This window comes from Plutella xylostella, chromosome 6 (assembly GCF_932276165.1).
Source record: "Plutella xylostella chromosome 6, ilPluXylo3.1, whole genome shotgun sequence".
NCBI classification, from domain to species: Eukaryota; Metazoa; Arthropoda; class Insecta; order Lepidoptera; family Plutellidae; genus Plutella; species Plutella xylostella.
In genome coordinates, this window is record NC_063986.1 from 3,775,258 (window position 1) to 3,847,346 (window position 72,089).

General features: G+C 35.8%; 1 protein-coding gene and 1 long non-coding RNA gene across 2 annotated transcripts; both read right to left on the minus strand.

Annotated features, from left to right (window-relative positions):
• Nucleotides 1-3,016: 3,016 nt before the first annotated feature.
• LOC119691538 lies at nucleotides 3,017-3,705 on the minus strand. Its single transcript, XR_005253949.2, has 2 exons — nucleotides 3,456-3,705; nucleotides 3,017-3,348 (listed from the first exon to the last, which is right to left on the minus strand). It is a non-coding gene; the product is annotated as an uncharacterized LOC119691538 (long non-coding RNA).
• Nucleotides 3,706-31,494: 27,789 nt separating this feature from the next.
• On the minus strand, nucleotides 31,495-57,064 carry LOC105389554 (lachesin). The gene is made up of 8 exons (XM_048621684.1): nucleotides 56,867-57,064; nucleotides 42,259-42,356; nucleotides 40,341-40,548; nucleotides 36,888-37,052; nucleotides 35,831-35,959; nucleotides 34,125-34,259; nucleotides 33,373-33,525; nucleotides 31,495-31,709 (listed from the first exon to the last, which is right to left on the minus strand). The coding sequence occupies exons 1-8, from the start codon at nucleotides 56,943-56,945 to the stop codon at nucleotides 31,552-31,554; spliced, it is 1,125 nt and encodes a 374-aa protein (XP_048477641.1). The 5' UTR covers nucleotides 56,946-57,064; the 3' UTR covers nucleotides 31,495-31,551.
• Between the last annotated feature and the right edge of the window lie 15,025 nt (nucleotides 57,065-72,089).

Below are 72,089 nucleotides of genomic sequence, written 5' to 3' on the forward strand. Positions count from 1 at the left end.
TAATGTTTGATCGTCCTCTTAATTTAATAACTTATAAAATTGAAGAAGGTATTTAGTCATTTACGCTGGGGTGAATACTTACTTTCTTTGCTCTCTTTTCTTCATTAGTTATTAAGACCCAGCATATTATTATGTTCTCATGTTATAATAGTCATTTGTTTTTTTTCCATGTCATTATACTACATGTATCGCGGCGCGACTTCTCCAAATCGATGTAATTCCTCTTTCACTGCCTTCCAGTAGAGCATTCTCGTGTAAAGATTAATAAAAGCCATTCAAGAGTACCCCCCGGCAGTCTTCGATTTAATTGCATAAATCCTCTCAAACGGTATTCCTTTCGTTATTATTCTTTTTTCCTGAGTATTTCTGGCGATACCGAGATGATATAATTAATGCGGAAAAACATCTTACCGACACAAAATACTCCGGGAATACGCAGTATAAAACTGAATCCGAAAATTATCATTCATAGCTACAGCTATCATCCCTACAGGGAAATATCATAGTATCTGTATGATATAAATACTATTTAATGTTTAGTCGCAAGATATATCACTTATATATAATAATAGAATACTACTTTATTGACCTAAAACAATTTACACTTATAACAATTTACAATACAGTGGATACAACGCAATAGGCGGCCTTATCGCTAAAAGCTCTCTCTTCCAGGCATCCTTTGGGTGGGGGAGAGACTTAAAGAATAAATGAGGAAGGTGTACAAAATGCTGTAGTAAACATTCATGTTTAATAATAAATACATACATACTTAATATAATCAAAGGTAGGGGAAATAGTTGTATAGTTTTATATAATATAGGTACTATTGCAAGATGGAGGAAAGATAATATACATCGGTACTTGTATTATTACCTCTGTTTTAAAGGAGTGTACTCATTTCAACATAATATTCATATATAATTTTTCATTGAATTACTCTTCTGGAGTTGGTATTTTGAGTTTACTGATTGTCTTAGGGGAGAGCGCTCTCGTATTCCGTTCGTGAAAGAATTTTTAATTGGCTTTTGTTTTAGAAAAAAAGAGGTGCGCTTATACGGTAGTTAGAATATACAGGGTAAAGGCGGAACGGTCTTTTCACATTCCCATACAAACTACAATCGCAAACACGTAGAAACAAAGTTGTTTCAATTGACCAACTAAGTCACCCCCTTTCGATTTACTATACCTAGAACTTTTGCAAGACCTTGCATACTATGACCTAAATTTGCTCAGCGTGGTAAAAACGGTTATGACAACCTTCTGTATTTGTTGGATCAGCTGCCTCTAAACGGGGTAGTTATCGACGTAGATATACGTGACTACTGTGGTTTGTGGAACGCGTATTAAACAAGTCTATCGATGTCGAGAACGAACCCGTGTAGCGGCTGCAGTAAAGCCAATGACAGACTTTGGCGCGCTGCTCCAGCGTCACGTGTTAGTATCAATTGTTGCCCACTCGATACAAGGCTACATCAATCCCGTCATTAGTTTAAACTTAGTGAACATACGTGTAAGTTTAACTACACACTTCAAACAATGGACTCCTTGGTGCGCTAAGCGGTATGTGGACTAAACTGCTTACAATGTTACTAATTCTCAGACGTATACTGTGAATACTACCTAAATATATTTTTTACATAAGTTTATGAATCAAATATATTGCTTGAGTATTTTTTAACCGCCTTCCTATACTTCTGCTGTTGTCCGTTATCCAGATTATCTGCCGAACAATGATTGCTGTCCGAATCTTTGTATACTGACCAGTTAATGTAAATACTTGTTGTAATATCCCCCCCCTAAATTTAGCTTCGGACTCTAACCTACCTATTTGAGACGTATTTTTCGCCCTAACTAAACTGAAACGAACTGAAGAGAAGTCTTGTAACGGTATACGTGTTTTGCATTATTCGTTTGGCCAATACGTGATCGTCTAGTCTAGCGGTTAGGACTCTACATTTCCGAAGTAACTCAAGTCCTTTTAGGAGATTGAGAGAATCCCTACCCTAGCACTAATCCCTAGAACCCTAGTTCATAATCCCTAGTTTATCTATTTGTTAGGACAACAGAACAAAGCTCAAGCAATAGTTATTTCTTAAAACATACATGATTTAATTAAACAAAAGTAATTTAAATATATACAAAATTATCTATAAAAAGGGGTTTTTAATTTGAATAGAAGGTGCGCCCCGCCTCGCACACCCTATGAAGGACGACATGTACGTCTAGTATAGGTTGTTGATAGTTGACACAACGTTTATAGTTTCAGTTTTCTTCCATACATTTACAAGCAGCGCCTCTAGCGGAAACTATCATAAACTAAAATTGGTAGTATGAGTTATTTCAAATCGTAGTTTTAAAAAACGAAATAAGTTTACGTGTAAATTATAGCTTTTTGGTAGTACGAGTTACATGTTTGACAGATCTTAGGTAGTCAGCTTCAACGAATTCGAAAACTTTCATAGTTGTTGCTCTCACTGAAAATTTGTAGGTGAGAAGCGTTTTTGTTGTTGGTTAGGATCTAGTTAGAATTTAATTTGTGACTATCAGCGATCATATTTTGCGTGGCGAATGGCTGCAGAGGCAGAGGAAACCCTATTAACCACTAGGAACTAACACAAACTTAAGAATGCGGAGTAATGATGGCAGGAATAGTGCTTGTTATTAGAGATAGTTTATATTGGTTCAGTGACTGGACCCAGTAGAGTACTATGTTGGTACTGATCCCGCTTGGACGCTATTTTCAACCAAGTCCAATGCGACTGTGTCGTGAAATCTGCCTTACTGCGTCCAGGCACTGAACCAATGTATATCACTATTAGGGTGCTTACATAGAGATACTGGTTACCTGTATCTACCCGTACCGGTAACCTGCTGTTTATCTTTCAGCGAGTGCGCTAGAGCATTTCACGGTTTTAAATTTCTCAGTGAGCGATACCTAATCAAGTTACCGGTACGGGTAGATACAGGGAACCCGATTCTTTACGTAAGCACCCTTAGAAATGAAAAATAAATGTTTAAAAATAATCATTTATTACTTATATAGTTATCCATTACATAAATGGCCTAAATCCCCACGAGAGGACGATAGCGTCGCGGCGTTGACTGCCTCGGACGAATCACGCGTCGACGGGTTGTCCTAGGACTCTGCCTTGGTCTCAGTGGGGCAACAAGTATTGGGCTTCTTCCGACGACAGGGCATCTTGGGCTTCGTCCAACGACAGAGCGTCTTGGGCTCCCCACATGTGCAGAATAGGTCGTAGGAGATTCTACACCATGTACGGACATTTATTTATGGCAGTTAACCTGCCGTGGGGTCCATCGGCAGGCTTGTTTAGGTCCCCATTCCTGTAAATAGTACGAATAGATTAGGTCTAGTAAAATATTATTTATTCCTACAATTTTACCTTAAGTTATCGTAAACATAATAAGTATATAGGTAGGTAGGTACTTACCTTTCCATAAAATCTACAATTAGGTACTTCGAATTGCGATGCACTTGTGAGGATCATTCTTAATTTTATAATTTTTATAAATAAAAGCTTGTAAACCAAATTTCAGTTTGTTTTTGTTAGAGTCATTGACATTGATTGACAATATTGACATATATATTTTGGTTAGAGTCATTGACATATAATATACGAAAATCAAGACGCCAAAATGACATGTGTGTTTGCCCTTTCTTTTTACAAGCGCTAGAAAGAGTTAAAGTATCTAGAGTGAAGTTCGCACAATCGAGTTGTAGCATAAACGATATCGCATGAACTATAATAATATTTTATTCAGCTTCACAATTCAGCACGGATATCTCCTGAGCCTACTTAAGTATTTATTCGACACGGATATTTCCTGAGTCTACTTATACATTTATTCGACACGGACACTTCCTGAGTCTACTTAATGTATCAATAATGTGTAATAGTTATTCGGCACGGATAGTTCCTGAGCCTACTTCTGTATCCATAATATGCAATAATTATTCGGCACGGATATTTCCTGAGCCTACTCTTGTATTTTCGACACGGATATTCCCTGAGTCTACTTATACATGTATTCGACACGGATATTTCCTGAGTCTACTTAATAATGTGTAATAGTTATTTGGCACGGATATCTTATATATCCATAATGTGTAATAGTTATTCGGCACGGATAGTTCCTGAGCCTACTCTTGTATTTTCGACACGGATATTCCCTGAGTCTACTTATACATTTATTCGACACGGATATTTCCTGAGTCTACTCATGTGTATCGTCACAGTACAATGTCTTCCAATAATGGACATAATTAGAATATAATTACTATCTCCCATTTCAGCTTGTGTCAAGAGCAATCACTCAAATGTATCTCTATATTGTAGATCTCAGAGTTATGTGACAATTAATATTTTATCGATGCTGGCTTGTGTCTACCATGGTACCTACAAGTTGTTCGAGGTGGTTTCCCTGCCTCTAATTAACTTCATCACAGTCAAGCTCAACATTACTTATTAATAACTAACTGTCATCATCTCCTCCTGTATATAGTATGTATATTGGTCAGTTTGTAAGAAGAATCCAATTCAGCAACTGCTTTCCTTTACCCAAGCTGATAAGAAGTCATTTCAATTTATTTATCGGTAGTAAGTAACTCATGTACTATGAAAATATTTTCCTATCTTATTCAAAACTTAGTAAATTTTATTTAGAATAGAATACAGTTGAAACTCTTATGGTGGCCAATCGCCTCAATGACCCTAATTATAAATTTTGTTTAATATTATCAACATCTTATCCAAACCCAAATCAATAATTATTTATATTAGCATAATTAAAGGAGAATAATAAGTATAATAAATTATTATCAATCACTGAATATGTAAAAATTGTCATGGTCACAGTCAACAATATCTATTTAACCATCAAAAGTAAAATTGCATGAATTTTCACTTTGGAAATATTTATTTAACTTATCCAAATATTTCAGTTAAATTAAAATAGTGTTAGTGCTCCATCCAACACATTGACCCTACTGGTATAATTTCCTAATTGAAGGTATTTATTTTATTTTAATCATACAAGTAGATAACTTTAGTAAAAGTAAAGTTGGTGCTCAACTAGGTCGGCAACTGACTCATTGACCCTATTATTTATTAATTTTGTTTAATATTCTTAACATCTTTTCCAAAGCAAAATCAATCTTTATTTATATTAATAAAAGGGTATAATGCAGGTTTTAAGTATTATAAATTATCATTAACTTGCTGAATATATAAGAATTGTCTTAGTCACAGTCAGTCAGGTACAAGTTATGGCCAATATAACCATTGAATAAAAGGAATACTTACTAAATTACATGAATTCTATTCTGTTTTCTGATACATAACTAGTAATTGAGGTACTGAAGTAAATACCTATTGAATTCCAATAAAGCAAACTTTACATACTTAGGTGGGTAAGTAAATACCAAAATCATATCTATCACATCAATGAGTAAGAGGCCTAGATCCACTAACTATACATCAATAACATTCACCACACATGAGATACAAAAGGATAGCATGTTTTCAATTCAATAACCTACTCTCCCACAGTCTAAACCTAACTGCTTAGCATCTAAGTGGTTTGAAAATGAAATGCATTTTATACAACCCCACATTTTACACAATGTTCCTAGTATCAAGTACCTAGTAAGTAAGTATAAATTAAGAATCTGGGTTTCTTAGTTCTGAACTAATGTTTTGAAAGTAGATTTATTTTGCAAACAATACAACACTTAAATGTTTGTTGGTTTTGTTGCTGCCTAATTGTTAAGTATGTTTTTTTTCTTTTATGATAAACAATACTTCAAATACCTGAATTTACCAAGTGTAGCTAAACCCATAATAAAACCATAGAGAATCATTAAACTAGTGAATCACACAAGTACACACAATAATTATTCAAGTAGAAACATAGTATTTTATGAAAATATGGTCCGGCCAATTTTCATCCCGGTGGAAAAATGTTTAAAATCATTTCAAATATTAAGAATACAAGTAATAAGTAATGTTTATAATAACCACTCTTAGAGAATCAAAGTAGGTTGAGCTAGCTGTAGATTTTAAATTACTTAAGTACTAAATAGGAATGCTGATTCAAATAAGAATATAATTTTGCTAAATAGATTCATAGCTTAATATGAATAACCTGAAGCATATTCTTCATTCTGGTTTCAAGACTGAATAGATAAGTACATGCTTACATGAGAACTAGATGGAGTTGGTAGAAATAAGTTTATATTGTGTATCTCAGGAGATAAGTAAATAAGTACCGACTACCTAGGAATATGAATCTTCTTGTAACCTAAACAATTTCAGAATTATCTAATATGTTACCTAATAGATTTACTTAAATTGCAAGCACTTATCACTGAATAGGATTCCACATAATTATGTTATATATCTGATGAATCATCCATTATTATTACTTAGGTACTTATTCAGATTGTTGTGCAAGCCTAGTAAGTTTGTAAACCAAATATGTTGGAACATAGGTTATGATCCACCACAATGAAACATAGGTACACCTAATGGTCTGTATTATGCTAATTACTGTTCTTTACTGGGTATGCAAAGACTGCTGGGTGAAACAATTTCAGGTAGATAGATTGCTGTGAGTAAAAGTAACATACTTAAATACTTGACTCATTAGCCATCATCTCAATAGAACATACTATTCAATATCTGTACTATATTGATATAAGTAACTAAGTTTATTCCTTCCAGGTAAACAAACATAGCTTGATGAAACAAGTGGGGTAATTTTCCCATAGTCGAATGTACTTATGCTTGTAAATTGATTGTTTTATGTGATAGAATCTTTAAGGCTGATTGATGAAGTAAAAGGTGGTTTCCTCGGGTCTCTCCTAATAAGCCTAGGTACCCTAGCAGTCTTCAATTTCAAAATGGCCAAGAAGCTTAACAATAAATAATGGGGAACAATTGGATTTTTAGGTTATGAAAAATATTCTAATTTTGAAACCAGAACAAAGTAAGTAGATAGATATTCTAATATAAAGAATGGGGTGAAGTATAGATATGCTGTGATACCTCTAAATAGTGGTTATGACAAAACCCTATCGACACTTAGCTGAGGATCCTGAGGCGCCGCCGCCGGCCGGTCGAAGCTGCAAAACCACCCCGCCATAAAATACACTTCCACTATCCCTCCCATATGCAAACGCTCCATCCTATCACCCGAAAGTCCACGACAAGACCAAGGGCGAGTTTTCTTCCCGAAATCTATTTATAGCCTCTCCTGACCATCGACTCCCTTTTTTCTTTTTTTTCTTTCCCCGGTTCCTCCATCGAACTTTATCGATTCCACCCCATCCCTAAGATCCTAGACTACAGGTGGCGCCACTGAGCTAGACAATAACACAACTATTAAATATTTTTAAGGTAATAAACCGATGAACTATTGTTCTATAATTATTGATAATTAATATTATTATTATTTAACTAGTATTTACTAATTTTAAGTCCTGATTCGATTAATTAGAACTAAAAGATACTCAGTTGAGCGTCAAGGAGGCGTAGTACGTAAAGTGTCGCGTAAATTAGTGTTGTGCAAATCTGATCCTCATAATAATAACTTATCACTATGGCGTCATTCATTTCAATAATCAAACAATAATTAACAGAGCCGTATAAACGGTTGAAACATAATATAACCGAATCTAGTATGATATCTCTTTAAACTCTAAGCGTCAACAATAAGACTTGTACTTATTCTAGGTATCTGTCGATTCGAACGACACAACAGCCCCCGAACATTACCATATAAGGAAATGCATCATCGAGTCTAACCCATTAGATTGCACTAGTGTGGCATTTCTACATCGCGGTATGGTTGTGTTTTCCAACCAGCGTATAGTCTTATTTTGCTTATAATAAAATTTCGCCAATCTATACATAATGTATAAGTCTGCTACGGACGGACTATGTTCCGTTACAACCACCCCCTAAATTTTTAGGAAAAGCAATTGGATAAAAATTTACCTATCTAAGACTTATACATTATACATGAATAACGGTACATGAAAATAACAAACTAATATCAGAACCTTACAATACAAATAAGTTTCGTTACAACCACCCCCTAAATTTTTAGGAAATGCAATTGGATAAAAATTTACCTACTTAACTTGATAGACAATGATAACTCTAAATTTAATCTTAGTGAAGGTGATAAACCCCAATACTCTCATATTAAATTTACTTAATTCATAATATTGTAACCAGTGTTTTATTGTTACTTAGTAATATTAAAAACAGAATATTCGAGGTAACAGTCGCTGTACCCTTCGCTATCTCGAATATGCAACGAGTTCGGGGCCCCCTACTGCAGATAGATGCCACCCACTCGACCAGCGCACCCAATGGGGACAACAAAGGTGTCATTACCCGACAGGCGTGCACATAATCAATCCTATCAGGTAACTCATTTGATAACTCTCTTATAAGAATTCATCAAACGCCCTATATGTTTCTCAGTGATTTCTCCATACGATCGATGCATTGGGTGAATTGCTTACTGTTTTCTTCCCAATGTCTTTGCAATTAAGAAAAGAAACTAAGTAACAAAGTTAACCTAAATACTTGAGTTGAGACCCATATCCCCTCTCAAATATGTGATCGATTAGAGCCCTCACTGTAGATCCTCACCGAATGTCCAGTCAAGCAGACACCATCTACGACACAGGTATCATTATCCAATAGGCTTACACTATCAGTAGTCCTGTTGAACAACTCATTCGATAGCCCCCTTATAGGAGCTCACCAAATGCCCTATGTGCCTATCAGTGGTTTACCCGAATCGTTTTACTTTTCTACTTGAATTAACTCCACTTCAACACCTTCACAACACTTTTATCAACAGAATTTTGTAAGGTAAATTTAAGAATCCCTGGGTCTTATCACCTTCAGCATTTACTAAACCTACCTAGCTTTATGTAAACCTGTAAGCTATAGTGACAACAGGATAAAAGTTTATAAGAAAAACAAATAACTGAACGAAACTTTTAACGAAAAGAAATGCATCTCTGGAAGTACTTCTTAATTATAGCTTAGTTACGTAAATATTAATTAATAAATTACGGCACACTAAAATTGTAACCAGTGGTAAGCGTAAACAAAGTATTCGAGATAACAGTCGTTGTGCCCTTCGCTACCTCGAACACGGAACAACTTCGAATCCCCCACTGCAGATTAATATCGCCCCACCAAACCAGCACTCCCGCGAAGGCGACAAAGTATCATTATTCAAGAGGCTTGTATTTTTAGCCTAATGAATAACTCATCTGATAGCCCCCTTATAGAAGCTCACCAGACGCTCTATATGTCTCACAGTACTTTCTTAGAACGATCGGCGCATTGAGTGACATTTAAATTAGTTCCTCCTCAATGTCTTTGTGATTTATGCAAATCAATAATAACTCATTAATGAAAAATATTTGAGTTGAGATCCAAAGTCACACTATTCCCTTCTCAAATATGAGATCGTTGAAAGCCCGCACTGTAGACCATCGCAGAAAGTCTTAGTCGGTCGAGACAATAAAAACGACAAAGATATCATTATCCAATAAGCAATGCTACTAGATAACTCATTTGATAGCCCCCTTATAGAAGCTCGGCAAATGTCTTATATGCCTATCAGTAGTTTATCCGAATTGTTCAGCAGTAGGTATGAATTTAAAACCATCACTTATCAGCTTCACACAAAAAAAAATATATATTATAAAATGTAATCTATCACGGTAAAGTTATTAAGTATAGGAAGAAGTACTCCAAAACTACATTCCATTTCATTACCATACCAAAGTATAGTCACCGACATTAGCGCGCCCAAAAGTATAAAATTTACAGGGCCAATGAATAAATGACACGGTTACACGGTGTGACCATCATCACTGTACCTTCAGATAACCTGTACCTAAACTTAAATCCAAGTAGAAACTTATTTACTATCCCTCTTGTCTAAGTACACAACACACCCCCTTGATTTAAGAATTTATCCACTCTCCTAATCACTAATCATAATAACAATAATCCTATTCCAATCCATAACTTTTAGTTTAACCCAAAATCCTTTACAAAATCAATTAGTTATTTAAAGGAGTGCAATGAGAATTTAAATCAGCTATACTCAACCTGCGGCCCGCGTTCAATGACTTAAACGTGTTTGTGGCCCTTACATAAAAAAGGTTGAGTACCAATGATTTAAATGGTGTATCACCCCCAAAATTAAACAACTCTAAAATATTTATCTATGTTGATGAAATACTTAGGTAAGTTAGGCACATTCGTTCACTCCAAGACAGTCAAATTTAAAATGCATTCAAATTGTCAAATAACCTAAGCTCTTATCTATTCCTGTAGATGAATACTCTCACCCCCACGTGTGTAACAACAGAACAATACTTAACCCACATTCACATCACGACCGTCTTTCCTATTTTATAGTATTGATTGACTCAATTCAATCACCTCACTACACTCTCATTCATAAACATTCCTACATTTTTAAACCATATTTACTAATTTTAAGACACACCCCCACTCTCATATGTCACCTATTCCTAAACACACCCTACTGATGATGATGATGATTATAAAATTGGAGCAGCCCATATTTACTCACTTTAAGAGACACCCCCACTCTCTTATGTCACATATTCCTAAACACACCCTACTGATGATGATGATGATTATAAAATTGGAGCAGCCCATATTTACTCACTTTAAGAGACACCCCCACTCTCTTATGTCACCTATTCGTAAACACCCCCTATTGATGATGATGATGATGATTATAAAATTGGAGCAGCCCATATTTACTCACTTTAAGAGACACCCCCACTCTCTTATGTCACCTATTCGTAAACACCCCCTACTGATGATGATGATGATGATTATAAAATCGGAGCAGCCCTAAGGATACCTATTCTGTGACATTTACCTAATATTATGTTGAACCGCCCGATGATTATGAATCTTGGCCATCATAATCTAACACATCATTATAATCTAATACACATATTATAGTTTATAAAATATAGCATGAGACCTTTAAAATATACCACGTTTGATTGACAGATCTTTCTGGTAGATGACTATCGACAAATAATTGTAAAATTTTACGTCGACTAAACCATTTGATTACCGACATAGCTGTCAAAATATGCAAGCTGAAGTGGCAGTGGCTGGTCATATCTGCCGAAGAACCGATAACCGTTGGGGTAGACGAGTTCTCAAGTGGAGACCACGAACAGGCAAACGCAGCGTGGGACGCCCTCCTGCCCGCCGGACCGACGACCCTAGGCGGGTGGCGGGTAGTGGTTGGATGAGGAAGGCCGAGGACCGAGTGTTGTGGCGCTCCTTGGGAGAGGCCTATGTCCAGCAGTGGACGATTATTGGCTGATGATGAAACCATTTGACTTTGACTTATGCCTGCTAAATAAAGTTGGGTTTCCCTTGAAAGCGAAGAAGTGACAAATAAAATGTATGGATTTGACAGCTGTCATTCTAATCAAGCTATTTTTAAAGAACTGTAACATACATTCACTAGGCTCACCCCCACTATCTTATGCCTTCCAGCTTCCTCTCCTGGGAACAGTCCTAAACACCCCCTATATGTGATGACGACATTGAAGTAACCCTATGAATACCTATTTGTGTGTAACTTTTAATCTAATGATGTTACGGCCGATGATGATGATGAACCCAAGCCACCCTAATTTAACACATTGATAAAATCAGATATAAGTAAGTATGTAAATACGAACATAGTTTCCTTCACTAGCTCATTTTATTTACACCGTAATCTTATCATTCCTCTATCTCATAATATCCCTAATGTCGTGCACATTATTCACAATATCAATCCATACTCAATCGCACCTACACGCAATTAGCAATCCAGTACCTATACTATATGTAGCTAGCACGCACTCACGCGCAGCCTGTATTTAGGTATACACTGCAGGACACGAACCTCCTCCAATTCCCCAACAACAGAGAGCCACCTCCACAATCTCCATGCACATAAATTTAACACCACAACACACATTGAACACCAAAAACCCGAGGATCGAACTCGAGACAGTAGTCAAGGTCACTATCCACCACAACATTCGGTAGTGTAGCCAGCTAAGTATTTACATACATGTAGAAACATAAGATCATAATATCATAACCTCTCTTTCTCCACATGCTAGGTATCGATTTCCCCTCCTAGTTCCAATTATATACCTAATTACCTATACCTGCGTATTAGCAAAACGCATACCTACTACATACATGCCATTGAAGTAGGTACAACGAAAGGAGTGACATATCCACTGTACCCAACACACGAACAGTGCCTCCGGCATCGGCAAACAGCCACCGACAACTGATCCCACTACATAATCTTTTAACCACGGTGACAAACACCTTAGTGACAATCACTGGAGCTGGACAGCTGTTTGTCACTGACATTATAATAAGAAGTAACATTACCTATCATTGCCTAATTAAATAGGTACATACATGAAGGTCATTGAACCTGTACAAAACAGTCTTTAATTTTGTCGACACGAATGCGGTAACTATATACATATTCAGTTAACCCCACGAAAGCTGAATATACTATTACTAAAATCCACAAAACTCATAACAATAATATTCGCTAAACTTATAACAGCCCTTTCCTTTGTCCGCAAGGTACCTACACGTCAGGTATCTAGAACTCACCTACATCCATACCAAATTCATGACACCAATCCCCTTCTATCGTGGGTAAAAGTCACCTTGACATAAGACCCAACACTAATCCTATCTTTCCTATGCTGGCAAAATTTATTTGTCATACATAACTAATTCTCATTACACCCCTTTCTCTAGCGTTGAAAGTATAAATATATCAGCATATAAACATACACCAAACCTATAACAACACTCTTCCTTTATGGTTTAATTAAACCCACATAACGGACTACCTAAATAAATGAGTAAGAAAATAAAATTATACAATGCAAAATATTTTAATATGTATACCAGCGCCACCTGTGTTAAAACTCTTGAACTGCAATTAATCATTGATATCTACAGGTAATCAGGTTCGAACATCAAATACAGCTAGCTAACTTCTTCCTGTTGTATCCTTATTTACCTTTTATTTAAAGGTAAGTAGAAGTATAAAATAACAGTAGACAGACAGTACACTTGGAATTAAACCTAAGATCGGATGCACACAATCAAAATAAATTTGCCATGAGTAGATATATCTCATCCGCCGCTGTGAAACTGACACTTATTAAAATGTGTCTACTATCTACCTATAATATGTGTATATGTATGTATAAATAACAAAAAATCTATTCCCTAGACAATCGTAGTCGTAGAAAAAATTAAATAGGTAAACAAGTACTTAGGTACTTACTAAAGTTTGCATTCACCAAAACATCTGTTAGTTATAGCTACCTACCACGCTAACTTCGAACGGTCTTTGACTTACTAGTTTATCCTCGTTTACTTAGTAGGTACCTACTTTATTTTACTATAGGTACCCCTTTTCCTTTATTAATTTAATGAAATAATTACAGAAAATGACGCAACATCCATGCGCCAAACCTACCAGTTTCAAGTGCACCATGGTAAGATCGGTATAAATGAACCATGTAAAGTGTGCGCAGCTTCTAAATCACAATGTCATGTCTTTACCAAAATAATAATGACAGGACGCTACCTATAACCTATTTGATTGTTTTACTAATGCATTTGTAGGCAACCTACACGTATTTTAAGCACACTAAGTTTGAATGCAACAATTTGTATACAATAGGGTAAAAGTACCACATATCGGCACTTCAAATGTTTCAAGCAAAATGTATACAAGTATACAAATATTATGCTAAGTTTTTTTTTTTTTATGTAAAGGGTAAAGTTACCAGTTATTGACCTTTCAAATGGTTCAAACAAAATGTATTACCTAAGTGTACACATTATATTATTATTATTTTTTTTCCTCTAAATGCCTATTTTATTGTACGCCTACACATATGATTTTTCTATTAACGTTCTCTCTCAATCTCCTTCCGTTTCACGGCAACAATTGTAGGCTAAAAGCCTTTTAAGTTTTTGAATAATGCAACACACAAATAAAATAACGTTCCTAATAACCCGATCCTGTTTCTAATAATTCTGATCACCCTATCCTGGTCTACGGCATATCAATTGTAATATCCCCCCCCTAAATTTAGCTTCGGACTCTAACCTACCTATTTGAGACGTATTTTTCGCCCTAACTAAACTGAAACGAACTGAAGAGAAGTCTTGTAACGGTATACGTGTTTTGCATTATTCGTTTGGCCAATACGTGATCGTCTAGTCTAGCGGTTAGGACTCTACATTTCCGAAGTAACTCAAGTCCTTTTAGGAGATTGAGAGAATCCCTACCCTAGCACTAATCCCTAGAACCCTAGTTCATAATCCCTAGTTTATCTATTTGTTAGGACAACAGAACAAAGCTCAAGCAATAGTTATTTCTTAAAACATACATGATTTAATTAAACAAAAGTAATTTAAATATATACAAAATTATCTATAAAAAGGGGTTTTTAATTTGAATAGAAGGTGCGCCCCGCCTCGCACACCCTATGAAGGACGACCAGATCTGTCCACCAGACCCATCTACCTTCTCTAGCCCACTGGCTCTATTCAAACTGTTTTTTTTTGTCAGTCAGTCCCTAGGAAAGGATCTATTGATTGGGATCCAGATGATGTTAATAATATTTTATTCAGCTTCACAATTCAGCACGGATATCTCCTGAGCCTACTTAAGTATTTATTCGACACGGATATTTCCTGAGTCTACTTATACATTTATTCGACACGGACACTTCCTGAGTCTACTTAATGTATCAATAATGTGTAATAGTTATTCGGCACGGATAGTTCCTGAGCCTACTTCTGTATCCATAATATGCAATAATTATTCGGCACGGATATTTCCTGAGCCTACTCTTGTATTTTCGACACGGATATTCCCTGAGTCTACTTATACATGTATTCGACACGGATATTTCCTGAGTCTACTTAATAATGTGTAATAGTTATTTGGCACGGATATCTTATATATCCATAATGTGTAATAGTTATTCGGCACGGATAGTTCCTGAGCCTACTCTTGTATTTTCGACACGGATATTCCCTGAGTCTACTTATACATTTATTCGACACGGATATTTCCTGAGTCTACTCATGTGTATCGTCACAGTACAATGTCTTCCAATAATGGACATAATTAGAATATAATTACTATCTCCCATTTCAGCTTGTGTCAAGAGCAATCACTCAAATGTATCTCTATATTGTAGATCTCAGAGTTATGTGACAATTAATATTTTATCGATGCTGGCTTGTGTCTACCATGGTACCTACAAGTTGTTCGAGGTGGTTTCCCTGCCTCTAATTAACTTCATCACAGTCAAGCTCAACATTACTTATTAATAACTAACTGTCATCATCTCCTCCTGTATATAGTATGTATATTGGTCAGTTTGTAAGAAGAATCCAATTCAGCAACTGCTTTCCTTTACCCAAGCTGATAAGAAGTCATTTCAATTTATTTATCGGTAGTAAGTAACTCATGTACTATGAAAATATTTTCCTATCTTATTCAAAACTTAGTAAATTTTATTTAGAATAGAATACAGTTGAAACTCTTATGGTGGCCAATCGCCTCAATGACCCTAATTATAAATTTTGTTTAATATTATCAACATCTTATCCAAACCCAAATCAATAATTATTTATATTAGCATAATTAAAGGAGAATAATAAGTATAATAAATTATTATCAATCACTGAATATGTAAAAATTGTCATGGTCACAGTCAACAATATCTATTTAACCATCAAAAGTAAAATTGCATGAATTTTCACTTTGGAAATATTTATTTAACTTATCCAAATATTTCAGTTAAATTAAAATAGTGTTAGTGCTCCATCCAACACATTGACCCTACTGGTATAATTTCCTAATTGAAGGTATTTATTTTATTTTAATCATACAAGTAGATAACTTTAGTAAAAGTAAAGTTGGTGCTCAACTAGGTCGGCAACTGACTCATTGACCCTATTATTTATTAATTTTGTTTAATATTCTTAACATCTTTTCCAAAGCAAAATCAATCTTTATTTATATTAATAAAAGGGTATAATGCAGGTTTTAAGTATTATAAATTATCATTAACTTGCTGAATATATAAGAATTGTCTTAGTCACAGTCAGTCAGGTACAAGTTATGGCCAATATAACCATTGAATAAAAGGAATACTTACTAAATTACATGAATTCTATTCTGTTTTCTGATACATAACTAGTAATTGAGGTACTGAAGTAAATACCTATTGAATTCCAATAAAGCAAACTTTACATACTTAGGTGGGTAAGTAAATACCAAAATCATATCTATCACATCAATGAGTAAGAGGCCTAGATCCACTAACTATACATCAATAACATTCACCACACATGAGATACAAAAGGATAGCATGTTTTCAATTCAATAACCTACTCTCCCACAGTCTAAACCTAACTGCTTAGCATCTAAGTGGTTTGAAAATGAAATGCATTTTATACAACCCCACATTTTACACAATGTTCCTAGTATCAAGTACCTAGTAAGTAAGTATAAATTAAGAATCTGGGTTTCTTAGTTCTGAACTAATGTTTTGAAAGTAGATTTATTTTGCAAACAATACAACACTTAAATGTTTGTTGGTTTTGTTGCTGCCTAATTGTTAAGTATGTTTTTTTTCTTTTATGATAAACAATACTTCAAATACCTGAATTTACCAAGTGTAGCTAAACCCATAATAAAACCATAGAGAATCATTAAACTAGTGAATCACACAAGTACACACAATAATTATTCAAGTAGAAACATAGTATTTTATGAAAATATGGTCCGGCCAATTTTCATCCCGGTGGAAAAATGTTTAAAATCATTTCAAATATTAAGAATACAAGTAATAAGTAATGTTTATAATAACCACTCTTAGAGAATCAAAGTAGGTTGAGCTAGCTGTAGATTTTAAATTACTTAAGTACTAAATAGGAATGCTGATTCAAATAAGAATATAATTTTGCTAAATAGATTCATAGCTTAATATGAATAACCTGAAGCATATTCTTCATTCTGGTTTCAAGACTGAATAGATAAGTACATGCTTACATGAGAACTAGATGGAGTTGGTAGAAATAAGTTTATATTGTGTATCTCAGGAGATAAGTAAATAAGTACCGACTACCTAGGAATATGAATCTTCTTGTAACCTAAACAATTTCAGAATTATCTAATATGTTACCTAATAGATTTACTTAAATTGCAAGCACTTATCACTGAATAGGATTCCACATAATTATGTTATATATCTGATGAATCATCCATTATTATTACTTAGGTACTTATTCAGATTGTTGTGCAAGCCTAGTAAGTTTGTAAACCAAATATGTTGGAACATAGGTTATGATCCACCACAATGAAACATAGGTACACCTAATGGTCTGTATTATGCTAATTACTGTTCTTTACTGGGTATGCAAAGACTGCTGGGTGAAACAATTTCAGGTAGATAGATTGCTGTGAGTAAAAGTAACATACTTAAATACTTGACTCATTAGCCATCATCTCAATAGAACATACTATTCAATATCTGTACTATATTGATATAAGTAACTAAGTTTATTCCTTCCAGGTAAACAAACATAGCTTGATGAAACAAGTGGGGTAATTTTCCCATAGTCGAATGTACTTATGCTTGTAAATTGATTGTTTTATGTGATAGAATCTTTAAGGCTGATTGATGAAGTAAAAGGTGGTTTCCTCGGGTCTCTCCTAATAAGCCTAGGTACCCTAGCAGTCTTCAATTTCAAAATGGCCAAGAAGCTTAACAATAAATAATGGGGAACAATTGGATTTTTAGGTTATGAAAAATATTCTAATTTTGAAACCAGAACAAAGTAAGTAGATAGATATTCTAATATAAAGAATGGGGTGAAGTATAGATATGCTGTGATACCTCTAAATAGTGGTTATGACAAAACCCTATCGACACTTAGCTGAGGATCCTGAGGCGCCGCCGCCGGCCGGTCGAAGCTGCAAAACCACCCCGCCATAAAATACACTTCCACTATCCCTCCCATATGCAAACGCTCCATCCTATCACCCGAAAGTCCACGACAAGACCAAGGGCGAGTTTTCTTCCCGAAATCTATTTATAGCCTCTCCTGACCATCGACTCCCTTTTTTCTTTTTTTTCTTTCCCCGGTTCCTCCATCGAACTTTATCGATTCCACCCCATCCCTAAGATCCTAGACTACAGGTGGCGCCACTGAGCTAGACAATAACACAACTATTAAATATTTTTAAGGTAATAAACCGATGAACTATTGTTCTATAATTATTGATAATTAATATTATTATTATTTAACTAGTATTTACTAATTTTAAGTCCTGATTCGATTAATTAGAACTAAAAGATACTCAGTTGAGCGTCAAGGAGGCGTAGTACGTAAAGTGTCGCGTAAATTAGTGTTGTGCAAATCTGATCCTCATAATAATAACTTATCACTATGGCGTCATTCATTTCAATAATCAAACAATAATTAACAGAGCCGTATAAACGGTTGAAACATAATATAACCGAATCTAGTATGATATCTCTTTAAACTCTAAGCGTCAACAATAAGACTTGTACTTATTCTAGGTATCTGTCGATTCGAACGACACAACAGCCCCCGAACATTACCATATACCTAAGGAAATGCATCATCGAGTCTAACCCATTAGATTGCACTAGTGTGGCATTTCTACATCGCGGTATGGTTGTGTTTTCCAACCAGCGTATAGTCTTATTTTGCTTATAATAAAATTTCGCCAATCTATACATAATGTATAAGTCTGCTACGGACGGACTATGTTCCGTTACATTGTAAATACTGTTTTTGAAGCTGGTCATATAATAACATATGTATCATAAATAAAGAGCATAACCACGAATGAGTAAAGATAAATAACAATAGTGCGTCGAACAAGTCACAAACAAGCATTCCTAGACACCGCGCGGGGAAAGATTTATGAAGCGAGCTGCCACTCTTGAATAAATGGTTACACTCGGATAAAAACACTGTGCACTTTCTACGATCTTGGCTTGGTTCCGTATACAACGTACATAATTACTAATCAATATACCTACTTCTTTCTGTTTGGTCTGCACGATGGATGTCAATCGATGTTGGATTTTTTTTAACGCGGATTCCGATTTTACACGACTGCACGCCGACTGCAATTGAACTGCAATCGGACTTCGCGTTTGGTTTGCAGTTCTATTGCAGTCGTTTCAACTGCATTCAAACTGCACCTGAACTGCAATTTGCAGTTGGATTTCAGTTGAAATGCGGTCCGTCTGTCTAGACCAAGTGTTACAAACTTAATATAAGGGTAAACAAAACATACATAGAAATGGCCCATGTCCTAAGAGTCCTAAGACATATTGCTATTGTGTATGTTACTGTAAAAGCCCGAACAACGGTAAATCCTAGGATTTACCTGTAAATCTTAGGATTTACCAACATGAGTTGGTAAATGTAAGAATTTGTGAAAATTGTTCATTTTTTTCGGGCTTTTACCATTAGATAGATAGATAGATAGATAGAATATTCTTTATTTGTACACACACACATAAAAGAAATTTACATAACTTAAATACTATAAACTATGTACAAAAATGGCGGTCTTATCGCTTAAAGCGATTTTTTCAAGACAACCTTAGGGTGGAAGGATATTTTGATTAAAGAGGGGATTAGAATTTGGTAAATGCTAGGTTTTACCACTGACACCTAGTAAAAGTTGGTTTGGGGAATAAAACAAAGATTAATTACTACCTATTCATTTATTTCAATCAAAAACTTAAATTATTTTCTTTCAGAATTTATATTATTTTTATGAACAGTCATTGTAAAACCTTTAAATCAACAAAATTATTTTAACAATGTGTAATAATCATATATTTTTTCATTTTTTAATTATTATCATATAGTAATAGATGCGAATTATCATTGAATGCTGGATTATTGGAAAATAACTTTATTTTCACTCATTCACTGAACGATAATTTAAACACGGAAACCGGAAGTAAAATAATTTTCACGTATTATTATTGTTGACGTCGAGTAAAGTAGATTGCAATAATAAATATTTCTTAAGTTCGGTTAGTTATAAGTTATCATCATCATCACGACTCATTACGTCCCCACTGCTGGGGCACGGGTCTCCTTCCAATGAAGGAAGGGTTTCGATCTAGTCCACCACGCTGGCCTAGTGCGGGTTGGTGGACCCCAACACAAGCAAGCTTGTGCTGAGCGAGTTGTCGGGTCAGTAGTGGGCAACCCGACTGTCAGACGTTTTCAAGCCGCCCGAAGGCCTCTGACTAGGCTTAACGACTGCTGCCGAAGCAGCAACCGGGACCCACGGCTTAACGTGCCGTCCGAAGCACGAAAGCATCCAGAAAAGAACCAATTGAAATCGGTCACCCATCCAATGGCTGACCATGCTGGTTGTTGCTAAACCTCAGTGATCAGTTACGATCACTGAAGCCCGCTTGACTACGGACGCTTTGTTCGACTACGGAGGTTATAAGTTATAACCTGGCTTTTTCAACATTTACCGTGCCTTAATGTAAATCCTAAGATTTACCAAGTGAATAGTGGTAAAAGTGCGAATCGCAAAATCTTTCGGGCTTTTACCATTAAGAGTTGGTAAATCTTAGGTTTTACGCGTAAATCTTAGGATTTACCGTTGTTCGGGCTTTTACAGTAACATGTACATTTCTCATCGACAAACGAGTTTATTTGATTCCTTCGTGATATAATCATACACCATCAAAAATATAACGTGTATAAAAACTATCTGAGTAACTTGTAAATCTCGCAACTTAGTTCATAAACCGTATAGTTTTGTTAGTTTGGTATACATTCATAATAAAATAAAATAAAATTCGTTTACTGTTTCATTTATTCCGATGCGGAACCCAAAAGAATCTAGTTGCATGATTTATTGTATGTAGGTACATGACACGTCCGGCGTGGGTCAGATTTTTTATTCATCCAGCACAAGTCCAGATGCTTCTAATCTTATTATTTATTGAGCGGGCGATTCACTGTGCCCTTGCGATGTGAGCCTGTAATCGGCCTGCCCAGTGTTTCCGAATAATCAGGAATAGTGCCTGTGTTACATGACCTAGCTGCATCTGTGAGCGTTCACACACACACAGACACACACACACCACATCAGTACACGGACCTCGGATTTTTGTCATAATATCCACGCTAGCTGGGGGATTGGAGATGACTTGAGCTAAATGTTGGTAGAAGTTAGAAATACTTTGAAATTGCACATAACATATTATGCTTTATATATTTTTGAAAACCAACAAGAAAAAAAAAATATTCTAATAAACATTAGCTCAGTTCAGTCTGCGCCAGAGTAGCGCAGTTTGTGTTCTAGAAAGTCTACCTTTTTAGGTCTTATTGTAAGGATAATAAAGACAGGATTTAAAATTTTATTGCTATTTACAAGCTTTTCCACTTTATGCATACAATTTAAGCTCACGAAACGAGTTAATATGTTTTACGTAAAAAACAAAGACGTCTAGATTGTGGATTTTCTATTTACTAATTTCGGTGGGTTCCTGGATTAAATTCTTGTTCTCCGAATACTCTGAAATTATATATTTTCTTATCATGAATAACAACTTATTATTAAATACATATATTTAATGTGATTTAAATGCCTGCCTACATCCCTGAAGGATGTAAATAATGCTGGCACCCACACGCCCAACATCGGTTATTATTAGATCTTATCATTTCAATTTTAATTGTTGTGTGTGACGATATGTTTACAACTTTTGTTACTAATGCCTTCTTGGTTTACTGAAAGAAGCTCTTCAGGTCCCGGGTTCGATTCTTGGATGATACCATAAGATTGTTTGACACTATTCTATTCTATTCTATTCTAAGACCGTCTATACCTTTTTTTAAAGAAAATCTCACTCCACACAATCATGAAAATAAATGTGTTGCGTGCTTAATATAATTTTTCTAAGTGTTCTAGGTTAATGGTATCGCTAAATTGTTACTGTGTAAGTATTTTATTCACAAGTTTTTCCCTAGTATAAAACACAAACGCAAAGTATATGGCACAATATATGTATAATAATTATAATAACGGTAGTAGGTAGGTAAAGTTTAAATCTCCAAATTCGACATGTCGATGCTACTCTTATAAATGTGTAAAAGATCTTTGCAATGTTTTGACATCAAATTCTACGTTTCCTTTAAATAACAGCAAGCTACATTCCCTTGTGACTTTAATTATTGACTTTCGTAGTCCCAAGTGTTACTCGTAGTATGTGGTTACAATTTCGGTCGGAGTCACAAATTGAAATCGTGCCACTAACGAGTATCAAACGTCGCGCGTAGCTTTTTCAATTTCTCGATTACATTGGAGGGTTATAATTATTTTGGGAACTATAAACCATATAATTATTTTTAGCTTTGTCGCTCTTCCTAGGTTAATGGGTATACTCATACTAGTGACATTTTGATTTGGCTGGATTAAAATTGGCTATGTTATAACATAGGGATGGTAATTTTTCCCATATTTTCAGTGTCGGTCCCATAATGTAAGTTGCTCAGAATGACTGACAGGTAGAATCACTAGTCAATGGAATGTAATATCACAGTTAAAATTCCACTCTGTATAGCAATAGGTATATGATATACATATATCTAAACAACTACAGTGTTAACAAGATACCTGTAACTTCATTGTAACGTTTATTGTTTATGCAAAACCACCTTGTCAAAGTGCTTCTGCTAAGTTTTACATTGTAATATTATTGCCACTTTAAGTTATTTTATCAGTTAAAATATTACAGTTTATAGCTTTCCGATCTTAATTAAAATGATTATATAAATAACTTAGTATCCATTCTGGTATCTATGGCATTTGCAGCACCGCTTTAGCATCATAATTCTAGTGTAGAGGTTAGTTGATTACTGTCTAATCGTATTCGCTTGCTTATATTTTTTTTTATTATTAAATTCTGTATTGTACAAAAAAATTACGTGCACATATCATATATAGCATTTTTATCCAGTTAACCTGTAACATAATATTGAAAGTTTAATGAAAATATAATAAAACTTCGTATAAGTGCTTTTAACCTGAAACATGTTCCCATACAGGAACTGTGCTTATAAAACAAACATCTTTGTTCGCAGCGTATACTTACTCTGCCATTTTCTATGCGCCCGTGTAAGAAAAGCCACTTGAATACACTCCCGTGTATTACTTCATAGTGAATACTTATCAGCCGTCACGGCAGTGACAAGACATATGGGACAAAGAACCCTGGGTAACGTTGTGTGCTCGGCGCCCTGCGTATATCATAATTATAGTGTATAAAAATTTATTATTTGTAATAAATATACTTTTCATCACTCATGTAAGAATTTAGAAAATGAATATTTTTTTTCGCGAATTTTCAAATTCTGATTTCAGTTTCGGGCTTAGATATAACATGCTGTACATGTAGGTTTCGGCTTAGTATACCCTTTTTGCAACACCCTGTATACTAATAAATGAATGCTCCATAAGTCCATACGCGGTCCATCACTTAAGAAACTCAGGTTTGAATTTTGATCTGATGGAACCATAGAACAACGTGGACTCGACTCAATGGATCCAAATATACACATAGGAGGTATTTTGTAAACCGATGTGAATATTGTAAATTGAGTTACAAAAATTCTATACATACATATAGGATTTACGTATTATTTTATTCGGTTATAATGGCCCGTTATTTTTTATAGCTGCTAAAGGATAAACATGGGATACACAGCGATGTTTTTATAGTAAATTGGGAACAAAAATCTTTTTGTTGTTATTACAGAAATAATGTTTTTCCGTGTTAATTACAATTATTTTTATTTAAAAAAATGATGTTTTTTTTTCCGCAATACAAACTTTAAAGCGTGTCGGTAACATACAATGAAGTTGGATTTTCACTGAGAAGGAATAGCCAGCAAGATAAGCTGTCACACGATGACTGCCCATACCTAGGGTACGATGGACATAGATATTGATGTAAAGGGTGCAGCAGCTTTAAGGTGTACGAAAGGACGTCTGGCAATCCTTTTACCTCAGTAACAAACCTTAATATGTTTGCCACCGACTCGTGATATGAGGATTAAAAAGCAAGTTGTTATCAAAAAGCTCTAATTTTTTAACCCCAACATTCCATATTCCAATAAACCGCCTCTACATCAACTCTATTAACTTTATACCGATACACATTATTCTTCATTCTTTAGACGACCGAATGGCGTAGTGGTTAGTGACCTGACTACTGAGCCGATGGTCCCGGGTTCGATTCCCGGCCGGGGCAGATATTTGTTTAAACACAGATATTTGTTCTCGGGTCTTGGATGTGCCCGTAAAATGGCAATAGGCCCGCCCCCTATTACATTGGGACTAACATAACACTCTGGCGAAAAGTGGGTGCAGCAATGCACCTCTGCCTACCCCGCAAGGGAGTACATTAGTACAAGGCGTGAGTGCGTGTTTTTTTTTTGTGTGTGTGTGTTTTTTTATTCTTCATCACTTCGTGCCAGATTCGCGTTGAAAAGATGAGCCTCAATATTTCTCACTATAGCAATTAATTACCTAAGTGCCCGCGGGATTAAACAGATGAGATATAGCTTTGTCTAAGCCTCCAGCCATAGACGCTAAGAGGGCTGGATGTTTTGTAGGGTTTTCTGTAAAGGGATAAAATCTAATAGTAGAACTAATTTATATTGAAAAAAGCGTCAAAGTATGAAATACCTACAGGATGGAAAAAACTAATGGGCCCTGGAGGGGAAGTACTTTAAATCCTTCAGATAACTTATATGGTTTTGGCAGCAAGGTTTTTTGTAATAGATAATAAAACTGATTCCGAAGTTAATAATTATTAATAAGTTATCTAAAAGATTTAAGGTACTTACTTACCCTCCATGGCATATATATTTTTTAACCCTTTATACTTTTAATCTCAAAGCTAGTAAAATACAAAACAGTCTAACTAACATTAACTACTAAAATAACAATGACACACTTCTCAAGTCCACGCTTTCACGCCTCCATGCACCCCGTCTAAGTAAAAAACGGATCTTATTTACTGAGCGCGGGCAGCACGGCACAACTGGCTTGATTGGCGAGGGTCCGGATGCTTTCCATTCCACAAACATTGTCCCTTGGACGTGGTCAGTAAGCTGACCGCCGAAACATTTATTGGAGCGATTTGTAGACTACTTTTGTATGGGATATTAGAAACGTTAAAGGACAAGCTAAAGTGAATGGTGCTTGGACATGAGACAGGCCCAGTTTGAATCAGGTGAAACCCGGTTCGTGATCTGAAATCTTTATAGGCCTACAGGCTACCTCTGGACATACCCTGCACGGATTCACTGAGTGACCTTATTTATAGCGTCAAGAGTTCACCTGTTTGAGGTTATATTTCGGTTCGTAATTTCAATTTATAAAATGTTCAAATTTATTTCTAATAATGGAAATGTAAGTAACTGTGGGCGAGAAGTAAAAAAATCACCTTACCAATATTTAGCGTTCGGGAAAACAGCGGAATCGAATTACAAAATATCTTTGATGTCTTCCGGCACATGCCTAGTCTCCAATTTATTTTTATAATTTATTAGGGAAAAAATAACGTGACATGAAAACTTCAAGTAAAATTCGTTGTTGCGGTTTGCTACAAAAACTCGTAGCACTTGCTACGAAATCTCGTAGTACTTGCTACGTGAAATCGTTGCAGAATGCATACAATACATGCTTAAAGACCGGTGGTGCCTGTGTGTAGGACAGGCGTCATTGATGACCAGCTGTCGGCTCTCGTATAGTACAAGGTACAAGCTTAAATTAACTCATGAGGGATGTAAACTAGGTACAAAAAGCATGAATTAACTTAAGACTCAACTGGAATGCATGATCCTACTATAAAATAAAAACAAATAAAATTTATTTGAGCTGTAAAATAGTAACATTACAATTAAATAGTGTCACTGTTACCCGTACTAGGTCATCCCTGTATTACAGGCAACAGTGCCCTCCATAAGATAGCACAGTTTGTGAGTTTTACTAGTACAATTTGGTTGACTTTATATAAATTTAACATGCTTAAAATTAACATACAGACATCACTAATAAATTGACACGTGTATTACAAAAACTTTATCACAAATAAGGTAAAACAAATGTTGTAAAATTATTTCTAAAATATAGAACTAGTATGTATTTAATAACTAAATACCTAATACAATAGATTAAATAATTAATGAAAATCCAGTATTGACAATATCCATGAGTAATTAATTAATTAAAATTATTTATTTTATATAAAATTAATTGCTATTTAATTTATTTTATTTGAAATTTGCATATATTATAATTAGATATTATTACAATAAAAATAAAAATACGCATATTTGATTTTTAGATTATTATTAGGCAATTGTGATTAGTAAATTTTCTGTTTCAGCATATGTTAACGACATTAGAAAAGTGGTAGTACATTTTTTTAATTCAAAATTTTTAGAGTATACAATGTGTTGAGTTGACTTAATTTATTATATAAAAATTTACTAATGGCCGGTTTGAAACCTCTTGCAAACTTAGTTCTGCAGAGAACTATAGAATCATTTGCATCATTGGCCCGGTCTCAAGTTAACTCTTGCAGGTTATATGTAGGTACATAGTTAGCGAATATTGTTCTACACTGACCTGCAAAAACAAATACTACACATTTAAAATCCCTCTTTTTTCCGATTCACCTTCTTTTGCTTTTATATACCTTTTTTCAAAGTATATTTTATCTATTTACGAGTATAAAATAGTGTAGTTAGTTTAAGGTATGATAGTTATTTTGGCAGTGTAGTTTTACAATAACAATAATACGAAATATAATTTAAATATCTACGCCTATTACAGTAAACATAGTGTGGGAAGCATATCTGATAGAGGACACCCACTCTGTTTGCCAAACAACTACTAAACATAGGTATTTGTGTAAATAAAAGGAAACTTTAATTTACAAACATTTTAGCATTGAAAATAAAAACAGTATGGTAATACGATTCTGTAGAGATTGAAACCTCAACCTTCAACCGGATTCACCGACAAAACTCCCAAGATATAAATTTTTGATAATAATATATCATTTTACATTGAGGAAAATAATGAAGGCTTTAAGAAAAGCTAATGGAAATAAAATTTTAAGGAGTTCTTTTGTATTGAATTAGTATGCGTACACATATTTATATTTTTCTGTATAATTCGTTGTATACTTACCCGCCTTTTTTAACCGACTTCAAAAAAAGGAGGAGGTTCTCAATTCGTCGGGATATTTTTTTTTTTTTTTATATATATTCTATTCTATTCTATTCTATTCTATTCTATTCTCTGTGGGGGTGTAAGTACCTGCACCTGGCTCTCTCGAGTGGAACCTTTGTGCATATCCCCAAGGTCTAAACTGCCTTCCTAAGCTTGGACCATTTCCCACCACGCTGGTCCACTGCGGGTTGGTGGGTTCACATATCTAGATGTGCTAGATCTAGATATGCAGGTTTCCTCACGATGTTTTCCTTCACCGTAAGAGCGATGGTATACATTGTACTTAAGTTAAAAGAACTCATTGGTACATGTCAGCGCCGGGATTCGAACCCGCATCTCTTGATTGAGAAGAGGGCGTTCACCCGACTGAGCTACCACCGCTCTTATATTTTACTTATATTATATTTTTTATATATTTTTTTATGTATGTTCACCGATAACTCCGCCGTTTATGAACCGATTTTGAAAATTATTTTTTTGTTGTATTGGGTTGAGCTTCCAGGTGGTCCCATTTTTTTCAGAATTTTATCTCACCCCTAAGGGTGGGTAAAGGGGTAAAAACAGGGTATGAATTTCCATTTTGGACACATATTAACCGATTCTAATGAAATTAAGAATGTAAATATAGTTCTTATAACAATAAAATATGATGGTGACCTTGAGCTGATCTGATGATGGAAACGGAAGGCACTCAAGGGAACTCCTCAACGGTATATAGCAACTACCTCGTGTTTAGGCTTGAATGATTTGTATTGATTAGTAGGACTTTTTGGTATCATTTGCATCTTACTTTTGATTAAAAATTATTGCAAATAAACTAAAAACTATAAAATAAAATAATAATTTAAAAAAATAAAAAACCGACTTCAAAAAACCACTAAAATGTAAGTAATAATTTAAGGTTTACACAAATTATATGTGACAGTACAAATATAGCTAAGCAGGAACTGTTCTTTTTTGAAGTTGGTGCCATATTTCTTCAGATTACTTTGTCACTGCACCAACATCAAAAAAGAACAGTTCCTGCTTAGGTATATTTGTACTGTCACATATAATTTGTGTAAACCTTAAATTATTACTTACATTTTAGTGGTTTTTTGTAGGGATTCTTTTTATGTATTTTCGTAGGAACAGCCGTTTTTGCACCAAATATTTATAGAATGCGTATATGTAAGGGTCACAAACAGTTTTGTCTACCTCCGCCTTTCCACCAGAGATGTGCCATGCAGCTACGAGTATGCTGCAACTGCAATGTTCTGAAAGAAATTCGTTCCCACAGTGCTGGATGTGGACCAGTGAATATGATTGGTGGATATCAAACGCATCCATAGCAACGAAGGATACCATTACATATCTTAGGTGAAGTGCAATGTGTGCTATTAGGTACTGAGAACTGCATTAAAATATATACAAGGTGAAGCTTCTACTTCATCAGCGGGATATCGGACCAATATGAATTGCTTGTTAGTATAAAAAATGGATTAGTAAAAACATATATTACCTATTTTGTCAAAATCAGGACGTAGGTACCTTATGTTTTTTATTCGAACCTATCTTCAATTAAACTACACATGTTATAATCGAAACCACCGAAAGGCACAACCAAGAGCCGAGTAAAAGTAAATAATATTTTATTGAATTCCCATTCTATAATATCCGTTTTCGTAGTCATTTAGAGTCAGTTTTCCGATGCAAATAGTAGAACAACAGCTCGTTTAAACTTTTCTCGTCTGTTGTTATTCGTTTTTGTTCGCATTAAATTATTGTCGAGTGTATTTTTTGTTTGCGGAAACAAAACTCCACCTTTGTTTTAGTTGTGCCCTCGATTAATCTATGCGCGGGAACAATGGGCTCATTTGAGCGTCGCGGCGAGCGGCGGGACTAATTATGGTACGGGCAACTTCACCACGCGGGCTAGGCTTAGGCGATATTGATACTGATAATATTATATAAATTATGTATATGGCTAGTTTTATCTTATGCTGTCTCGATAATGGTATATTTGGAATGTCTACAAAAATCTTTAACCACTTACCGCAAGATATAAAAGAGACGAATAATATGATACAGTTTAAAAATCAATTAAAAAATCTTCTAGTAGAAAAGACATATTATAATCTACGTGAATTTTGTGCTGACAATTTGTAAAATAATATATTATGACTATCTTTGAATTTTGTAATTTTATTTGTAATGGTATGCATGTACCAAATACTCATGTAATAATATTTGTACGCCCCCAAAGGGCAATGTAGCTGTACTTATAATTTTGTAATAACTTGCCATTTACCTACATTCATGCAAATAAAAATATTCTATTCTATTCTATAAATGATATAATAATATTATTATATAGATTCGCTTAACGCAAAAAGTATGCCGTTCAGTAGTTATACATAATATATTAACATTATAATAAAGTAATGGAATAACAATACCCACTAATGCGACTGCCGAAATTATGTCAAGAAAATCAAAGTTACTACCTACCTATTCGATACATTTAAATATTCAGCCTGGGAATTGAGATCAGCAAATCATATCCATTTTCAAAAACAGGTATATGTACTGCTTACAAGTCTATAAGCTTAATACTGTACCTCTAGTTATAAAATCTTTCGACACACCTAGATTTCAATTTCCACTTATTCAATTCCTCATGCACGTTGTTCTCTCATAGCGTTAATCTTCTTACCAAATAACGTTTTAACGACACAACTGAGACAACACTCGACTCCTTCAATGCGAGACAAATCCGGAATTCCGGCGCGGTGCCCTGTTACACCCTCGTCACTTTTCACATCTTATGCACCGTAACACAAGGGTATAAGGCAGGTTTTAGATTAGCGGGGATGTGAGGGTAAAGTGGTGCAATGGTGTTAGGTCGGTGGCAGGTGTGAGTGGTCACGTGACAGGTAGGAGGACAGGAGGTCACTCTATATGACGAAAAATGAAGTTTCGGAGCGCTGTTTCCCGACATTATTCTCGTTGTATTCAACGTACCGATTGCACGACAGATCTCATTCGTTCGCTTTTCGCCAGTATAGAGTAACCCTTCGGAGTCAGAATAATAGACGTTCGTGCGTGACTCTTTCATCTTGTGTTTTCCTTTTGATCGGTCATTTTGAATAATTTTTGAAGATAATTGAGTATTTGAGTATTTCAACTGTGGTATTTTTTAAGTGATTCTTAAGGTAAGTATTTTAGTTTTGAATTGATTATATGGTAAAGCTTTACAATTTTATGAAGCTACATGTCTACGGGTAAAAAATATAGGTAAATAATTGATAGACTTGACACTAATGCCTAAATGAATTTGAAACTTAAAGAACTCAATTTATTTATAACAGCGTATTGGATCGCCGGAGTTAAATAGAAACCGAATTAAAGCAATTAAAATGCAATCACGCGGGTAAAAGTGATTTTGAATAAAAACTCTGTTGACACCGACGCGGCTCTCTGAAACGTAAATTTCAAAATGCAATTTTATTCCAGCTCAATTCACAACCAATCTTTCGTGTTTTGATCTGAGCAATTTCTCAAAAACTAATTTAATTTTCGTGTTGTTCAGAAACAGACACCGTTAATTGCCGTCGACCGGTTCAAATTTAAGATTTATTTCAGATAAGTTTCCAGAGTAACAGAATGAATATTATGAGTTAGATTTTCGTTTTCAATTTTAACAGCTAATATAACATATTTAATTACGCTTTACTTTAAAGCTGTAGATAAATTAATGTGAAATGATATTAATAGCTAGCCTTAGTATGGAAGATATTAGGTTCCTTCCGTTTGGAATTTATGACTTTGGCCTTTAAAATGAGCCCTATTATTTATCATCAATCTTGCAGAGCTCCAAGCTACGGCACTTATGTTGGCGCTACGAAGAGTTCGTTTCGCTCCACTTCGCTTCTGAGAGTTCACTAATACATTAGAACCAAGGTCTAGAGGAAAATCAATAATAAGACCGGCGTATAAAAGTTATTTATAACAATATATTCGTCTATATACAAAGTGGCTATATAAGGTGTATTATAACAGCACTAGGATGGCCACGGCAGCGAGCGGGAGGGAGTTGTAGAGCGCGTTCGCTCCGCTTCGCTTGAGCGCCTCCAGTTCGCTCACATCAGGCGTCTCGTCGAACTCGCCGATCTCGTTGTCCATCATCTCATCAAATTTCCCGGACAGGGCTGTGAAAATAAAAAAGAATTTCATTACTTAAAATATTGGGACTATACAGGAAACACAGAATAAAGTTCATGCTTTAATATTGGCCCGTGAGTTTCGGTGTCGGCTTCTATTCTCCGTGGGCGAGACACGAGATATTTTAAATGGTTTCCTATTCCACGGGATTCAATCGGAAGTTATCAAACAATGAAATGATAATAGAATTTTTAGGTTACCATAAATAAAGATATTTCCTCAGTTGACGTATCAAAAGCATGGTAAATTAAAATCAAATCGATTCAATTTAACGTTTGGAAATTTAGCGTTTGTCTTTGTTAGTGATTATATTCCACCCTGAATAGGTAACTATTTTAATCCTCGATATATCATACATTATTACAGTGTTAACGCAGTATCGAATTGGATTCCATATCCAATACAATAGAAAGTAATAAACGATAATTGATCACGATTTTATCAAGTTGGTGTAATTAAGTATCATACGGTCAAGTCACCTTTTTAATTATACAGCAACTCAGTACTGGATGACAAATGTTTCAAATAAATTGATTTTCTATAACCTAATCAAAATTGAAAATCCCCTTACTCATTCAATACGGTCCATCCATATCAGAACTGCTCTACAAAGACAGACAGACACGTAAAACTCATAACACATACTTTTTCAGTCGAGAACTAAAAATCGGAAACTCGTAAACGTAAATCAAAACGTTAGACAGCCCCCAAATGATGTGCACCGGCGCAACTGCGCTAAATACAAAAGCCGCGCTCCGCAGTGTCAAAATAAACAAGCGGTTTTTCGCTCGCTCATGAATGTATAAGCTCCGCTATGCAGTGCAACGTTTCCAGGTTATTCCAACCAAATTATTTTATGCAACTTGCACAGTATTAAACTAAATTGTTTATAAACAAGCTTGCCCAAACCGTCCCTAATTAGGCATTACTACGCTAAGTGATACTGCAGGGGTACGCTAAAGGTAGCTCGAAAGGTGCATTATTTTGTAAATTTCACTCGTCCCTGAACTCAATGCAAGCACAATACGGAATATATTTGTGAAAATTGGAGTTAGACTGGCATAGTTCTGTAATAAGATTTGGGAATTTAGTTACCTACATGTTTTACGGTCGACTGGTTTTAGGTACGTACGTGCAAAATGTAAATAGATTTTGTATTTCCCTAATAACATCTCCCTATAGGTGCTGTGGTAAATACTCCATGAATTTTGACTACTGTTTGGAGCTCAATACAGCCATTTGTATTCGTGATCGGATGTAGTGTTATCACACTTGTCTTTATGTACTTGCTATATACGCAATTTAGTTTATGATTGAAATTGGACAACTGCAAAATTCGTGTTAACATTTTCCATGTTTATTCTCTATTACCAATATAGAGGATACTTAAACAACGAAATCATTATAAACCGAAAATCAACAAATATTTATGTTTTACGCTATACAGACAGAGTGGAATTTTGTAGTGCCTAAACGGCAGATAGGTTGATAAACCCGCCATGAACTCAACAGCACTTTCTAAAAAGGAATACGTTTCGAATTCGTACACAGAACATTGACTATTTAACGGCTTTAGACTGCATTGATAAAATCTGGACCTATTCAACAAAAGGGTAAAGGGTCTACACAAAAATATGCAAATATACTTACAATACAACTTTATCGTCCCGTCTGTGTCTCCTAGAGAGTTTTTTGATATGCAACTGTAGGTCCCGAAGGTGGAGCGCGCCACTCGCTTGATTTTCAGCCTCATGTCCACTTCGTAGCCTTTTTCAATAGCGGTGATCACAAACCTTTTGTCCGCTAAAAGGAAACATAACTTCATTACAAAACAAAAAAGCCAATAAACCATTCACCGCTTATTCTTCATACAAAAATAAACGGAGGTTTTTATTAAAATGATTTGATCGTAAAACATTCGGCGGTAATGGAAATACGTCATGGTAATAGACGAGATTGATTGAAGATAGGGTTACAGGTTTTGATTTTATATTACGAGTAATCCTATGATTAATTTTGAAAACGGCTTTCAAATTACTTCGGCTGGGTACAGTCAGCAGGAGATTAAATGTTTTATAATATCTTCTATCATATTTCTCAACGTGGTGTGGTGAAAGGAATGGTTACATAGTCATATAAATTATGATTATCGGTGTCTGACTTGTAAAGTTGATACCTACGTCACTCGAGCAAGCAAGCCTGTCTCCCAGAGGGGTAGGCAGAGTCTATAGACTCCACGGGATCCTATTATACTTCTTTCGCTCTCTCTTACATTCATAAGTCTCTACATAAATAAGTATTACCTAGGACGCTCCCTACCCATATTTAGTGCCTCTGGCTTACTGCTTCGAAAACTAAATCAGCGGGTTTCATCATTCATCCCTTGAACTATTTCTACTTACACTGTGATATGATCTGGTCGTTGATCGTCCAGTAGTTGATGGACCTCGGGAACGCCTCCGAGTGGCAGTCGAGGTGCACGGAGTCACCCTCCTTGGCGCCCACCAGCTGGTTCTGTATTGTCATTATTGGGGGGACTGGGGGAGAGAGAAAGGTTATTAATATTTTGGGGGTTAACTGAGAAATAGTGCATGGGTATAGTTTGGGGCAAAGAAGCCTAACACGTTGGAGAAAAAAGATGGAACCTATGGGTGGTTAGGTTTCTTTGATCTAGACTGTACGAAAACTATAGTTTTTTTTTTATATGCTAGACCACATCGACTCATACTGAAGAATTCGAAGAAGACTCTCGGCGGAGTCACGAAACTTGACGTTGTGAATGTGACATAATTCCCTATGCCTTAAAGCCGATGCGACGCTGACTCGATTCAAGTAGATTCGAGTCAAGCGCCTAAAGGTGAGTATAGACTACAACATTTTGTCGAGCATTTTTGTGTAATGTTACGTTCTTACGAATGGTACAATACGAGCAAAAGCATGATAAAAAGTTTTTAAAATGATGATACACAGAACATAATATATCAGAGAGCGGCTCTTTTTTCTGTTACAAGTAAATGTTGTAGTCTCACCTTACTTAAGACTATTGGTGGTTCTCTCCAAAACGATAATGCTTTTTAAACCAAAAAAGCAAGTATCCACGGACTCCAATCTTGAGTATGAATCTAAACAACTTTTACTGTGTATTTTTTAACTTAATATTGAGTTTTAATAACAAGCTAAGCAAATTAATATCTAAATAAAAATAGCCTCACGATCGAGGTTCAAAGTTCAAGGTCGAGAAAATACTTTAATTGGAAAACATAAATTAGGTACTTGTTTCTAACTCTGCACCAAACCTTTAGCAATTTCAATTAATTCAATAATTTTATTGATATTACTCGTACTGATATATATTTTTTTCGATTGGAGTTTCACTCATATGTAGGAATACTAAAATCAGAACCATAGGCCTCTGTTTCCGTCGCACAAATCCCTATCAATGCCTACAAGGTTTACCTTACAGTGCACGACAAGCATGATGCGCTAATATGCAGTCTTGATACTTTCCGACATGTCTGTTGGTAAAATAGTTCTAACCCCGTACACACAAGGTTCAACTTATAGTGCACGACGAGTGGGTCACCACTTGCTCACAGAAGACATGAGCTGTCTTGATACTTTTCGAACTATCTGGTGGTAGAAAGTTCCGCAATAGTTCTAATTCCGTAGACACAAGGATTCAACTTACATTGCACGATGAGAGGGTCACCGCTTCCTCACAGATAATAATTTCTTGGGCGTGAACATGCAGTCTTGATACTTTCTCACCTTTATGTTGGCAGAAATGGATCTTATCGCATACACACAAGGTTGAACTCACAGTGCACGACGAGCATGACCCGCTTGCTCACGGAGGGCGGCACCCCGTTGCTGGCGATGCAGAGGTACGCGCCCATGTGCAGTCTTGATACTTTCCGATCTATCTGTTGCTAAAATAGTCTTAATCTCGTTCACACAAGGTTTAACTTACAGTGCACGACGATCATAATTCGCTTACTGCCTCGCGGTATTCAGTGGTTTAGAATGTAGAGGTATATGTGTAGTCTTGATACTTTCCGACCTGTCCGTTGGTATAGTTCTAATCCCGTACACACAAGTCTCAACTTACAGTGCACGACGAGCATGACTCGCTTGCTCACGGAGGGCGGCACCCCGTTGCTGGCGATGCAGAGGTACGCGCCCATGTGCAGTCTTGATACTTTCGTCATGTGCAGCACGGCGCCGCTCACTGATCTGTCTGTTGGACGAAATTGTTATGTTTCAACGGAAACTAAAGAGTTTGTACTAGCAGTGGAAACAGTTTGAAACTCGTTTAATGATAAATGAGTTGTAGTATGTATATGTTTACTTAAAAGCGATACTAATTAAATTATTGTAAGTGCTGGAAGTAGATGCATAAGTATATTTTTTGCAAAATTTTACTGACAGGCAGGCGCACATCTCATTTCAGGGCGAATGATAAGAGAGAATTCAGAGCGCATCCTTGCCGCAACAGACCAAATAGTCCAGCTGGAAAAATAACATCTACCAAAAAATATAAAAGCTGGATGACCTAGAAAACTCACTCAAGTTAACACAGTTAGGTACCTAACGCCGAAAAATATTATTTGCAAAAAAACATGTCTGAATTTCTTTAATCCAATTCTGGGACGAAACGCAGCACGTGTGCTAGTAAAAGGGTTATGTTACGAGTTTTATTTTATGTTTTAAAATAATTTTCTAAATAAAATTCCTCTGTTCATAAAACGGTTGTAGAAGACGAGCGGGAGGTATAGTTATTGCATTCTGCTGCTCTGTTTCAGAAACTGAAAATGCTTAACTATTTTATTTTGTAGCGGAGAATATCTTGGTTACGTAAACTGTAACTTTTCATGCTATACTTATTAGATACTGTTTTATGATTAGTTGTCTTATGTTCTGACTGAAAGTTATAAAAACAGCATTCAGCATTGTTTAAGTACAGGGGGGTCTTGTTATACAGAAATTATATGAAAATTCCTTATTCACCGCAGAAAGCTGTAACTTTGTAACTGGCGCACACTAGGTGACACGCGACAGCGATAGCTCGATAGACTAGACGCTACGACCGTAAATTTTCATATATTATTGTGTTCAAAATTCCCCACACTTGGCGTCAGAGTCGCACACCGACACGTCGTACTTACTGAGTGTGTCGCTGAAGTTGGCGGCGGGCAGCAGGTCGCCGGCCTCCTTCCTCCACACCACGTGGGGCGTGGGCACGCCGTGGGCCGCGCACCGGAGCGACACGTTGGCGCCCTCGCGAGCCACCTGGTCGCTGCTCGTCGGGTAGTCCAGGATGTCTGGAGGCACTGCCGACAATAGACCGTATTGTATTATCCAATGGAAAGTCTAAGGTTATGGAACAATCGTCTTCGCATTGGTGGAGTGTGGGCCTAAAGACAGACGATTTACTCTAATCATTACGCATAAGGTTTTGTTTTCAAAGGGATTTCAAAAACTGATAACCGTTGCTTCGCTTAAAAGCGTTTTTGAATACTTAAATAGCAGGTATCTATATGCAATCTTAGCATGGAACGGTAGTGGTTGGATGAGAAATTAAGGCTTAGGTATGTTCCTGCAGAATCAACCACACCACGCCACGCGACACAATGTATGAGTATGTATGAAGTATTGTTGTATACGATTGTCTTATCATGCATAGTAATGATTGTATTTTATAATCTAATATTATTTTTTACACATAGGTTTATGATATCTCTTTCTGATTACATTTTCGATGTAGGTATCCTTAAAAGTAAGTAGGTATTTAGTAATTATTAGAGCTTTAGTAACTCCCTTATGTATTATTCATATCGGAACATACTATACGCATGGAACACAAGAGTCTAGATTGAACAATCTAAGAGCTATGTGTTATGCAAATGAGTCTCATTAATACAGTCCATATCAAGCATTAATACATATTAATTTCATCTTGAGCCGTCGCCCCGCGCGGTGGCGTGTGCATTGAATTATACACTCTAAGCAAGTCAACATTCAGTTAATTAGTGTATCATAAAGGAATTAATTAACTCTGATAATACTATAATTATTTGCTCAAAGGAAACACAAATTACATTGTTGGTGACTACGGATGTGAGTTGAAGTCTGGTGCTATAGCTACTGCATTGTGGGACGCGCGCGGTGTGGGAAAATCTGGTTGCATGTATTTAGACTGTTAATTGCGTGTAAACGGCGCACATTCGCTATATGGGTGATTGTGGTTATGTATTTGTTTAGAACTACTTGCAAAAGTAAGTGGAAGTAAAGTCCGTGGTCTCAGAAAATCGGTTTAGGTGGTTTTCTAATTAAATTGAACGTAATTCCTTATGCAATCAAATCAGAGAATATATGTATGCCAGGGGCTTCTTATAACCAAATTGTAGATAGAATTTTGTCAGGACAATACAGTGCAAACACTACATTAGTATTGTTAATTGGAAACAGCTTAGATGTGACAGAAAATGACTTAATAAGATGCTATGACGCCCTTTCTACCATGGAAATCAAGAAAACGATAATCTGTGCTTTTCCCTATTCCGCTTCACGGTCTCATAAGCAGAACACTCAGATACATGAGTTAAATATGTTGATATTTAACATGACATTTGGTCATAGGGAACAGATGATGTATTTCGATAAAAACTGATATTTGTGAAAGAGGTACGTATTTAGTACCTACAACGACTGTAAGAGAAAATTAAAAAGTAAACGGAAGCTGACAAAAAGAAATTAACATTAAAATTAAGTTAAATAAAAGCTTCCAAAGAGTCCTTTATCTTTGAATTTTGACTTTGACTAATGGTTTTCGATATAAAGGCGGGTTATTTCTGGAGTTTTTGCTATCGTGGCTCGCTATACAAGTTCCGAGTTGGGGCAGTGAGAGGGCGCTTGAGGGTCCCACCTTGTGATAATGAAACTTTCAGACATCTACGAACTATGTATACGAGTACTATGGGTACATACATATCAACCCATACGAGTCATAAAAATATATATTGTAACAACATATGATAAGATTAATTAAAACTAATTAAATTCTGATACGTGACGTAAGCTTGTAAAAAAAATTATATACTTAAAAGGTAAAAAAACATATCGTTGTAAAACATGTAATTATCAAGTTAATTGGCAATAACGAATTTAATAAATACCAAAAGGTTATTTAAAGGTCAAAATATTGTGCGTGCAATTTCCCTCTTAACTAAGTCCTCCCTGGATTATAATGCGAAAGATAACCTTCGTTTTATCTTCCACGATAAATTATTGTTAATTTTTGTTGACGCCATTAATTCAAGCTTTACTTATCTTAATATCTATTGCGTGTAAATTAGGATAAAATTAATTTGAATATAAATTGAAGGCAAGCGTTGAAATCAACACAAAATAAAATCATTAGAAAATATGAGTACCTAATCGCTACTCTTTTATATTGTAATATTATGTAGGTACTAGAGATTACTCGCTCAGTAGTGACTAACTGGCCAATTATTACACTCCATTCCATAATAAGACGACATAGAAAAACAAAGCAAACATTATTATCTTTACCACGTTCAAAGACTGTTACAATCTCATCTCATTGCCATAGATTGCTGCGTTAATTACTGTCTTCCGAAACCCTCCCTATCCCCAAGCAGCAATCGCATTCGCACAATTAACATAAACGCAAATCAGAGCTGTGAATGAGTACCATCAGCAGCGATCATTACGACTATTCAACTCGGCTGAGCAGCAGTTGAGCGCCCGTCGATAGCGACATTGTCTAAGATATTCGATCATTAGTAGGGTTTAGAATAGGCGCCCTTAAAAATCGAATGCTAAAGGGGAAGGGCATATTAGTCGAAGAACCAATCACCATTGGGTAAACGATGCCTCGAGGGGATACCACGAACAGGCAAACGTAGCGTGGGACCCCGTCCAGACCTCTAACCTCACCATTAGCAGGACGCTATGGTTCACGGCGAAGCGGTGCTTCTTAGCACTAAGGAGTGGATGTAGGAAGGTAGGGGCCGCATCCAGTGGACTGCGACTTTATAGGGTTCGTTGGATGCAGAAAGCGTATGAATCGGATCCATCTTGCTATATAGAACATGGATGCAGAATTCTTAGGATCGCATCCAGTGGACTGCGCATTTAGTGTGATACTTTACAGGGTTTGTTGGATGCATAAAGCTTGAATTGCATCCATTTCGTTAACAATATAGAAAGTGGATGCAGAACGCATTTATAAGATCGCATCCAATGCACTGCAATACATACAGATAGTGATTCGCGACTTACCAACGACATCGAGGTAGGCGGTCTGGCTCTTCATGGGGTCGGTGTTGACCGCATCCAGTGGACTGCGATAGACGGTTAGGACCGCATGCAATGCACCGCTGTATAGTTGGAAATACCTACTTAATACAGTTTGGATGCAGAAATCTTATGAATCGCATCCATCTTACTAAAAAGAACATGGATGTAGGACATATTATATCGCATCCAAAGCTCTTCTATATACAACTGAATTGCATCCGTTTCATAACCTATATAGAAAGTGGACGTAGAACGCATTAGACCGCATCCAATATAGATAGTGATTGGGCACTTACCAACCACATCGAGGTAGGCGGTCTGGCTCTTCATGGGGTCGGTGTTGAGCTGGCACATGTACCAGCCGCGGTCGCTCTGGCGCACGTCGTGCACGTGCAGGAACCACACGCGCCGGTCGCTGTGGTTCACGGCGATCCGGTGGTTCTTGGTGATCACGTGCGTGGCGATCGTCAGGATCGTCTGCGTGTCCACGCGTAGCCACGCCACCTGGAGGTGACACGTGTGAGTTTTTAGTTTAGTTCTAGCAAAAGAGAGTTAAAAACTCTTTGGTTTTTTGTTTTGTGCTATGCATTGGAAATGGATTTTGTTTTAAATACCTATTGTGTGAAACCAATATGTATAATTACGTTTCTTGGTCTTTCATAAACATCTATTTTAACTGATATTGGAGTAACGATTACATTGTGTCTAAAGTAGTGCTATTATTATACCTACCTACATATTTTTTACAACAGAAGTTTATTCGAAAAAATATTTTAATCTACAACTGAGTTCCCAGGTAAGAAATTGTTAAGAATACTAATTGATAAAAACTCTTTTACCAAAAAGATCACGAGAAGCGATGTTATTACGAAAATATTCAAACACCTACTTAAATATCATAGCATATTTGGTGTAGCAAGTAATAGAGTTTAATAACATACTGAAACGACAAGGGAACCGGACGTTTACAGTAAGCGTGTTTCAGTGCACGAATATTTACAAGCGCATCGCGCTCAGTGCATCGTAATGTAGTTTCGTAACACACCAACTCTCTTTTATATTTCGGGAAAGAGTGTTCAATTTACTGTACAAAAAATTAAAGCAAGTATTCTTTTGTGTCACACTGAAGAAGCGATTAAATTACGGATTCACTCGAAGTTCAGTCGACGAAATTGCAATCTTTAAACTGAGATTTGCAAATAATTTCCCTTGAATGTTGTCTTCACTTTTTTGTACGGAAACAGTTTTGCAGAAGCGTGAACTTCAAACAATTTTTCATTTCAAATAAAATGCGAAAGCCTTTCTCATAGAAACGGGTTCGTTCGTTAACTACGGGAAAAGGTTTCGTTCTAAAGAAACAAAGGTTTGTGTAACCCTTAGGTATTAATGCTGTAATCCCGCTATTGATTGCGACGGCACACTTCCCGGAGGCCCAAGAGGCAGAACATTAGGCGTCATCAAACATTTTAGGTATTTTGCCACAGAAATGGAAATTTTGGTCACAAAATTCTGGTCGCAAAAATCGCTTAATCTCCGCCCTTGCGCCACCGGTTGTATAAAGGCTTCTAACAGAAATTATTATGCAAACTAAACATTCTAATTTCGTTTGATGCCGGGGGAATGAATAGACTGTTAATTAATGTCATCAAAATGTTGAGATAAAGGTTAAAGGATAAATTTGTTGTCGATTGTTCTGAAATTGTTGTTATAATATTATTATTGGCGTCCTTGAATCGTGAAAGAGGCCCTTCAGATTTTCTTCAGCTTCGTGTCAAATATTATTTACATTTAGAAATAATTGTCGACAATCGGCCGTCCCTGGAGTATCCGTTTTATATCCGTTACAAATTTATTGCTGTATTATTTATGATGCTCTTCGTATTATAATGGCGTTAAATATTCACGATACAGTAATAAACTTATATAGATACTTATGAAATACATAATAACAGGTAATTTATATGTCGAAAAGGTTTGCTAGTTTATAGTGAGTTGCAAAAGTTATTACTTAGTAAACTGAAACGGGTTGACCAGCTCGTCCTTCTAAACAATCATTATGATGACAATAACTATAATGATCACGTGACTTTCTACTGAGGTTCTATTTCTAGAGTCTAGAAAAAATAAATGTAGTTTCGAATGACGAGCTGAGTCACCGCGTTTCGTCTTACTACCTATTATATACCACTTTTGCAACAGCCTGTGGAATCTTACCCTGTAAGAGCCGAGATCATTGACGACACACGTGAACACTGCTTCCCGTCCCAACGATACTGTCAGGTTGTTTAGGCTGTCCTCAAATCGTGGCACATCTGAAACAAAAGTAAATGCTTATTGAGAAGGAATAACATATCTACTACTTGTGTATGAATACAGTAGGTACTCTTTAAATTAATTATAAAGACATTCTACCACAAAAAACTTTAAACACTGTTTAACTAGTGTTTAAAAGGAAATTTGACAGATTTTGTAGGCTTTTGACAGCGGTAAACATCTGTTAGATAATGTCTAAGTTTTTGTGGTAAGGCCCATTATTTCTAAAGAAATATACAATTTATGTGGGCAGAAAATACGTCACACTTACCTTAAGTTTTAAATAAATAAATAAATATGCAGCCGGGAATCGAACCCGGGACCTTCGGCATAGCAGTCAGGGCCACTAACCACTACGCCATTCGATCGAAAAATAATGTAGTACAAGTTTTGACCTTCATACATATGTAATATTTAATAGTAAATGTAAGATTTTTGGGATATTTCGAATTACTTAGATAGGTTTCAGAAAAAAAAAACCTTTTAAAAAATGTACATTTGTAACCCTACCTACAATATATATTATTAGTATTATTCCTGTTGTAAAACATGCAATAAAATTTAAAAGAACCAATTTCGTAATATATCGTGATACAGCCACTGTTTACAGAATTGCCCCACTGGAGGTCAATCGAGGTCAACTTTCAGTTTGACTGACACCCTTCCTTATTCTATTATTTATTTATTCGGTCGGTACCGATCCAATATGCTATACACGCTTGAATTTACGGGTTTGAAAAATCCATGAGTTTGTTAGTCGATAAATCGATCATTTTGTTGAAAGTGTTGACGACCGAACGGCATAGTGACTCTGACTGTGAGGGTTCATGACAAAATATATAAGGAAAAGTCATGCTTGTGTTGATTTTGACAAAATGTAACTACACACTTCTACACACACTAAACTATTACTTTCTATATTGGAATTCGCGGGAAGTTTGCGGCAAAAAGCTAATAATTTTATTGTTTATCTGTGGCACATAATACATTCTATTCACATTATATTGTTTGATAGGAGAGGGAAATTCGAGAGGACAGCAATACAAAATATTCATAGAGGTACATATTTAAAAATTACTATTCAATTTGGCTTCACTTACATATAACCGTATATTTTTAATTAAGTTTAACTGTAAAATAATCAGTGGTCCTGTCAGAAACAGTCGAATTGGTTTCACCAAAATATACCTTTACTAAGTACCGAGTTATAAAATATTTGCTACACAGTTAATAAACTTTAATAGTTACTTTGGTTTTAAATTATCTTATGCTGATCATGGTTTAGCTCTCAAGTAGCAATTTCGATTCAATATTATTATTTTTCACAATAAGTACTTTCAATCTATGTACTTATCAGTGTAGAATAACGTAAAAAAAGTTTGGTCGAGTAGGAGCCTATTTAGAACTACCCATCTCTCGGTAAGCAATTTATTAAATCAGAATAGAATATGATTTAAACATAAACCTAGGAAAAAATCATGTTCATGAAAAATCAGATCTCTTGTAGAGCAAAGTTCGTAGCTCGTAGCCCGTAGCTCGTAGCGCGTAGCAACCTTAGCTCCAATTTCTTCATAGTCGGTTATCTAACCGACCAGAGAATAGTTCATCAATTATACGTCATCTCCATATAAAATTATTGACAGATTTGTGAAAATATAAGCAATAATCCCCACTATGGAGAAATCGGCACATACCCCGCTATTAATCTCGTAGGCGTGCAAACCGTGGGCTCAACTGGTGAGTGGGCATGAAAAGAGTTTGTGGTATTTTAAGTTCACGTTCATATATGACGAATGACAAAATATACTGCGTATCTGAAACAAGATACCCCCAAAAGATCTCGTCAAGCCACCTAACAATAACAACACACACTTGTAATTAGCGGCTAATGTGTATTTATTTTCACGGAGCGAATACGTTGTTTCGTTTGTACAGAGCTACCTCACGTATCTTATTGAGACTTGACACGGGCGGCTCGCAATATTCCGCCAAACGGCCCCCGGAGCCCTATATCGTTTTATTATGTGTTCTTTCGAAACACACAGCGTTGAGTGAAGAAGCAATTATTTGATTTCTTAGTATAAATAGGAAAAAATGGGTTTTTACATACCAATCTGCTGTATTTTCCTCTCTTTCACTTTAGCCAGTGGACAGTGCAGTCTAGAATCTGGATTCTACTCTGTGACGCGCTGTCAAATTTCTGACATAGCTCTTTGATTTCTTGAATCAAACGCGTTTATATATTTTTGAAAATGGATTTTTTACTAATAATCCATGATAATATTCGTGTTTATGGAATAAAACAATCAATAAAAGTGTTAATTCACTTAATGTATAAAAAACTCTGTATGAGACATCGTACTTTTCGTCAATGTACAAAAAATAGTTTCGCGCCGCTACCGACGCCCCGCCCGCGGGCCGGTATTAATATTTTTTTCAGAAAACCGAGAAGATCACAAGATTACATGAAGATATTATGATAAATCTCTGTGATAGTGTGAAATATGCTCTCCAGCAAATTGGATTCATACCTACCTTCGAAGTCTGAACTGAGTAAGTCAGAAAACTATTTCACGCATGATGCAAAACTATTTCATGCATGATCTTTCGGTACAAAAACATTGCAATTTACAAATGATATTTTATCTTTGTGCTTATACCTTTAAACCAGAAACCAGCTCTGTTCAATGGTGTTTCTTTATTCAAATAGTATTTACGTTGTTATATATTAGGAAGCCTCCCAGATGGGCTACAGATGCTTGTTAGACCTTTGGTTGTTGGGTTTATAACCTTTACACTGCTTACTTTGAATTTAAATGTTTCAATTGTAAACATGGTATTGATACTTGGTTTCAAAAGTTTGAAAATATTTTCACATCTGGTATTAATTAGTTAACATGTACCTACCTATCTACATAATATACCAACCTTTTGATTGCTGCATGCATAGATGTGTTGTCGCAAAATATTTGTAATTTGTTGATTACATTATTTATTTACCAAGTGTTTATGAAGGGTGACACAATGAAAATAAGTCACTATTTATGCCCTTATGTGGGTCACCTCTGACTACCCCTTCGGGGATTTGCAGTCGTGTGTATATTATACAGAGAACTTTACACTTATATTAGCAGTTTCACTATTGAGACTGTCATCTTAAAATAAATTAAATATGACATGCAGTGCTGTGGTTGACAATATTGACTTGCAACCAATGGCTTAAGCCAGTAGCATAGTTTGACCTAGCGGATGGGTTGATGAGATTATAATTTATAAAATCTCTTGGCTAATATTTATCCCTATATTTACAACTTTTGTTGTCTTATAGGTTTTTTACCATAATACCTTCTTACAACTTATATGTATACATGTTGTTTTATGCTCACATAGCATTTAAAACTGGCTCGGGGCCCCTATTTACCATATTGACTTAGTTATTAACCATAATAACTTCTTACAACATGTATGTATACATATAAATATGTTGTTTTTTGCTCACCCACAGGATTTAAACTGGCTCGTGGCCTTTTTATTCCTATTTACCTATTACCTAGGTATACATATTATGTCCTTTTACATGCGGGTGTAATGGACAGAGCAACAAAATACATTGCCAGTCTAAATGCTGATAGGCACTGGCTATGATGAACTCATGGATCATCTCATAATGTATTTTAACTTTGCATAATTTCATTAAACTTTCGGAAAGTTAAATGTAGCAGTTACTAACTGCAATATTATTGATGACACACACATTGGTGGTGTCGGACCCATCTTCAAGTACCTAATTATTGGGGATTTTATGCAAAGTTTATGAAGGTTTGAACTTATAAGTTCATTGTAATACATTGACCAGTCGAAATGCTGTTTATGGCACTGGTGAAGTAAAATGTATTATATTATATTTGCATAATTGCTGGAACCTTCCTCGCGGAGAGGTAAAATCTTATATGGTATCTGCAATTATTCACACACATTGTTCATGGGATACCTATATATGCGAAGTTTATGATGGTTCACAACCGCTTTATATAGCATTTAACCAGTCGAAAAGCCATGGGCTCTGGTAAACTAAAATGCATTGCCACCAAGTTTTTGCAATTATATATGCAAATATTATGATGTTTAACAACCATTTGTATAGCTTTTAACCAGTCGAAAAGCCATAGGCTCTGGTGAACTTAACTGTACTTATTTTATTATTACATAAAGATAATTAACTGTTTACTTTCTATCTGTAATATTTTTTCATGATTATAACTTTTTCAAAGTTGTTCATGTCATACCCTTGACTTTGTAGCTATTTGGGGTTTTTAAGCAAGAATTTATGGGAGTTTCAATACTTAATACTCAATCAATGATTGCATCCATAAGTCTTACAGTTTAAAACTGATAATAGGCATAATCCACTCATAAAAAGGTGAATTGCCAATTTTTTCTCCTGTTTACCAAAGCAGCTGCCCGCCAGAACAAAGCACAGTCCAAACAGGTTGGGAGATCCTCCCTTTCCAGTGGGGATAGCATGGGACCACCATCACATCCCTATTTATTTTTACAAATAACACCACTTAACGGTTTCTGGCTAAACCCATAATGACAAGATTGTTGCCGCGGAGGCCATGTGCTATTGGGACATATGATTATTGATATGCAGTGGCCAAACATAATGAAAGCTGATAAAGCAGCTTTCTAGGCCCAAGCCCTACCTTCATTGGAAGGAGACCCGTTCCCCAGCAGTAGGGACGTGATGGGTTGATGTTGAAGCGTCTGCGCCTTGGCAGCTAGAGTTACACATTTTCAATCTAATATATTGTGTTGTAACTTGCTTACTTTTTCAGGGATCTTTTCTTGAAAGACATAACCTGAGATCTCATATCTTCTATCTTAAAGGTGAGCTCTTATATTGTGCCTATACTTAATATTGCATACAATACATATTTTTTCTGAATTTAATTTGGTCTTAATAGCTAACACAGGCTTGCCATAAGGAAGAGCTCAGTGATTACAACAGTAAAGTTGACTTCAGAATGAATGTTTATTCAGTAGACATTGGCATTAATATCACCTATACAAGGTGTATGCCACAGCACATATTTTACCACTATGTTGGCTGATATTGTTTGAGCCCGGATTTGAGTACTCCTGACCTAGTGTACCCACATGGCAGGTGGTTGTCAAATGATTTTGCCCAGGTAGCTTTCTAATACCCACATTGCACAAGTTTGTAGTCTCTGGAGAGTACAAACATGAGATAGCTACAAGTCTAAGTGCCTATTATTGTCCTGGACTTTTGTTCACCAAGTGGTGTTAATATTTGGCCTTTATGAGCCTTTCTAAGGATCTATCTGGTAAGGTGCCTATATTATATTGATTTTTATATGTATACCATATACCTACATCATGTGGAGCCTATGACTGATGGCTGTGAAAATACCTATCCAATTATCCATATTGGTTAGGCTATTGAATAGTCCCTATAAAGTGTTTACTTGCATTTATGGTGGATTATATTACAGTAGTAAATTGTTTATCAAGTATAGATAGAGATCATGTGCGGTTCTGAAACTTTATATTTCAACCTGAGAGAAGGGTGTAAGCCTAATAGCTGTACAAAAGCTGTTTCTATTCTAACTGGCCCTTTACTTAAGTAGGTTGCTACCTACATGCAGGCTTGACTTTTTAAAGACTGTTGGTCCTGTAAAATCTTGGTAAAATTAGTCATGTTTGATTGAAATTGGTAGTTACATCTATAAATTTTTTCGTGTACCTAGAGACTAGTCATCACCCATGTATATCTCAAAAGGAAAATTATGATAGTGTACACATAGACAGCTGTCATGTAATCCTATTGCAGTAGGCTATTCAACTACCTAGCAAGGGTGGTGCAGTGACATAAGTCTAATACAATCCATATTTCTGTGCTTTATAAAGATCAATTTTACTTCAACTAAAAAGGAATACTACCTAATAATATGTTTGACTACCTAATATGTACAAATTACCTATGGTTATGTATTACCTAGAGGGCCTATGTAATACAAATTGATAGGTACTTATATAAAGACAATGATGTAAAATTTTATATTTTCTATTGTCTGTTTCTATGCTATTAGGTATTCCTCACACCTGGATTGGTCCTTTACTAGTTCTAACTTTAATCTGATAAGAAATTGGCTTATTTATGTTATACTTACTTAAATTAATAATGGTATGATTTATGATCCCATTAGCAACATACTTACAGATCATAAGTGTAGGTAAGTATGTGACATGTTGTGTATCACACTAGGTATGTAGTGGATACACACCTATTGATCATTAACTAGAGTACCTATGTACTTATAAATTTTGTTTTTAATTAATTTTCTTTCTTTTAGGTGCAAGTACCTTTATGATGAAGGTACATTTTAAGTATGTTTCCTTTACAACTATGATGTTGTCTAACAGGAATCTTTATTATATTTTAGGTATATTTTACCTAAAAAGGAGATCACATAGCGTTTAGATTTTCTAATCTCTTTCACCAGCAGATAACAAACAAGTCTTCACTCAACGCTGTGTGTTTCGAAAGAACACATAATAGACCTGTTTTGCATTACAACAAAACAGATATTATGTGTATGAAGAAACACACAGCGTTGCAGCAACGGCTTGCAGGTGAGTTTTGAAGACTACTATGTCAGAAATTTGACAGCGCGTCACAGAGTAGAATCCAGATTCTAGACTGCACTGTCCACTGGCTAAAGTGAAAGAGAGGAAAATACAGCAGATTGGTATGTAAAAACCCATTTTTTCCTATTTATACTAAGAAATCAAATAATTGCTTCTTCACTCAACGCTGTGTGTTTCTTCATACACATAATATCTGTTTTGTTGTAATGCAAAACAGGTCTATTTGCACGGGAGAGCCGTATAATGAACACTTTTTCTCTGAATTCCGACGAGTCAATACACTAAAGTTGCAATAAGAGCAATGTCGCTCTCTGTCCACTGATAATAGTGCTGTCTAAACAGTAGATAAATTAAAGTATAAAATACTTTCTATTAAATTTTTTTGTCGAGCAACTAGTTAGTTAATGAAATGATGAATTTACATCGGTGATATAATGTAAACCCTCACTTGGTCTCACAATGTATCGATATTTGTGTGATAAAAGTTATGCTAACTCTACAATTATATTTTAGGCAGACATATTTATTTATAGCAGCACAGATAGCACAACACTGGCAGAATTTGTTGGCAAACCCGACATATTTCCAACAAAATAGACTTGAATTGTTATTCAGGCATCATGGAATATTAAACTTCTGAACGTTATTTTATTAACATGCAACTTATACGACTATACGTGAGCCGAAATTAATACCGAAAAGCGCATCTGTATCCTCACGGAAATAAAAGACGTGGGTATAAATATTTTTAAAGGTATATAAAAAGCTGTATTATGGCCATGGCCATCTCCGAACCGCATAGTTATCCGCTACCGATCTGCTATCGCCTGCGGTAGCGATATACTTCTGCCCCACTGTTGCCATTATAGTAGGCCCTTAGTATAGTATATTGACATAGTACTTCTAATTCCCTAAAATTATCATACAATGATCCAGGGGCTGCGTTAGCTTAACGAAATATAAAGTTTCTAAGAGCTATCGTGCAATTGGTACGTTTAATGCAATGCGATAAAGTCTTGTTTTGAAAATCAGCTCAACGAAATACCTTTTTTCAAAATTGGTAAATCACAAGTTGTTCATAGTTTTAACAAGTGTGGATTTTAATTCGTATCAATCAATATCAATATCCATCCCATAAAACAAAAATATGGAGCACCCCAAAAAACACCAGAAAGATACACAAACAAGTGCGACACAACTTTATAGTACATCTTCAAGATATAAAAATTAACAACATCAGATAAAATGTTATATAAATGTTTTCATTGGCCCTCGTTGTATTCTCTGGGGCATTTTTGTCATAAGATGAGCTTATCTTTTAAGAAAGTTTTAAAATACTTACCATTGATACCGCCCCGGCCTTGTCACTAACTTATCTTGACTAAAAGCTATTTATTATGATAAGCAACTTGATCCAAGAATTATGCTAAGTATATTTTTTATTAGTAATCCATAAGTAGGTACGTACTATTTGAAATTAATTTGTACATTTATGAAAATTAATAAATACTAAATAAACTTTGAATCACGTTACTAGTATTCAAATGTAGCAAATAATCAGCATCACGGTAAAGAACAAGTATTTATTTTAAATACCTACGCTACGGTATAACTTGAATAACAAGTCGATGAAACGAAAGCACCAAAATGATTTCACATTCAGTTCAGTTATAGCATCCGACACCAAATATGGCATTTATTGCCCAAGGAATAAGGATAGACGTGAGTATTTATACACCAACAGCAAACCAAGGACACAGAATTGTTGACAATAATATAGCCGAAATAATAAAAGGCTTCGACATTATGTCGCATCAAAGAAAGAAAAGGTTTTCCGAAGAGATGTAACCTACCGTCTAATAATCAGTTGTGACAGAGCTTGTTCACTCATTTTTGTTCTCGGAAATGTTACCTATATTTTATTTGAAAAACAAAGGTACAAAAACAATGCTCACGTAGGTAAATTTTTGGTCTTCAAATATTACATACTTTTCACTTTACTAAATGATTTTTAACAGCATGGGCTCTATTTTCCACTACTTAGAGGGCATCAGAAATCAACAGGATCAAAATATCCGAACGCCAGATTATGCTTTTCCCTTTATCCCACTAATCGGAGCAGGGGAGAATCGTATATTTCATATAAAATACTTCAAAAGTTACATTAAATGAATATGGTAAAAGGCTCAAAATGGAAATATTGTGAGCCAAAAATGGTGGGACCGCTGCCGTGCCACAGGCTGTGGTTGCGCTCGCTTAATGAACACGTAACATTCTGCTTAAATTCCGCTTTTAGAGAACTTACTCAGTACTTAGATATTTAACTAATCTTCTTATTTAATGTGGAAACGAATATATAATCTTTTTATGTAATATTCTCTATTATTATAGACACTAACATAGACACCTAAAATATGACTAAGTACGTTCCCACATCAAAATATTTCGGTTGATGTAGATAAAAAATGCTAGAAATATAATTTAACCCAATGCGAAAAAACTGTTCTAAAGCATTTTTATCATGTTAAAGTGCAAGTCAACATTTCTGGACGCCGGTAAAGTTTCGATAAGGCTAAATTAAGAGCGAGTTAGGTTAATTTATCTCAACTGGCAACTCCGGACGATAAGGTTGGCAACATGGCAACTTTACCGCAAGACTGTGATTTAGGGTGACAGAATATTATTATTTTGAAGGAATTACTCAGATATTTACAACCGTTTTTGTTTGTTGGAGTTACGTTTACGAAATCCTGAAGTAAGTTTTAAGTTGCTATTATTGGTCTTTATCATTTGTTTACATTTTTTCTATATTATATTTCATATATGTGATTAGTACCGATTACCAAGTAGGCAATGTTATTTTTATTAACTTATACAATGTTTTTAAGTTTCACTGAAAAGTGATATCTTTTTTCAAATTCGAAGAATTCTTTGAACTCATTTATAGGATATATATGAATAATACATAAAGAGAAATAAGAACGGATTATGAAAATACATCATCTCATGATGTACCAACCGTGTGGTCACCCTATTTTTAGGAAACTTCCAGTAGGAAGTTTTTGAACGACGTTGTCGATCGTTCACAGATTAGTAGGCGATTTATTAACTCAAGAGCCACGAACTCAAGACTCATCTTGTTGGCTACCATATTGGCTACGCAACTACGACGAAATCTACTACAATCGTCCTGTCACGTTTGAATAACTTTTTATAATGTCCACAGTCTACTGGTCTATCCATCTTGGCCTATACTTAAGTGTCTTAGTTCTTGCCCCACAGGAAAAAAACAATTCTAGAAAATAAAGTTCTGCAGGCAAAACGCATTCTAACTGAAAAATTGTATTGTCTGTAACATTAGGTACTAAAATTATGTAAAAACCAAAACTAACTATAGGTACTGAAAGCTTTCGCTTGTGAGTGGGCCTTCTAAGTACAATATGCCCTCTGATAAATTGCGGAGTTGAGTTAGGTAAAGTCAATATATGTATATATTTATATGGCCTTAAATAGGTAAGTATTGGTGATGTTAATATATATTTTCATATGGCCTTAAATAGGTAGGTATTCCTGAAGAAATATAAAAGTTAGGAATTCTAATGTTTCATTCAACGATATTTTTTGTAACAAATAAATTCTATTATATTATGTTTATTATAACTAACCCCCATTCCTTTTGATCTATATATTTTTTAGGTGCCTATTAACTGCAATACTATTACCCTGTTAACATATTTATGTGAAATAAAATTCAAAGAAATTTTTGCCACTTTCATATCGAATTATAATAACAAATTGGCTTAGCAGGTGTTCAAATATCAAGTAAAATTGCTGAGTTAAAATACGGATCTGTAGAGTAGATATATATATAGGCTCCGCCTACCTAGAGTGGTTAAGGAAAAGATGAAATTTAATACTCTTTCATTTTGGTAAGATTACTTTTTAGCGGCCCATGAGATTAAAATATGATTTTTATTTTCATGTCGAATCACGAGGTGTGTACACACCATGAATTAATAATATTTTAATAATTGATAAATATATTATAAATACTTAATTTATAGATACAGTATACAATATCCTCTGTAGGGATGGCAATGCTACTTTTATCCTTTTTCGACTGTGTATCTTTAAACTAGATAAAAGTTCCAGTGACGGAACGTCAATGGCAGCTTGAACTTATCAATTGCTCGAGAGAACATAATTTAATGTTTGTAGTTGACTTTTGGTAGTTTGTAGGTAAGTATTGTAATAATTACGCAGTATCTTTACAATAACTCTACATAAGTAATCCTTGGCTATAATAGAACCTGGCCTTCCTACCTAAACAATACAACAGTTATGTCAAAATGTAATCTCGCAGACTCCCGCCCAAATAACGTTTAATTCCTTTACGACAGTCATAGTTCATGTTTATTAAATCACTGATTCTAACGTGCTTTGATTCCGTTCCACAAAGCACGCAATCTTCGACTGTGTGCTCGGAATAATAGGGGAGAATCTCGCTTAATGCTATTAACAATGGTTCCACATTGTAAGTGACTTAACAGAGCAATGTACCGCCGCGATAGTCGAGTTATTATGGCTCCGTTTGCCTTCTCATTTCAAGCTCACATGACTCGCGAAATTATAATTTCTTACTTTACATGACATGCTTCCTTCCGCACATCAAACAAGCTCGTGACGTCATATATTCATGACTCACTTTGAGAAAGACAGAATTTGCAAGGAATTTGTTTTTCCATAAATTAAAATGTCTATCTTGTTTTAGGAATGTCCCGTTCGTGATCTTTGTGGTTTTATAATAGCGCGGTGTCGATGTTCGGTTGGTCAAAGAATGAGGCTTTCTACTTTTTACTCTTATCAATACATTAAGTCTGAGAGTAATACAGATACAGAAAATCAGAACAATATTACAATCTAAGCTGCAAATAGGTACGGTCGAATAGGAAAGCCACTTCCATTCAATGGTCGCCTATTTACCCATTTCTCCTCCATTACCTACAGCTAATCCCCGATTATTACCTAAATGTCATTTATATCGGTTATCCCACTTACGTATTTGGTATCGGAATCACCGTAGAGTTTCTCGGACGTTTAGGTACCTCTAGATAATATTTCCACCCACACACATATAAAAACTGATTTAAGGAATTAGGAGACGTACTGAAAGCTTAGTATTTTCTCCATTAAAAGGACTTATGTACTTACCTGTATATTTTACATCAACACTATTTTTATCCGTAACTCTCACAAAAGTATTAAGTAGGCACTTTTGTAGCTAGTCCGAACATTACGAAGAAAAAGCAATGTTAAACCATAATACCTTTTGGCAAAGTTTCATTAATCGTCATTGTATGTGTGCGGGTGGAGCGAGTGGCCTAAGCCGACTTACTGAGGCTACACTCACAACAATAACAACAGCGCTTCCCCATTCCCATGACTTACCCCACTTCACGGTTACCCTAAGAAATTAAGATTCCCGATTTCCTCTCAAAAAGCGGGGAAATTTTGTTGGAAAACATAATTATTACTGAGGCTTGTTAGTCCAAAGTTGTTAAACGCGGCGTAAACCTTTAATTAGCTACATGCGGCGCGGGAGCGGGCGTGAGGCGATGCCTGCGCTGAGAAACATATTATGTGTTTAATACCGGGTATTTAACTTCGAAAATAATGTGTTTATGTAACATAATGCGACAAAGGTAATTCCTGCCGTTTGTAAGAATCTCAAACATCATTAAGAAGATACATGGGTTTCGTACGTCTTACAATCATTTGTCTTTCACGTTAGCAACAAGGTAACGGTCGGTACCAGATTTTATAAATACCGCTCTCATTTATAAACGTCTGCGCTTGGATCGGCGACATTTTATTTGCAAGCTCCATGACCTTTTATCAATTTTGCAGCAAATTTTTACCATGTTAAACATAAGTATTGCCAGTATGAGAAACGTTAGGTTTTAAAACTAAGATCTTTTAAAGTAATTTTAACATTACTTTGGGTTATTTTATTAGGCCTCTATGTTTTTGGGAGAAAATGTATCATCATTCGGCTAACGGGACGGGAACAGGGATTCTTAAACCACCAATGACTGTGTGGTCCGATTGCTTATGTACTACATACTATTGATCGCACAATACCAACAGATTTTTTCATGTTTGTTCGATTAATTGAACTACCTAGAATTCAAAATCCGCGTGGGCCCATCGATTAAAAAGTAAACTTGTTTCCTTTTGATCCGATTGCGGCAGGTTTATTTGGCTACTTTTGTATAAAGTACTAGGAAAAAAGTATGAAATGGTTAGTTGGTATAGAAAAGAGCTTCTCACGCAGAAAGTTAAGAGTTATTTCTCTTTTCATTGGGATTCGGTTCGTTTTTGCATGAAAATGTGTAATTTTTTTAATACCAAAAGTGTTTTTTTCTACAAGTTTTTGACAGTATTGTTTCAGCCTGCCGAAAGAGCTGAAAAAGGAATCAGGGGCGTCCCACGTGCAGATTCATAATCTCCACTGAAAAAACGTGTCCCCAAGGCTATTGGTGGAGCTAGGTACACACACGCACACGCACGCACGCACGTGAACAAATAGTCGCTGATTGCCACTTACTTTATTAAGCAGATACGGTTTTATCAGTGGCAAAAAATCTGAAATGCAATTTTCCATTTTAACTGAGTGCCTGACCTACATGCGGAATCAATTTTATGTTTCATTGTCTTTTTAATTCACGTTTGAAACTCAGCTGCCTTCGGATGTATACAGAGTGCTGTAGATGTTTTTATAACCCTCCTTTGTAACGTTGCGGTTGTCGGGTAAATGTAGCGTTTTGTAGTTTGCATGCATTTATCATTTTAGATTGAAATGTATTCGAAAATTGCATTTTTATTTATGGTCGGCATGAGTCGGTATGACGGATAGTGAAAGTGATAGCTGCATTTGAAGATGGCTTAAAATAGTTAAGAATGTGGCCTGCTATCTAAGTTGCCTCTTGAGAATGCAATAAGATTGATCGACTCGGATGAAACAAGGAAAACGAACCTTGAGTGGACACTTACTTTTTAGTTTTTAACTAATCCCTATTATTGCTATGTGCAGAAAATACCATCCTCTGATTTTGTCATGATTTCTATGTTAGTTATATGTTTCATGAAAATTGTCATTAAATAAATATTCAGTTTTTTTTAATTGTGTTACCAAAACCGGACATAAGATCCCGTAACAAAACTAATACCCCTTTTTTTTACCAGCAAACAGTACTTTGTTTCTCATATTATTCGTATGAGAAACTTTAAATTAGAAAAATCATTAAAATTACTGAACCACACATTTCATACTTTTATACTTACAACTAGGGTTATTTATTTTTCATTTTAGACTGACTACTTTATATTTAGACATAAGAAATAAATAAAACTTAATAAAAAAATATATCTATAAGGCACCAATAGAAAGTTTCAGTCAAACCTAATAAAAACAAAACTTTTAATTATAAACCGTTAGCATGCAAGCGTCGAGCTTTAAAAACGTATTCACCAGCGAATCAATCATATCGCATGCTAATAAACATTTTGGTTTTGACAATAGTCAAAGCAAACTCATTGAACAGCGAAATAAATAAAAGGGTACAAAATCCAAATTTAAACGTCCTCGTGCAACTGAAATATTTAATTTATCACCGAACAAAGGATCTAAATTAACAAAACTTGGCAAACAATATCCCGAACTCAATCAGAGCAAACGAGCTAAACAAAAGAATTCACTAACTTCATAAATAATTCATACAATAACAAAGAACTACTCCAATGACTCCTCGACAGAGACTAATCGACGTGAACTCACCCACGGAATCCTTAAAGCAAATCACAACATGGAAGACAAGTCCGAAATGTATACAGAACAAGAACTTTCCTAGCAACATTATTCACAAGCGCATCTCAAACTTCGGTTGAAAACTTCACATTTTTTTCGGTGCGTATTTCGTAGCGAGTGCGGCGTAGCGGCGTAGCGTCGTAGCGCTACGAGCGGCCGGCTACAGCTCAGCGGCGCAACTAAATGGCAGGCTCTAGCGGAGGCAACCTGTGCTGGAGCCGCCTCCACCCGCCGCTGCACATGCGCCCCCACCGTTCACCGCAACTTGTCCTGCTGATGTCCTATCAGGACCAATGACATTCGTCTTCTTTGCTGTCGAAATTAAAACCATTTTTCTTTACCGCTAAATGGAGATTCTATTTTGCAGGAGACAAATTAGGTTAAATGCTGGTTCTGTGATAGAATTAACTTTGTCCCGCGGTCCGTAAGACAGCAAAAAAGTTTTGATTATATAAATCTATCTATTTCTGATTTATTTTAATTATGCAATCAAATATTTTTGTTTTTTGTTTGTATCGGTAAAGTTATCAATTAATTTCATGTGTGTTCAAGTAAATATAATATGAATTATGTGGCTAAGTATATTAATTTTTATCAATAATAATTATAAAAAATCTTTTAATAATTAGTAAAATAGTACTTCGATAACGAAATTCAATGTCAATGTTATAATAAAAACCTCGAGTTTTTGTCAGAATCACTGGCAGAGCCGTATGAAAGTATCATAATTTAATTTCATTGCTCGAAATGGTGTCCACTTATATCGAAATTACGCTACTTATATAATAAATCAATTCATTAGCTAATAATACATTCAGGCACAACACCCGCTTCAGGCTCGTTTATTCGTCCTTTCAAACCACACTCAATTTAATTTTCATAATGATAGAATGGTGCACTCACGGGCAATGAAAAAGTTCCACTTACAAAATTTCGACACCCCACATTTGTTTAACATTTAGGATTTGATCAAAATATTTACCTTTTAGCGTAGCTTATTTGTCAAATCTGACGTAACTTGTATAGATCTGACAGACTTTGACAGGCAAGCAACGCTGCTTATGGATTGTTAATTGATAATTTGCCAGTGGTGGTACGGAAGCTGGTTTCTTTCTTGGATGCCTGCGCACGGCATTTAGTCAGCAACAACTGATGACAAACTTGCGGAATACAGCCGTTAAACTGTGGCGTTAGATTTCCGAATCTGTTATTGTTTATCAATAGTTAGTTCGTAACTATTGCTCTTGGCTTGTGTCTTCGCAGCTGACGCGTATTGGAAGAATGGCATTAGCAAATCTATTATAATACTTATTAACTATACAAATATAACCGGAAAATAACAGTCCTACTGTATTTCATTATGCAGCCGAAAAATCATACAAATCTGGGAACCGTCTAAGGTAGTCTAGATCATAGACTAGAATATTATAACGTCTAGATATTCGTGGTCTCTACGTTTACCCCAACGGTCATCGGCTCTTCGGCATCTACCTATTGCTGGACCACTGCCACTTCAGGTTGCAGATTAGAGATATGGCATGCCAGTTACATGTAAATATAAGTAAGTAGATATGAAATAAACTATTTAATTCAAAGAAATTCGAAAAAAAAATAAGGAGCGTGTACTTGGCATCTTGACAACTAAGTTTTACATTAAAAAATAATTAAATAATACGAACTAAAACTCTAGTAAAATGCACAGATATTGTTTTTACTCATGGATTTTCATCGCCAAATAAACGGCACACTCAACCGACTTAAAAAGAACTTTTCAAGTTTTAATTTAAAATTCATATCTAGATTGGAAATGTAAAAGAGCCACGGGACAGGAGTGAAACCGGTCGCCGGGAGTTGAAATAAAATGAGTGGCTATTGCACTGAAATAATCTGGTTTTATTTAGGGCTATTAAGTATACTTGACAAACTTATGCGCCCGCATTGATGGTTTATCTGTGTATTTTTGTATTTACGAATAAAATCTGTAGGTATACTTTTTGATTGCACTTTGCAGAATTTTGTTCGCCCTAAATCAAAGAGTGATTTTGTTAACAAATATACAACAACTTCAAGGTTCAACTGATATTTAACTTTCAAGTTTATCTTCAACGTAGTCGAGTAGGTAATACGTTGTTACCTAAGTTTGACTAAATTTAATCGCATCACATTAGCGATATGAATTCTTATCGCATTTGAAAACATTCTAATTTCAAACCGAGTAATACACAAAAAGTCTTCGCATGCATTTTCTTTTTATTAGTAGTCATGATGTGAAAAACAGTAAAAAGCTTTCCGCGACTCTCTTATGTGCCAGTATTTTATTTCCACTTTCAATGTTGCATTCTTTCAGAGGCACTTTTTTCGAATATTACGCACGGAAAGAGGCAGCGCATAGTGTTTACTCAACGCTTGCCGCGCACTTCATATCCAATGTAGTTTTCCGTTTTAAAATTCAAAGCGGCAGCTTATGAACTCGGTTAGACTCGCAATGTTTAAGCGCAGTATAGAACTCGTTTTCTAAATGAATCTAGCTCTTTGATGTGGGCTTTTATTGAAAAAGAGATTGTGATTGTCGGTTTTAGTTTTTTATGACGTACTCGGAAATCAGCCAACCTATAAATTAACTAGCTATATACTCTGTTTGTAGTACTTGAGCATTGTCTTTAGTCCGTGTTGAAAATATTACAACGCCAACACAATTTGATCCGAATAAATGTAGTTAAGTGCTTATAACTCTGCTACTTACTAATAAACTTGTGTGTACTATTATACAGAGGACGGCCTTGTAACTAAGGTAGATACTAACATCGGCTTCTTACGACTGCCTCTGTAATTCGTCTCAACATTTTAGGATAAACCCCAAAATAACTTCTAATAAATCACGCAAATGTGGAGCCAAAACTCATAAAGAAAATCGATGTGTCGTGATTTGACATATTATTTGATATCATCAATCAACATACAAATTGTATATTATTTTTGAGCGCTGAGGTGAACACCTCCCCCGAGTGCGTATACTTTTATACGAAGGCTGTTTATCTTTATTACGGAAAGGCACCACGGGGTACATTAAAAATGTTTATCCATGTATAAACGTACTGAATTTTACATTCAAATGAAATTTGTTAAAAAGGTAAGTTAATGGATCCGGAAGCTCTTAGGTGAAAGTCTGAATTAAGTCGTGCTTTTGTTCAAAAGTTACGTTTCATGGGCCCCTAGTTACGTATTAAAAATGGCCGGTTTAATTTACATGTTAAATTAATTAGGCTGTGAGGGTCATCTGTAAATGTTTTGCTCAGATTTTCATATATTATTTAGAGACGCTTTCAGACGGATAAAGCCTTCGCGCATTCGGGAGTAGTTGTTAAAAACTGAAACAAGAATTGATTTTTTAAATGTCACGGATTGTTTTGTTATGCTGTATTTTTTGTATCATTGGCTGAATAATAAAATCTATTGTTATTTACTAGTTTTTCCGCGAGTTTCGTATTACCTCGTATTTCGAACATGAATATTTTCTAATAAAACTGTAGTGAATAAAACAGAATTGTTATCGTGATCTATAATGCAAAAATATGATTGTACTTAATCCTTTGGATTTGCGAAAAAATACCCATTTGCTTCTATAATATTTATAGAATAAGCTGTGTTTGTATATTTTTTGTGTTATTTACTAATTAGCTATGTCCTAAAAACACACAAAAGTAACGCATACCCAGAGTTGTCTTGGAATAACCTTATTTCTTAACTTTTCCACTAGTTCATCCCTTAGTAAAAGAGATGAATGCAATAAACTTTGTACTTACGTACTGATCAGCGTTTAGCTCGGTCACTGATTAAAGTCCCCCCTGTAAAGACTAGCCGAGGTGGTAATGGTTATCCCACGTAGACCCACTATCTCGGCCCGAAGTGTACGGACCACGGACATGTCTCAAGTTTATCTGAGCATGCTCTCAGCAAGCCGCCATTACTAAGAACATTCTGGATTAAAACCTAAAAGAAGTTAAAATCCTACGGCTAAGTGTGTAGCTACTGAATAGGCTGAAAGTGTCTGAATTTCTTGACTGAAAAAGCTGGCGTATACAAAAGGAGACTTATACCTAACAGTGGGCAATAGAGGCCCGATAATAATGATGAAAATTATATTAGAGTACTTTGAATTTTAAAACTCAACCTGTAAAATGCAAGTCAAAGCAATATTGTAGTTAGTGTCGGCATTTCTTCAAAGCAAACATGGATCATTAGTCTAATCGTTATATTGTTTGCTGAATGCCTGAACTGGGTCACAGCTGTTTGCGCTGCCCGGTCCCGTAGTGCCCCTAGCTAGACATGGAAATGACTTTATTACTTGCGTTCTTCACTCTACATTATATTTCACTATTTTATGTGTACTTCTACACCGCAGTCTAGTTTCTTATTTATGTTTATAAATCTGTATGTATGTATCTGTCTCAGTATTCGTGTATTTTGGTAGCTGCTAGCTGTCCGACACCCGTATCTCTACTCTGCCTTGATTGGCGTTGTACGGGCGTATGTACGTAACTGCCTCTGTGGTCTAGTGGTAGAAGCTTCGCTTCATGACCAGGAGGTCCCGGGTTCGATTCCCGGGTGGGACCATCAATTTGTGTTTCTAAATTGTGGTTCTAAGTTTGGTTAGGACATAGAAGGCTGATCACCTGATGTCCGAAACAGTGAAACGATCCATGCTGTCGGATGGGCATGTAAAGCAGTCGGTCCTGCGCCTAGCTCTCTCCAGTCGTGTCGGTCAATCCGTCCCATTGGGCTATGAGAGTGATGGAACAGAGAGTGCTCCTGTGTACTGCGCACACACTTGGGCACTATAATCTACTCCTGCGTAGATGGCTGATCTCAATTGAGATTGGCCGCCGTGGTCGAAATTCGGCTAGGAGGACATTACGGGCGTATGTGAGATATTCCTTTATTTATCAATCTACATTTATTAGATTTTTTATGTTTAATTATTTAACCTTTATTGGACTAACATACAAGGTGTAGTAAGTATTATAAATGTTGTTTTAATTAAAACACTCGCCAGTAAAGAATAAACAAAACTATCTGAGTTGACAAACGCTTCATTTGTGTAGACGCGCTACAGACACACAATAAACCTAACCATTAAATCGACACTCACACAGAAAAAGAGTAAAATTTTATTGAACAAATCTGGGTAAAAATAAGTACACAACATCGGTACAGTTCCATTTTTCACCGCAAACCCAGTTCATTCGGTGCTAAGCCACGAAATTTAATAAGGCTTGCCGAGCACATATGGCGGATACTTATATGTAATTATTATTATTGTTATTAGCCGTCTGGTGTGTGTTTTAACTGTAACTGTTGCCAACTTACTTCTAGCAGTCACTTTAATTAAGCCTGCGACGTTTAACTTGAAATTAGAGAGCCTTTAGCACTTTAGTGGGACTGTCAGATTTTCATTAATACGTACTCAGCTTTACTTTTTATGAACTTTATGAACACCAGAATGTTGTTATAAAAACATAGTGAAACGTGTGTCTTAAGCGTGAACTTAAGCAAATAAATAAAAGATTTAGGTAGGCTTACTAAGGTGTCGAGCTGCAATAGTACTCTACAGGCATAGAAAAAGATGCGAAGGCGCACGAACCTCTTCCCATCGAATGAATTGACGCTGCAACTATCAAATGATCAAGATGACGTGGCCAATGATGATGTATTTAATTAGTTCAAAACTTTCTGTACTCATAAACTAAGTATAAATATAACGAAGTCACTTCTAATGTGGCTTACAAACCAGGTTCGGACAGTTTGTAAACACGCACAGTAAAATGTCTATTTACATCCTCGCCCGAAACAATCCGTGGCCCTTTTCACGGAACCAAAACAAAAAAATCTCATTATTTACCCTCACTATGTAAACATTGGGAAATTTGTGTCGCTTGTGTCTGCTTGGGGAACAATTTGCTTAGTCCAGCCCCGAATTAAGCACTATTGTTGAGAGAGAAGTGGGAAATGTACTGCATGTCATAGCGGTGCTGGCGAAATACCCCTTGCGGGTTTACCGTCAAGCACATACATTTCCTGTTGTTAAGTAATAAATTAAAAAGGTTATGCATTATTTCAGATGTACCTATGTTGTTCTTTCTTCACGACATCACTACAAAATGACGGTATGGTAAAACTTAATTGTTAGCTCATGATATTATGAGAATGCAGCAGGTGACGTGTTGAAACTTAAACTTAAAATGTGTAGTTTTTATGTATGTACCCCTATTCTTATGAGATTCTACACAAATTGGTAAAATTACAAACCAGTAGTGATGTTTATAACTCTACGTCTACTGCAACCTTCTGTCACCACCAAAATTCTAGCTTCATTTTAGCTAAAGCAGGCGGCGGCGCAGAATGGCGTCTTCTCCCATTTCCAGTGTCGCCAGGTCCGACCAATATCCCTGGTTCGGTGGTCTCCCGGGGCGGGCGGTTTTGTGCGAGGTCTAAAAACAGTCGCCGGACGACGGCCGACTCGATAACAGAATCCGCCCGCTTATCTCGGCATTCGCACAATACCGTAGCATGAACTCTACATATAACTGGATGTGTACTGGAGTTGAAATAGGAATTAGCGGTAGTAGTTACTTATTATTCTTAGCAGTGACATAGTCATAGTGTCCATATATCAAAAGCAAAGCGGAACAAAGAAAACAGCAAAGACATAAGTATCCACCTCCAGTGCAAAGAGTTTGACCCTACGAGTCACAAGCTACCTAACCTAACCTACTAAATCAGTAGTAGCTTTTATATATTATACTTCTGAGCAATAAAAAAGTTTTGGCCGGTGGAACTTTTTCATTGCCTGTGAGTGTATTAATATAGCTATGAAAATGTTTGCAATTTTTGGTTGACTGTACCCGGTTCGATATGGATACTGACCCAAAACGTTCTTTTATAAAACTGAACTCTTAACCTCGGGAACACGGGGTTAGTTACACAATGTGATTGGCTCAATCTGTGGGAGCGAACAAATTGACACCGCTCGCGTCGTGTGGCGCTGACTGGGACGATTTGAACCCACACGTTACTACGAAGCGAACAGATAGGGGGACTGGATTCTTGCACTGAAATTATAATTTTATATAAGTACATAATTTTCACAAATCATTGTGTCACAAATATATTACTTAGCATGCATCCTTGAACATACCATTATAACAAGTGATTCAACTTTATTTTATTTTACTTATATAGAGTTAAAAAGACTACGGACGGTTGGAAAATACGATCCATTACAAATAAAAATCGACAAGTTATAGAGGCGAATTGTATTTTTTTTAATTTCCAGTAGGTACACTTTTACTAAAGTTTTTTGTTAATTCTGAAACCTATAGTCCTAACTTAATCTTAAGGTGTTTTTAAGGTCAGATGAGACATTAAATTTATAATGCATGTGTATATTTTCAGCGCTTAGAACTTAGCTTCGTCTTTAAAGTCTATAACCGAGCGACATCTTACCGAAATGATAATGTGATTGAATATAATACTGCGAATAGCGGAGCCAGATGCTGCTAATGCACAATAATTTTATTCAAAACGACCGTTCCAATGCTCTTAGGCTCAGATTAGGTAATGTTAGGCTGCATACATAAGGTTAACAAACATTGTTACTTGAGTATACTATACAAAGCAAGTTACCACCCTGTAAATATCACCCCAATAAGTTTGTTACTAAGTATGTATATAGTGTATGTCTATATTTTGTTGTAAAGATTATTTTTTACTAACCTTTATACAAAAATAACGGAGATCATGGATTGGTACTGCATTAAGCAGTAATACTTACAGATTTTGTAATATCTGTTAAAAACCTAAATACAACAATCCTCAAAACTCTATTGAAATGAACTTGTTTTTCAGGTGTGTATCTCAGCCTAACACACCCAACCCTGTGCAGTATCGAACACAATTCCAATATCTAGTGGGATAACGCAATAAGTGCGTAGTGAATTACAATGGATAGCCGATGGCTGTAATCAAGTTCTGAACACACCGTCGTGTCTCAACTGGAATACAATTAGGCACCGTCCTAACTTGTAACAAGACTGGAATTAACATCTTGTGGGAAACTTTGTCCCACTTTCCGGATTAACGATACATAATTTAGTTAATATTATAGCTAAGTATTTATTTTAGGGACTATTGGTTTACTTTTGACACATCTGTCAAGAATTTAAATACATGGGTATATGGATATGGATATATAGAGATGACGTATAATTGATCAGCCTTTCCTGGTTACGATCCAACCGACCATGGAGAAATTGGAGCTTACTCATAGTCATAAATTAAAATTACCTGATTAAGGCCAAAAAGCGCATCAGGTTTTATTTTTTGGTCGTATTTTGAAAGCACTCGCGAGCAATGAAGAAGTCACACCCACAAGGAAATAACTCTGCCTGCAACATGTTAAAAAGCCTTAAATGATTCAGAAACCTCCATTATTATACACATTCATGAGTGAAACGTGTATTTGCATTCTATCTATGACATATGACATCGGAACAGCCGAACGGATGAGCTGATTTTGCGTCAATTATTCCCCTAGCAACACCGTCCATTTCCACTAGCACCGAAATACGAGCGACCCATCCTTCGTAATCACAGCTTGTAATGTAACAACGAAGCTCACCGGATCAACATGCATGGCCGTACGATGCTGCCAGTAACGGAATTAGCCGAGAAAGAGGTCATTAGGATAACCAAATGTATCATTGCTACTAGGACCCGTATTTTGATACTTTTCTTTAAAGTAACAAAGTCGCTTTAGCGTTACCGAATGTTCATATTATTTATACATATACGTTCATGGACTGGTCCACCGATTTAAAGTCGCTCAGCGTGCTATGGAGAGAGCTATGCTTGGGGTTTCTCTGATGGATCGTATCAGAAATGAGGTTATCCGTCAGAGGACTAAGGTTACCGACATAGCTGTCAAAATATGCAAGCTGAAGTGGCAGTGGGCTGGTCATATCTGCCGAAGAACCGATAACCGTTGGGGTAGACGAGTTCTCGAGTGGAGACCACGAACAGGCAAACGCAGCGTGGGACGCCCTCCTGCCCGCTGGACTGACGACCTGATGATGTTCATTGACTTACCTATATATATATATATTCGTAACTTATTGAAGCTATATATATATATATATATATATATAGCTTCAATAATTATGGTGAAGCTATATATATATAGCTTCAATAAGTTACGAATATCGGGAAACCGATACTGCATCGAGTCTAGCGGACAGTGGAGTCAGATATTTATAATTTTAGTACATCATCGCCATTAACTTACTGTTACATGTCGGTAAACGTCTATAGTTGTAAGAAGCTAACGCACTGGTTCATGTTTATAGCTCCGAGAGGGCTTTTAGTCTGTATTATTAAAAGCAAAAAGATACGAGTTACATTAATCCGTTTAATTTGCCCTTTTTGAACTTAATTGTGTTACGTGGGAATGTTTTTAATGTCGGAAAACTCGGTAATCGCAGGATTTTTTTCCTCTAATTTTATGTTCTAAACTTATTTGGGCATGGAGAAGTGATTTAAGATGTTAGATAAAAATAGGTGTACTTACACCCCACAATAGCTAGGTATTAATAATCTCTAAATAATTTGCCAGTTATTAAAAAAAATGGTTAAATTCAGAAACTTGAAAATTACGACGAACGTAAATAAATTTTTACCTTCTGAAAATTGAGATCAAACATTTCAAATTGTTTTAAACTCTGAACGAAGATGTATGAGTCTAAACTGAATACTTTCACCTCCGTCTCCGTTAAGGAAAACTCTACTTTGTGCTGTTATATTTAACGTTGAAATTGGTCTGTTTGGTGCTTGGTAGAAGACGGATATGGTATAAAGGACTCTTCATACAGTTAGTAACAAGTTTCGGAAGTGTATCGGTGAAGCAGACTCTTGACTTTGTTGGATGTATTACCTGTAAGATTCATGTTTGACTTACATGTAGGCGTGATCACACATTTTGAATGTTTAATTAAGTTGCTAAGTATAAAAACACGCATGTGTACTTAATTAATGAACTTAATTTAATTTTTTATCATTATAACTTTAATCTCTGTTTTTAAATAAAAACATACAGGATGCATGGTGCATGGGCCGTGGCATCTAAGCCCGAACATAAAATCAGAATTTCAAAATTCGAAAAAAAAAGTCATTCTCCATAGTAAAAAGTTACGTGACCAACATAGTTTCTATGGAAATTAAAAATTAATTATTTAATCTAAATTGGCTACATTAGCACACAATTGCAAGGCTTTACTTATAGGTTTTGTGTAGGTGCATAATGTTGTATTATCTTCATGTCTAGCATGTAGGTACCATTGGGTACTCAGGTTACCAAACCATATCCCCAGTATTTTTTATTGAAATTTCACGTTGAGAAATTTTCATAACTCTTTTGAATACCTTTGTGAAACATTTCTGTATTCGTATGTCTTTAGTTATGGTATTGAATAAAAGAAGAATAGCAGAGACGCTATACTCGCAGATTTTCATATTTCCACCTGTGAAATGCGAGTGTCTTTGAAACATTATATTTATGTATAGCTACACATCCTTATGTGGACTCTCCAGTTAGCAATAGGTTTATTTGTAAACCCTACCGGGGCGACAGAATTTGTTACTATTGTCTGTCTCTCTCTACCACCGCCACCGTCACTTAAAACTTAAATGATTTTTTACCACACACACACACACACACACACACACGCCTTGTACTAATGTACTCCCTTGCGGGGTAGGCAGAGGTGCATTGTTGCATCCACTTTTCGCCAGAGTGTTATGTTAGTCCCAATGTAATAGGGGGCGGGCCTATTGCCATTTTACGGGCACATCGAAGACCCGAGAACAAATATCTGTGTTTAAACAAATATCTGCCCCAGCCGGGAATCGAACCCGGGACCTTCGGCTCAGTAGTCAGGGTCACTAACCACTACGCCATTCGGTCGTCTAAATGACCACTACGTCGTGGCTTACCAATCTTTGAGTAAGCCACGGAACAAAAAACTAGAACCTCTAGTCGAGAAAATGTTTGTAAACCCAGTTTCGTAGGAACCATACAATTTCTTTTACTCCCGTTATATTATATATCTTATTTTAGACCCCGTTGTTAACTAGTATTTCTTTTACTCCCAATAATATCTTATTTGAGACGCCGTATTCAACTTCTATAATTTGTTACATTTATTTTAGACCTGCTATCGATACCATTGAACGAGTCAATTGAGATCAAAATAAAGGACGTCTAAGATTATCTGACGATTCGTGGAAACATTAATATCAATTCCATGAATTCCCGCTCCTTCACCTAGAACGAATCGACGTAATAATGATCCCATCTCTAGAAACGGCGGTTCACACGGATCAACTTTATTTGACCAACAAACTCTTGATAGAGCCATTCAGTAAACGATCTAGATTTATGTCGCGCCAATCCGAACATTTCTTACCTGTTCACATGATCGTATTCAATAGTCAATCGACTGAAATGGGTCAGGCACTAATCAGCCATACGCTTCATATTATGGTTTTTACTTCTATCCTAAAGTTTTTATGTATCTTAATACCCTATGCAGGTGATTCCTCAACCAATATCATAATTACCTCATCAGTCAATAAACGATAGTTAATGGACATAGACGCCGATCTCTAGCAGTGGTGCTGTGGTGCCAAACCAATGAATTTACACTCTATTCACATATTCTATTTCATATCTTTTCATATATCTATCTCTATCTATTTCAAATGAATTTACACTCTATTCACTCGTTCCATTTCACAATTTCCAAATCAGAATCGATTTTCGAACGCATTGGAAAAACGGTTCTAAATTCAAATTTCAGAGTTCCGTATGCAAATGTGAGCGGGTGACGCGCGCCCTGACGACCATAAATCTGTCTCTCATTGTCCGCGCATTATGCCGGGAGTAGTGAGACTCACGGCCCCTTCCTGTTGCATCTGCTGACCAAACTTCATAGCATTTTAGTTCAGTTCAAATGGTTTTGAATTGAACTGACTCCTAAAAACGTAAAAACCAGATAGCAAGAACAATAATGGATTAAGTACTATAGTAACATATGATTTATGAGTTACCAGTACCAGTTTTCCAACGTATTGAGGTTTTTGTTAGTGGAAAGTATGTCTGTCTAGCAACATACACGTAGGTACGGTGTTCGTGTTTGTTCGAGTGAAATCTTGCATCCTTCATATCTGCTTATGAATCTTATGATTAAGATATCCTAAACCGATTGAGCTAAAATTTTGTAATGACTTCAGTTTAGATGGCAATTTATAGCTACATGTACAATTGTACATTTGTATACAATGTGCATATGCGATGGGAAAAGTGCAACTTATTAAGTTGGTTTCATGTTACAGCAGTTCAGACTACTTCAGGCTAGCATATTTTTGGCGCGCATAAGCTTTTTTATATAGCATGTAGGCGCGTGCTTTTGCGCTTCAAAGCTTGTATAACCGCAATCGACACTGACACGATTTTTTTATTTATTTAACGCGCTTGTATTCTTGTTTCAAGGATAGTACGTAATATACGCGCCGAAATATACGCTAGTCTGCAATCGCTGAAAGGCGGATAGGAGTGACCCACGAAAACATCGCATTTGCTGTTCACATTTTATCTCACGGAACACGTTTGTCGCTCATTATAACACACACACCCACATACACCCGTCCACTGGACATGGCTCATTATCGCCAGCCCTCAATCACCAATGTAACTGAATAAGCGGCTTAGTTTCGCCAATTTATCGACGCCAAATTAGTTTTTGAGTACTGCTCACCGCATGTACGCATGTTCGATAATGAAGCTGTAGCCCGCGTGCAGATTGGATTGTTTTGTTACCTTCATTTAGAAATGTAACCGATGTTATTTTTAATATTATAGAGTTAAAACGGGTGTTGTGGGGGATGAACATAGTTGTTTTAAATCCCATTGCCCAGCAGTAAGTCGCAATAGTTTTTTTTTTTAAATTATAAACATGATTTATATTTATATGCTTTGCATTCCATGTTACATAATAATGCAACACATTCCTTGCGGTCGATGAAGAATCCTATTTCTAATAATATTCCAGATACCTCGCTACATTTAAAACACAAGCTTATAGAAATCACTCAATAGCATACAATACGCAGAACAAATGCTGCATAAACTCTAGTACGAACTATCCTGCCAATCAAAACGAAGCATTTAAAATGATAAAAACACGGATTGAACAAATCTACCTACCTATTTTTGTTTAAAAACACGTCATATTGAATAACTCTACCTAGTTTTATTTTATCATAACCAACATGACTAGTTATCCGAAATGGAATTGCTTACCAACAAATATTTCCAATAACATCAAACATTCAATTTATAGTTTCTGTAGAAATTCGTGCCTTTGACCCGTGGTACTAGGATTGCAGAAACATATGAATGGTTCGCGTCGGTGGAGTGGATCAATTAAAGCAGCCCTGAAGGTCACTCTAGCTCTCACTACTCTATATGGTTCTATTAAACATACCTACTGCCTTTTTTATCAAAGTAGAGTAACCCACCTGCCGTGTGGACTGCGAGCCGGCACGGTATGCAATCGATCTTGTAGCACACAATGTACGTACCTACCAGGGGTCCAGAGTCACTAGCTAGTAATTTCGTTGTTTACCTGCACGTTCACACTACTAAATTGTGTAGGGAATTTTTATGCTATAGGTACGTATTTCTTGATTATTATACTTATCGACGGTCCAATTTTATAGGTTTTGCTATACTTTTTACATACCTAGGTTTTACGTTTATATGCATATGTCCTATTTAAAGTGATCCTACAGCTAGAAAATTAGACACCGGGTTTGTAAATTTATTTCATATCTTAAACGGTCACTTTAGCACTGGTTACTTCAGCACCAGTATGTAAATGAATTTATGTAAAGGTCGGTGCTCGCTGCCTTCAGTATTTGCACCACGGGGTGTGCTGTAAATTATCCTTGTGAATTAAAACGCAACCATATTGCAACACAATCTGGGCTCGCATTTTTCAAGTCACACAACAACTTAGTTACAGGCCTGGGAAGCAGGTGGGAGCGTGGTTTATTGCTCATTAGCACTCTGCTAGTGTACAGTCGGTAAAAGAGATATTTATACCCCCCAGCGCAAATATTTTTATACCCTAATGGGTGATAGGTGACATACTGTAAAATACTCAATCAATAGAGCTTTGTATGTTGATTCACCTTTGAGTCTTACCAAGATGTTACTGCAGGGTGGATCTTGAGTGGGTCTTTTTTGTTGATTATATATATTTATGTAGGTACATACGTCTCGAGCTAGTATCATGATAGTTCAAGTACTAGGTACAAAGTAAATCGAACTGCTGCTCCGTATAAACCAATTGAAAAAAAGCACGCTGCTTTTTATAAAATTGAAATGTTTCGTCTGGCAACTTCCGCATGGCGAAAGCGTATATTAAAATTGAAGTTTACTCTGTATTTAAATAATATTGCACCGTTTTCGGTACTTTGACGAAGGAAATGGGAAAGTTTCAACATTTTTAAACAGAGCTGCTGTCTGCTGAAAAGCTGTTTTCATAACAAATTACTTCAAGCCCAATATGGCGCGCATTTGGCGCGGCCGGGATATTGTTCGCTAAATGTATTCAGTTAAGACGCTGTTGGTTGCCAAACCAGGCCCGACTTGGCACCCGCGGCGGCGGCGGCGGCGGCGGCGGCGGCCGCGTGTTCCTACTTCATAATATTGTTGCTCCCCTCAACATGTTTCAGCCTTTTATTAGTGTGAAAGGTTTGGTGGAAGGATTTGTATAAAATACCTGATTAATTTTATTTCTTTTACTTTTGACGAACACTATAATCAAAGGACAAACATTGACATACAAAATCTTTAAATCATCTAATACTTACAGAAGAAGAGGAAAACTTGTGTGTGCTTCAGAAAATGGGCTTTCGACTATTTTATTTACGAGTATCAGTCAATGAGATTTATTTTACGTATCAACTACTTGTCTTCGTTATTCAAAAAATTCTAATATGAATACTACCATTACTTGTCTCATAAAGTTTATTTTTTTAGTTTCTATCGGTACTATTATATAAAAATCATGATATT

Coding starts and splice junctions, on each gene's coding strand:
- LOC105389554 (XM_048621684.1), bottom strand. CDS start 56,945: ATGTTGCTAGGAAAGTTCTTGTTCTGTATACATTTCGGACTTGTCTTC. Junction 40,549..42,258: donor ATGATCTCGGCTCTTACAGG/GTAAGATTCCAC, acceptor TGTCACCTCCAG/GTGGCGTGGCTACGCGTGGA. Junction 37,053..40,340: donor CGCCTACCTCGATGTGGTTG/GTAAGTGCCCAA, acceptor TATTGTCGGCAG/TGCCTCCAGACATCCTGGAC.